General features: G+C 40.0%; 1 protein-coding gene across 1 annotated transcript; it reads left to right on the top strand.

Moving 5' to 3' along the window:
* Positions 1 to 12,202: 12,202 nt before the first annotated feature.
* LOC147639270 (trihelix transcription factor GT-3b-like) lies at positions 12,203 to 14,083 on the top strand. Its single transcript, XM_086789124.1, has 2 exons — positions 12,203 to 12,640; positions 13,229 to 14,083. Exons 1-2 carry the CDS (start codon positions 12,356 to 12,358, stop codon positions 13,790 to 13,792), a joined length of 849 nt encoding a protein of 282 aa, XP_086645250.1. The 5' UTR covers positions 12,203 to 12,355; the 3' UTR covers positions 13,793 to 14,083.
* Positions 14,084 to 72,089: the final 58,006 nt, after the last annotated feature.

The raw sequence follows: 72,089 nt of genomic DNA on the forward strand, positions 1-72,089 counted from the left end.
GATATGAAGCAATGGTGTCCAAATCTACAACTTGGAAGGGTGCCCGTAATGGTCTTATGGAATACTTATGGTGATTTTTGCTTCAAGAGTGTGTGGTAGTTAGTAAGCAAGGATGAAGTCCCAAGCAATCTACTTCATGGATATATTATGAGAGTAGTCATTGTAATAGCATTAGGCCTCTTATGAGCCTAAAGTGCCCGCCGGTCCACAGTTTAAGTGAGTGTGAACACTTATGGCCATGTATATAAGTGAATATCTCTCATAATACAAAAAACTCTCCCATTGTGCAATAGAGTCTTGCTCTTGCTAATCCTCTTGCTAATCTCTCGCTCTAATGCATGATAGTGAGTGTGTGTGAGTGAAGTGAGGTGAGAGGAGGGACGAGTACATGTAGTGCAATATGGTGGTGTGACAACGCTCATGGGAGACACGGCAGATTTTCTTCTCAAGGAGTTATAGAGCTTGGAGACCTCAAGGGTTACAAGCTCGGCCATTGGAAAGATCCTCATGACAATTACGGTTCACCAGGTAATCTCTTATTGGATGTGTTTCAAGGGGGGTTTGGGTGAGCTATAACATTTTTGGTACCACTGTCGGGGAATCATCCCTTAGCTTTTTCCATCGTTTTCCTCTAATCTACGCATTACCTATTGCCCATTGTCTTGATTAATGGTTTCCCATGAAAAAGATGTGGTTTTGATGGAGATTTGTGTGTGATTTGGTGAGAAAAAGCTCTCTTTTTTATTTTTTGAAAGAATGTTTTTTAGCTTAAATGTATTGTTTTGTTAGTTCAAATTTAGTTTTTACTGTTTGTTAAGTGTACACAGTGCGTGTTTGTTAAGTGTACACAGTGCGTGTTAGGTTTAGTTTGCATCCATTACATCAAACAATGTAATAGAATGCAATTTTTAGTGGTTTTTAGCTCTCTTTAGAGTTAAACATAGAGCTAGAATCTGTTTGATTTGTATGCATTAGAGTGTTAGGAAGAGGCATTAAGAGTAGCTTAATGCTTAAAAAAATTTCTCAAAAATAAAAAAACTCTTGAAATCGATTAATCTTACTTAATTGACTAGTTTTTGTCATTAAGAGGTGATTAATCTAGTTCAAGAGGCAAAAAGATTAGAAAATATATTTTTTGGGGTCAAGATTGATCATGTAAGAAGTCGTAATTAGTGTTTTGAGAGCATTTAGATGCATCAAAAAACCTATTTACATCAATTTCTTCATCAGTTGGAGGAGTTTCTCTCTCTTTTGCTTAATTTTGTATAAAGAGAAGAGACTAAAATTAAGAGTTTGATAATTTTTAATTATAGATTAACTTATACATGAGTTGATGCATATAGCTTAGCAATTTCATGCTGTATGCAATGATATGCTCAATGGTGTGAATTAATTATTAGTGGTTAATTAGATCTCTTGATTAGTCTAAAAGGGGGAAAGTTTAGTGGAAGGATTAATTTTTGATTAAGTCCTAAGTACTTTTTTACATAACTCATTAAGGCTAATGAGTATTGAATGAAAAGATACCAATGAGTTGTCAAATTGTCCATTTTGGGGGTCATTTATGAAGTGTTTAAGGGAGTGTCATAAAAGGGTTGACTTTTTTGATTCCCACTTGCCTTTTTGGGGAAATGCCTGTATCCTCCCAATTTGAAAATAAAAAAATATTCCTCCGAAACAAGGAAATTCGAATTTCCCTCTAGACTCCAAAAAAAATAAAAAAATCTGTGAGACGTGTCTCATGCCTTAAGGTCTCATGTTAAAAAAATAAAAAGTAAAAAATCCGCGAACCACCTAGTTCACGTCGTGAACCATACCTACTGTTTCACATAATGAAAAAGCCCCGCGCAAAAAAAAAAATCTGTGAGACACGTGTCTCACACCTTAAGCAGTCACGCCTTAAGGCCTTATGCCCAAATAATAATAATAATCAAATTTAATAAAATTCGTGAAGTCCACTTCACGTCGTGAATTGCACCCTGCTGGTTCATGTCGTGAAAGGGGGTCTGTTGGCCCAAAAAAAAAGTTATGAAAAATAGCCTTGTTTGGAGGCTCATCTCCTAAATCGTGAATTCGACGAACGGGCTCTAGTGCTCATTGGAAAGACGACTTATCGAGCTCTTGGACATTAGTCTTGAGCATCCGAGGATAATATCTATTATTTTGGCCTCCAACCAGTAGACCCGATAATCGAGGCAAAAAAACAGCCCTCAAAGCACTAAAAATTGCTCAAAACAGCCCGAAAATGATTGCGAACCATATTCAGGCTACTTTTTGAGTGTCTAAACAACGAAATCCTGAAACACTTAGAGAGACAAAGTTGTACTACTCCAAAAATACTACAACTCTCTCATATAGAGCTTTTCCAAATTCCTTTTGGAACACATTCAAAAACGGGCTGCGAAACAAGGAAAATCTTTCTGGAAAAGAATTTCATCTTGAGATAGTGATGGGAAATAGGTTTTGAGACCTCCTCTTCCCTTTGGGATGCTATTGGCATGCACTTTTTTTGGGAAAATATCTCTAAGAGGTTGTTTACATGCGTGTAATGCCTAAGCTAATTAGGGCAAATGGACACCCGTTTGACCCAACAAAGGGTACGACAGGCCTCCTGAGGCTGTGAGACGGGTTGTAAGAAAACCTAAAAAGGAAAAAAAAAGTGCTTGCTCATTAAAGGAGCAATTGAAAACATCAAGATATGGCAACGATAGAGGGATTACGTGGGCTCACACCCAGGCTGAACCCAATGGGTGGCTGATATCTTGGAGCCTTTGAGATCCATGCCCAAATGCATCTCCCAATACCATTTGCCATGCTGACAACAAGCGTGTTATCGGGTTTTATACCCCCTGTCACATCAATCCCTCCAAGATTGGCCCCTTGCCTAGCACTATCACAAGTCCTAAGTCTTTAGACATGCTAGGTACCAACCCTTTGCAACCCCTAGATACCCACACCTTGGACGTATTGACTAATCTAGAAAGGACAGTTGCTCAAGGACTAAGTGAGTCCCTACCCACATTAGCACTCCCACGTGATCTCAATGACTCATACAAAACAAGGCCCTACAGATTTCCAAAATCATGGACAAATACGATGGAACGACTGATCCTGTTCAATTCATATAAATGTTTGAACAATGATGTGAAGCCTTTGGAAATCCAAACTACCCCACCAAGGTACATGCGTTGAACCTATGCTTAGTGGGAAAGGCTAGTCGATGGTTCATCGCATTGATGCCAACAATTAAAACGAATTTCAGGACCTTGAGAACAGCCTTTATCCACGACTTTTCAAGACAAGGTGATCGGTGGAGTGCAACGAAAGAACTCTATTCAATTGAGTGAAAACAAAATGAAACCATTAGAGATTTTATCATTCGAATAAAAATCTTAGACTTACAATGTGAGCCATGGGAGTAACTAAATGATGCTCAATTGAAGAGATGTTTCATGATGGGCTTAAAGAATAACAGCTTACACAACTTGATCATTGTATCTAATCCGAAAAAAATTGATCAATGTTGTAAAGAAGCAATACATTTAGATGACAACATGATGGAGGATGATCACGATACGAGATGTTCTTCATCTAAACCAAGTGAAGCAATGGGGCTAAAGAAAAATTGATCTCAGAATTGTCATTCCTTGAATTCTATGCAACCTTACTTAAAAGGATTAGCCCTCAAGCTAGTCATAGCATCATGACAATAGACACTTGGGTGTCATTCGGACAACCTCAAATCATCCCTAAAGAAAATTGTCTTGGAAGAGGTGCCAATGGAAAAAACATTGAAGTTCAAGGTTACTTTAGCTATGCTACTCAAACAATCAGTGGAAATGTGGAATTTAGATTCCATGTTACCCTAGATCCCCTTGAGTATGATGTCATCCTTGGTGGAACTTGGATACGTGACTCGTTGTATTCAATTGATGAATCCATGAAGATAGTCACCTTGAAAACTCCTGCAGGGATTGTGCAATTGCTACTACGGGAGGAAGAGACCTTAGAGGAGCCAGAAGTTCCAACATATCTTACTGAGAATATCCCAAGAATTATAGTTGGATGAACTTTCCACTAGACTCACCACAATTTAGGCACAGCTTTATCTAACACGAGAGCAGAATCTCATGACCCTCGAGTTAAGGAATTTGTTAGGTCAACCAACACTCACGGATCATCTTGAAAGAAATCCATTCACAAAAGACTTGAATATGCCATGTTTGGGGTACTTTGAACATACAGTGTATATTGAAACTAAACCCCTTACATGTAATGGAAGCAGATTTGATCTTGGGGCATAAATGGACGATTGTTGTCCAAGCACCATTGTGCTTTGCTAGCGATAGGGTCATCATAATGGTCAATGACACAAAGTTGACAATACCAAACTGCACGAAAGAGGATCCAACCCAAATGGATTTCTATGATGCTGAATGCAAAAAGTTACAAGCCTCTACCTCGGAAGCCCCTCTACATGAAGACCTCCCAACTGTGACACTGACCAACTCGGACAATGCATCTACCCCTTCCACTCCATTCAATGCATCTACCCCTTCCACTCCATCCTCACCACTGGAGTTCAATGCCAAAATTTTGCAATCAACAACTATTCTTGAAAAAGTTTCCCAAGTGCAATTGTTTATCTCTAAACAGGGACTCAAAGGAAAAGCCCTAGATCCCATGCATCTTCAACCACTAACCTCACCAAAGGAGATGACTGCATGCTCAAAAAACTTATCATCGATATCCACTCCACAAGAGACTCAAGCCTCATCAACAACACAACCCCCTAGGAGTCTCAAACCCGCAATCCGAGCAACCAATGTGACAAAGGACCCCAAACCTTCCACACTGCAACCAAAAAGAAAACTCCACCTCGATAGACAAAATCAAGGTATCTTAATGGTATCAAAATGTGGGTGGAAAACCAGCTCCTTGTAGCTCAAGGCTACTACGAAGGTGCAAATCCAATTTGGGTGCCTCGATCATAGCAAAGCCTCTTCTTCAACGCAACACTTAGAGGATAAGGAAAAATAAAAGTACTCCACAACACCGTCCACAAAAGCCTATATGAGTTCATCAAAGAGCTCCAGCATCTCAACAAGTGTGGATACCAAAAAGATTACTGCAAGCACAAGGGTACTACTAAGGAAATACCAAAGCTTGGATTCCCAAGCGCATCAAAGAGTCCCCTAAGTCTACACAAAGAAAGAAACCTCAGCACCAAAAGCATCAACCACCAATTTATAATGTTCATCACAATGATGGGTGCACTTGTGCACGTGCTTCAAGAACAAGGGTATTATGATGGTAATACCTTCATATGGTTGCCAAAATTGAACAAATTGAAGACAGTCTCACCATCGACTTCAACCCCAACATCTTCATCTAAGATTCGACAAGAATGGAGGCCCCAAGCAACACCAAACAAACCACTCAACCCCTCTCATGCATTCAGCACCTTCACAAGAGCCTGTGTGTTCATTCAAACCCAATGGTAACCAACCAGAAGCTGTACCGCCTCGACAACACTTGAACCACAAATTCAAGAATCAATTCCCACGTCTGCAAACCAACGGAGACTTGTGAGAGCGCATCAAAGATAAACGTACAATGCTCTTTTCACCCCTCTTTGGATGAGAAGCATGAGTGTAGAAGCTACACAATAGATATAAGAACCTATTCTCTCAAAAAGGAGAGTAGACACAAGAACCTATTGCTTGCAAAAAGGTGGTAAAAAAGAAAAAAGAAAAAAAAGGGGAGTCACAGTATTGCCTACCTCAAAATTGTAAAATATCACAAGAAACTCTCTTCACTAGCCCAATACATTTTTGTATAGCTTACTATTCTTTTAGTGAAGTTAATGTAGGAGCTTCTCCATATATACATATCTATGGTCATGCACTGGAGGACATATGCACCAGAGCCTCGTCATCGAGATAACCTTCCAAGTAAAACCCATCGCCTGGAATTTTCCTTCAAATTGTAAACCTCTCCAAATGAAGCTAGAATCTTCACAACACAATGATATCTAATCCTTCGTGAAGATATCTATCTAAGCCTCGCAAGTTAACGTAATTCTTTCAAGCCTCGCCAACAAGTGACCACTTCAACACAAGAGCAACTCAATAAGAGTCTATGTGACTCAATTATTATACTTCATGTATATCTTCTTCATAGAGCACTTAAATATACATCAAAGCATAAAAAGAACTTCATGTATATCTTCTTCATAGAGCACTTAAATATACATCAAAGCATAAAAAGAACATGGGAAGAAGTGTGAAAAAACATGGCTTACTCAACAACATTTGGCAAGAATCCAGCCACAAAAAGGGACTTCATTGAAGGCCAATTTATTTAAATGATGAATGTCACTTCAATGAATCAAATGAGAAACTAAGAATCACAATCTTGTTCTGATGATTTTGTAAATGTTCCTCCAAATCCTCCTCCTCTTCTCCCCCATTATTAACATCTCTTAGTTTCCTAACTAACACAAATCCCATGTAACTCTGCTTGTGATTGCTAAAAAAACAATATGAGCAAAAAATACCCTAAAAAATCTCACAGAAATATAAAAATGCAATCACTCGCAAAATCCCCCCACCCCCCCCACCCCATTAGGAATTTTCGCTAACCTCTAACCTTTTCATTTACTAACTAGCCTTTCTTAATCCTTCTGGGTGGAGAAACAACGACCATTGAACGTCACTCAACATCAAAGGCTAACAACCAAGCTTGTCAATTCTCCCCACACAAAGGTCTTCAACGGCGATCACGAGGACGCGATCAACATCAGGAAGGGGGGAATGTTAACCCATTCCTAGGGTTAACAAGAGCTACTACCATTATCTTATATCAAGGAGTCAAGGTAAATACACCAAAAGGTCATACATTCAAGATATGAAGCAATGGTGTCCAACTCTACAACTTGGACAGGCGCTCGTAATGGTCTTATGGAATACTTATGGTAATTTCGCTTCAAGAGCCTGTGGTAGTAAGTTAGGATGAACTCCCAAGTGATGTACTTCATGGATATATTATTAGAGAAGTCATTGTAATAGAATTAGGCCTGTTTTGAGCCTAAAGTGCCCGGTCGGCCATAGTTTAAGTGAGTGTGAACACTTATGGCCATGTATATAAGTGAATATCTTTCATAATAAAAAAACTCTCCCATTGTGCAATAGAGTCTTGCTCTTGCTAATCCTCTTGCTAATCTCTCTCTCTAATGCATGATAGTGAGTGTGTGTGAGTGAAGTGAGGTGAGAGAAAGGACGAGTACACGTAGTGCAACGCGACGGTGTGACAATGCTTGCAGGAGATGCGGTGGAATTGCTTCTCAAGGAGTTGTAGAGCTTGGAGGTCTCAAGGGTTACGAGCTTGGCCATTGGAAAGATCCTCATGAAAGTTATAGTTCACCAGCAGGTAATCTCTTGTTGGATGTGTTTCAAGGGGGGTTTGGGTTAGCCATAACAATTGTGTGGTACAGAGAAGCCCCTCCAAGACATGGTTTGGTAAATTTCCACTCACTTGTAACATCTTCTCATCCTTCTTGATTTCCACTCGGTCTTAGTGCAATCCTATCTCTGATAAAAACTGTTTCACTTTCTTACATGTTGCTTGAGCATCAGAAGTAGGTTGCATTTTATAAGTAAAACACACATACTCACACGCTAATTTCTCTATCATTCTCAGCAATGCATGCAAAGTACAAAAGTGTACCCTTGTTAAAGGTATATCAAGGATAGGATCCCACTTAGGGTCCACTTATATCCAGTTCCCCCCCCATGGCATACAAATTGATCACTTTCTTTTAAAAAGAAAAAAGAATGAGAAATACTTAGTGTTATTCAAGGTTACCTAGAGTAGGTTTGGCAAGAGTAAAGGATGGTTTGGTTCTGATACCACAAAAAGGACCAAACTTATAAAAGAAGTTTTATGAGTAGACTAGACAAAAAGCTTTAGGTTTATATGAAGCTGCTACTTTGACTATAGTATTAACAGAGATAATGAAAGATGGATTCATGAATAGAATGATCAAAATCAAGAGTACAAGGATTTCAATGATCATAATCTTTTTGTATCCAAGCAGGAAAAACCATGGACCCAGGGTGAACAAACCTGCCACTCTTAGTACAAGGGATTAAGCTTTAAAAATCTTGGAGTAGTGGAGACTAAGAAACTTAGAGACACTAAAAAACCACAAATTGAATGAGAGCGTATATACCGATTTGGCTCCCCGAATCAAGTTGGATATAGGCTATAAAATTTAAAATTACAGCAATGTGATGAGCTATGGTGGATCAAATGCTAGAATCAACATCATTAACAAAGAGATTAGATGATAATTAATACGTGATTAGTGAGTAATTAAGTGATAGATTAATGTAGGCATGGATAATCAAAAACCAGCAAGTTCTCATTAGGCCAATGCCTCAATTTATAGAGTTTACATCCAAGCATCTAATCCCACTGATTTCTCCTTGATTCACTCCACCTCTTTTGCTTGATTCTCTCCACCTCTCCCAAAATATCTCCACAAAGAGATTAGATGATAATTAACACGTAATTAAGTGATAGATTAATGTAGGCATGGATAATAAAAAACCAGCAAGTTCTCATTAGGCCAATGCCTCAATTTGTAGAGTTTACATCCAAGCATCTAATCCCACTGATTTCTCCTTGATTCACTCCACCTCTTTTGCTTGATTCTCTCCACCTCAATTTATAGAGTTTACATCCAAGCATCTAATCCCACTGATTTCTCCTTGATTCTCTCCACCTCAATTTATAGAGTTTACATCCAAGCATCTAATCCCACTGATTTCTCTTTGATTCACTCCACCTCTTTTGCTTGATTCTCTCCACCTCTCCCAGAATATCTCCACACCTCCTAAATCTCCTCATGCTACCCTTTATTCTCTCCCAGTAGATTCTTCTCACCTTTTCATAGGTTCTCTTAAATTTACAGATTCTCTTTTACAGCCTCTAGCCAAGGCTTGTTCCTGCACACACCCTATTCACTTGTATATTTCAACAATAAAGAGATTCTTTATAGACACACTATTTGGTGACATTATTACTTTTTGAGATAAAGTATTCCATCGACATGCCTGATACGTAACATCTTCATTTGATATTCAAACATCTAAGTTTCTTTATTAAAAATTTTCTATTGAATTTCAGTAGGGGGCAACGTGTTGATGCACTGGGTTCTCTCCCGTGTGTGTGGCATTTTTTCAATCTCTCTAATCTGAATTTTCCTTCAAAAGATCTCTTCCGCGTGGGAACACCTCTTATTTGGGTTGATTAATTAAAATTTAATGGCTAACTAACCCACATGTTTAGTGGCTAAACTTGATTATTTCATAATCATGTTTAAGATATAATCACTTTGTTTAACAGAGAAGAGAGAAAAGAGATGGTGGAAGAGGGTGCGGAGATAGAGAAGGGAAAGAGGAAGGAAATGCTCCCCCGGTTGTCTGCAACCCCCCTCCACGTTTTCTTCAAAAAAAAAATATTAAGCTTTCTAAAGCTTTGTTAAAGCTTTATTAGCTTTTGATGAAAGCTTATGCACATTATATGTGCATATACTAGGAGGCTAACCCACCCTAGGCATGGGAGCATGGGAGCATAGGAACATGCTCTAGTGGGGCAAAGGTTAGGTCTAACCTTGGGTTAAGGTTAGGGTCAGGCAAACCAAGGGTCACACATGGAAATGGAGAGTCAAGAGTCACTTGAGGGCCATATAATAGGGGCATGGGGCACTCTCAGGGGATGTTCTCTTATGTAGAGGATTGTATCTACCCTCTTGTCATTTCATGCTAGAGCTATATGCTACTGAAATAAAGTCATATCTCTAGGTGGTATGGGACACCAAGGTAAGGTATGTGGTACTTCATTGTATTTATGTGTGCACCCTTGGGCTCGGGTGGATGAGTATATGCCTGGTCTATGCATGTTTATGCGCATAGTGATTAGCTAGAGAGATCTTTAGGGTTTTAACACTCTCTCTCTAACTCACTCTCTTTACCTTTCTCTAACTATCTATAATTCTCTCTCTCTCTCTCTCTCTCTCTCTCTCTCTCTATGACTTTTCCTCTTTACCTTTCTCTAACTCACACACACTCTTTCTTTCTCTCTCTCTCTCTCTCTCTCTTTATAATTCTCTCTCTCTCTCTCTCTCTCTCTCTCTCTCTCTCTCTCTCTCTGACTTTCCCTCTTTACCTTTCTCTAACTCACACACACTCTTTCTTTCTCTCTCTCTCTCTTACACTCACACACACACTCTCTCTAATTCTCTCTTTCTAACTCTCTTGGTGTGACTAACCACTTTATTCCTTGTGTGTGGTGTAACTAACCAATTTTACTCAACCAATGCTTGCATGCTAATTGTTCCTAAGTTTCCATGTATGGAATGGTTATTTCCTTGGATGTGGGTGTGTTTAATGTAGTGCCATAGGACCAATTTCCACATCGTAGTGGTTGGTTGTAGTTTGAAGGTGTTTAATTACACAAAGAGAATCTTTCCATAGTGGGCAAAGTGGTTGCGAAAAGAGAACATAGGATATCTGAACTGCTTAACTCACATATAAGATACTTTGTAGTGGGTATCACTCCACGCTGTGTCAAGTAGTTTTTTCACGAGAATTGGATTTCAAAATTTAATTGCATACTAGAAATCACTATGGTAACTAGGTGCATCCATAGGCAACATGGGAATAGACCCATAATGAATGGGGTATTTGTTGTGCAAATATTAATAGGTTATAAGAGTTCTAGTTGGACTTAACTTACTTTACTTGATAAGATAATGAAAAGAAAAGAAAGAGTATTCTACTAGTTCCCTACCTGCCCATCCCCATGAGAGAGAGAGAGAGAGAGAGAGAGAGAGAGAGAGAGATTGGATGGGGGTACTCCAAGCTACACCTGTGGTTCGGAGTAATTAGTGAGGGAAAGCTAGTACATCACATGGCGACCATGTGACCATTTGTAAAGTAATTTTGGTAATATATCTTCTATTACTAAGAGAGAGAGAGAGAGAGAGAGAGAGAGAGAGAGAGGAGAGAGAGAGAGAGAGAGAGAGAGAGAGAGAGAGAGAGCCATCTCATAGCCAAACAAGTAGAGTACACATGATCCATACGACGACATTGCACACACACATACATAGACTAGAACATTAAAGATTTCCTAGTAGGAAGTGAGCTAGATGGAATTGATTCGAAAATTTACATGAGCCAATTGGAAAAGATACAAAAATAATAAATTTTCAAGAAACTATATCTATTTTTGAAAGTTTCATTCTTGATAAGATTAAGATATAAAGAGGAAATGTCTATGTCTCCTAAAAATATGTTTCTTGAACTCAATGATGCCCTTTTATCTAACGATAGGGAATCGGGATGGAACAACATGTGTCAACTTGTTAATAGTATTAATCATATATCATACCTAGGTCCCTTGTCTTCCTAGTATCAAATCATATCAACTTGTTAATAGTATTAATCATATATCATACCTAGGTCCCTTAGTCTTCCTAGTATCAAATCATATCAAACGTATCATGCGGGTAGAGGGATTTTCTTTACCTTGATGGTGGTGGGGAGTCTCTTAAAGTGACAATGTGAAATCGGTTTTGAACTAACCGCCCATCATTTGACATGGGGAGGTGCCCACACGCTGCCCACTGCCATTGACCATGGGATTAATAGTATCAATCATATCATACTTAGGTAGACAAAGAAAAACCCTTAGTTTTTTTTTTATAGGACCAATAATTATGTATATATTACTGCAAAATCCACTTTACATCAAGATTCTTTTTACAGCCAAACAAACACTTCCTGACTACTGGCCCCCCAATCCCTACCCTTTACTTGCCAACATTCAACAATTTACATAACAAGTTCCATCTATCTTAATCCATTACAAAAAAAAAAGAAAACCATTAGTCTTCCTAGTATCAAAGCATATAAAACGTACCTAGGAAGACAAGGAAAAACCCTCAGTCTTTCCGAATCCTAGTATCAAAGCATATCAAACGTATCACGTGGGTAGGGGGAGTCTCTTACTGACAATGTGAAACCTGTCGTGAACTATCCGCCCAACATTTGACTTGGGGAGGCGCCCACACGCATGGCAAAGCGACATAGAGATATAGTTATAAAACAACACAAACTGGCTGTCTCTCTGCATCATCCTCACACCGTCATCACGCGCAGTTGCATCGCACAGCCACAGGCATCACACAGACAGAAGCTCTAACCCTAACCCTACCCCTAACCCCAACCCCAACCTGGCGTTTGCCCAGAGGTCGGAGCTTTTGTCAGATGTTGGCGGAGGCACCACCATGGCGCCCCTCCTGCTTCAGCAGGCGCTCGCCTCTGACCTTTCCTCTGTCTCTGCCCTCCTCCCGCTCCCCGCCTCTTCCATCGCCAAGAAGGGCGACCGCCTTCCCCAGTGGGGCTTCCAGGAAACCGCAGACTTCATTGCCATCCGCGCGCAGGACTTCACCCAGACCAAGCGCAACAAAACTCTCTGGGAGTCCATCGCCTCCAAGATGAAGGAGAAGGGTTACCGCCGCAGCGCGGAGCAGTGCAAATGCAAGTGGAAAAATCTCGTCAATCGCTATAAGGTAGGCTCTCAGAACCCCACTCCTAAATACCTGGCTTAACTGCTAGCCCCTAGGCTTATGAAACCCTTATCTCTTTCAAGAGGGTGTTTTTCCTGCTTAACCTAGAGTGAATCCTAATTACTTCCGTCAGTTATGTTTCCCGGATTTTTAACCCTAATCTGTGCGAACCCTAGCTACCGCCAATATACCTGCTTAACCCTGACTATTGAAATCCGAATTGCCGGCAACAATCGTTTTCTTGCTTGCCGTTTGATTAACCCCGTCTTCTGAAACCCTAATCACTGTCTGCCTTTATTTTTTCTTTGTCGTGGCGACTACTGGAATACTTATCTCTGCCGAAAACCCAATTATTGTTGACAGTTTGGTTCATCTGCTTGCCGCTGGCTTAGTGAAGCGCCGTAATTTCGATGATTAGTTAGTCTTTTGCTAGCTTTCTTGCTTGTTCTCATGCTAAATTCTACCTTTCCCGTGAAATAGTTTTCTGCTAGCATTGTGCTTGGCTTTAATCGTCATCCCTGCAAACTGCCTAATCTATGCTAAGAGTCAGTTTCTTGGTAACATTACCTCACTTCTGTCTATCTGAAGCAGGGACTGGAAACCTTGGAGCCTGACAATGACCGACACTGCCCCTTCTTTGAGGAGTTGCATGCCATTTTCACAGATCGAACCAAGAGTATGGATAGACTCTTGCTAGAGTCGGAATCAGGCACGGGAATGAAGGTGGCAGGCAGGACTCTGAACAGGGCATGTGAGGACTTGTCGGATGAGGATGATGACGAGGATCATGCAAGCGAAGATGAGCATGTGGTGAAATGCAAGAAGAGGAAAACAGACAGGGAAAGCCAGAGGAGGGCTTCTACGGAGAAATGCAGGGCTAACAGGATGCAGGAGGTGCTGGAGGATTTTTTTCAGCAGCATCAAAGGCTGGAGTTGCAGTGGAGGGAGAATATGGAGAGAAGAGAAGAACAGCGCAGGATAAGAGAGCAGGAGTGTCGAAATGTGATGGAGAGCCTAGAGACTGAGAGGATCATGAGGGAGCAGCACTGGCGCGAAAGAGATGATCAGAGGAGGGCGAGAGAAGAGGTTCGGGCTGAGAATAGAGATGCTCTTTTCAGTGCCGTTTTGAACCGGCTTACCAGAGAGGACCTCTGATGCCAAAGGTCATCTTATCTCATTATCTTTGTTGTGGAAAATCAAGTCATCTCCTTGGTTGCAGTCCTTCGGTGTTTTGAAGGTCATTTCATTCATTTCATGATCTCTCCGCCTATCTCCTTACTCTGCTTACCTTGAAAAGTATGGTTATGTTTTTGTCCTTTGTGCTTGGCCTCACATTTCGTACGCTTAAAGCCCATTGTATATTACAGCGTTCTTCTCTTATTAGACAGCCATAACATTATCTTCTGTAATGTTGACTTCTAACTATAACAGACATCTTACTCCAAATTTTCCTTCCCTTGAACATCCACATGCATGCACATCAAACACACATCAAACTTCCATGTACTTGGTATGTCTTGTTATGTGTCATCTCTTTGTGTGCCTTTAGTATCAGGAGCTGTGCTTTGTTCTTCTGTGTATGGTTTCTCTTATATGCTGGTTGTTCATGGTCTTTACCTGCCATGGAGTATGGTGAGATGTTTCTTTTTTCTTTTGTACCATCTGTATTCATTGCCTAAGCACACATGTTCGATTGGTTGGGCTTTCTAGCAGCTTTTTTGGGAAGACTTGCAAGCTTATGTTCTGAGAGTTGAGTTGTTTTAAGCTCACAGCTTAGCTGCGATAATGGAAGAAGTAAAATTTGAACATTTTCATGGAGTTGAAGGGGTGTAAAGACTCTCTACTATTGCCTGCACCAGAGGACAATGTGCAAATGTGCTGTTTTCTTGATTCTATTTTGCACCAACAGAGGCATTTAGAAAAAAAAGGATGTTCATAGATGTACGAGGATATAGGAGCAGAATGCGGCTTGAGAGGACCCCATCAACTATGCCCCCATGAGTGAGGTGATGAAAGTTCATGGGCCTGCCTCTCTTGTAGGGGTGCAATAGATGCTTGGAATGGACGAAGGCTATCTAGAAAGAGTATGCCATTATTCTTTGACCTTGTGGATCATTCCAAAAAAATGCAATGTTATTGGGATTGTGTATTTTAAGTAGCAAGGCTCTTTACAAAAGACTTTGCTGAAGCGGAAGGTTTTGCCTTCTAGGAGATTTTCAACCCCACATCAAGATTGACCACGATACAAAGAGCCCCGGCCTTAGCGACTACATAGAGATGGGTGGTACTTTAAATGGATGTGAAGCGTGCTTTACACACTAGAGTCCTTGAGGATGAAATGTATGTAGAATAACCTCCACGTTCCAAGGTCTTTGCTTTATAGAACAAGGTCTCCAAAGTGAAAAAGGCACTTGGGGGAGAAAGGGGACGATGCTTGGTTAATGTTTTGTATGCGGATGATCGCATTACGAAAGGCAAGAAATTGCATTTAGCACATAGATATAGGAGTTGTTGAAACAAGAGTTTAAAATCAAAACATTGGATTCATGCATTATTGTTTGATGATAGAGGTTTGACATCACATCTTCATCCCTTAGCAAAGGTACAGTCGTGAGATATTGAAGGCATCAATGCAACTATATCTTCATCCTTAACAAAGGTACACCGGCGAGATATTGAAGGCATTCGAGATGACCAATTGTAAGCAAGTCGCAATCTCCTTAAAAATTAGATATTAGGTTGTTAGTTGAGGATTGCCACATGTGGATGAGACTATGTATAGAGAGCTTGTGGATATTCTTGTTTATCTCTTATGTACTTAATAGTCCGACACTGTACACCGTATGGGGTCCCGAATTACCCACTGAAGGGCCTATCGGAATAGTATTTGCTTTATTATCTTTGAAGAGATTGATGGTGTGACTGACGATAAGCCAAATGCAAGACCTCTGAAGACCAAGAGTTAGGCTGAACTGTACACGTTTGTAGAAGCACCATTAATGTCCAATCTCGAGCCTATGCACTCTTCCCAATGAAATGAGGGAGGGATGCAAAGCTGAGGTTGAGAGAGGGGCTGTTTGGGACTGTTCTAGACTGTGTATGAATGTTGTAATGAATATGAATGTTGCGTTTTACCTTCACCAAGTGGCTGGAGAAAAACGATAAATAGATGAATGCTGAAAACTATATGGATGCAGAAAACGCAAGGTTGAATGCTGAAATTGCTGCGTTTTGCTGATGGAGGGGCTAAATGCCCATGCGTTGATGCACCTAGGGATGTAGGAGGAAAACGCTGAGGTATGAGGGTTGAAATCTACAATCGCTTTATGCTCCGTGTGTTGAAGGCTCCAAGCGTTTGATTGCTCTATGTTGAATATGATGAATGAATGAATGAATACTATGCTGGGCTGGCTATTTATATGGGTCAGAGGAGCTAGTCGGTTGGCTACAGGACTGGCCGACTGCTCATGTCTACATTAAATATATAAATGAAGTATAAAATGATGGAATTTGTGGAAAAAATACCAAAAAATTTCTAGTAAATATTCTGATAAATACTAGATGATATCTTGGGTTTCTACAATGGTCTAGATGCAATGAATGAATGATATGCAATATGCAGAATGCTTTCTAATTCAAATCCTAAGGTTTCTACTGACTTTATATACATGAATGCGTCGCTTCAAGTGGCTTAAGGGACTTAAGACTGACTGACTGACTTGCTATGGCTGAGAATGACCTACGTAGGGGTCATAGTGTACAACAAATATCATCTTGAAAGGTACTAATATTGATACAATGTTGCACTGATGATGATGAGCCAGTTTGTCACCATGCACTACAGTGCAGAGTGCATGTGACATTCCCTCCTACTTAGCTTGGCGGCAAGTTCATAGCTTCCAAGTAGCTTTGTTTCATGATACGCAGATAGACCCAATCCCCTTCCTTGAAGTGGACATCTCGTCTTGACTTATTTGCCTGTCTGCTATAGGCTTCCTATGCTTTGGTCAAGCGGTTCTTGACTGACTCAATGATCTTAGAAAATGCTTTTGTGGTTTTATTAGCCTCTAGAGATGGAGACACCAATCTCGTCAAAAGAGGAGAAACGATAACCAAAGGCTGCTTCATATGGAGTCCGTCCGACACACTGGATGAATGCATGTCATTCAAAATAGCTTGGACCAATGGAAGATAATGTTCCCATTTGGACTGCTGGTCATGACAATATGACTTGAGAACATCAAAGGCCAACTGGTTATAAATTTCTGTTTGGCCGTTTGTCTGCGGATGGAATGCACTAGATAACTGCAACTTAGTTTCGAAGTTTTCAAATGATGCCCTCCAGAAATGTGAGGTAATCTTGGAATCTCTATTTGATGTAATGGTGCTAGGCAAACCACAAATTGGGTACCAATGCTTGAGAAACAGACGAGCTACGTCCTCAGCTGTGGCCATATGCTTGCATGGGATGAGTATGCAAAATTTACTGAAGCGATCCACAATGGTGAAACACTGAGTGTTCCAGGATCCGGTGGATGCTAGTAGAGGCCCTACAAAGTGCATAGATATGTCGATGAAAGGTCCGTCAGGGATAGGCAAAGGTTGAAGTAAACTAGCCTTTTTTGTATGTGGAACCTTTACTTTTTGACAAATCTTACAACCTTGAACATGTGAATGTACATCACGCCTCATTTTTGGCCAATAAAAGGACTGTTCTAATTTCTCGAGGAGGGTATTGTTGATACCCCTATGTCCTCCAACTAAGGAGTCTTGGAAATTGCACTATGGTGTTCCCAAGTAGCTGCCTCCTCATCCCTGTCCGTCCATTTAACAAGTACCTCTTGGTACACTTTATGTCGAGTTTGTCTATCACGATACTCTATAATCTTTGCAGGTTCATGTGGTATCTTTGGTGGCTCTATAAAGTCCACCAAAATCTCTGGAGAAACTTCGTTCTCTAACCCGTGAACTGATTTTTTCAGTTTACTGACATGGAAGACAGGATGGACTTGAGAACTCTCCGGTAACTCAAGTTTATATGCTACGTCCCTAATCTTCTTAAGGATTTTAAAAGGACCACAATATCTCGGAGAAAGTTTATCACACTTTCCTGTTTTTATGGTTTCTGACTGCGCAGGAACCTCGAGGAATACAAAGTCACCTTCTATAAAGGTCACCTTTCTACGTCCTTTATCCGCATAAGTTTTAGCGCGATCCTGAGCGCTACGAATGCTCTCACGTGCGGTTCTGAGCATATCATTCATATCTTCAAGGAAATCCTTGACAGATTGAATCTTCTCCTTTTCTAGGCCTACAGCCATCGGAGATCTCGGCTGGAATCCATACATTAACATGAATGGTGTAAATCCAGTCCGCTGAGTCTTTGGAGCTGTTATAGGCAAACTCCAATAAGGGCAAGTACTCTTCCCAATTAGATTGCTTCTTACTAACATAAGAACACAACATATCCTCTAGAATTTGGTTAACTCTTTCAGTTTTACCATCAGACTCCGGATGATCTGCCATACTCATACTTAGAGTAGTATCCAACTTTTTGAAGACTTCCCTCCAAAAATGACTTGAACTTTCTATCTCTATCCACACTATATCTGTGGGCAAGCCATATAGCTTGTAGAGATGTTCAATAAAGAGTTTTGCCAACTCTGGCGTTTTAATAGTTTTCTTCGTGGTGGCGATAAACTTTGCCATTTTAGTTAACCTGTCCACTACCACGCACACCGAGTCATTCCCTCGACTCGTCTTGGTGGGTGAACCTATAATGAAATCCATGGAAATGCTTTCCCATTTCCCTTGAGGAATCTCCAGCGGATGGAGTAGTCCTCCAACCTTAAGACGTTCGTGTTTATTGACCTGGCACTTACTGCATTTCAGCACTTAAGTTTGGACGTCCTTAAACAAACTAGGCCAATAAAACTGTCTTTTTACTAATTCATAGATCTTCTGAATCTCGGGATGACCCATGACTTTCTTTAAGAATTTGGGCCCGAAAGTCACTAATAGTTGGTACACATACTCTACCCTTGTAGAGTAAGTACTCGTCGTCAATGGAGTAATTAGTATATTTCTCCCCCCGACGAAGTTTATCACCCCCCTTTGAAGCCGTGGCAGTCAAAGGTGATGAAGGGCCTACGTTAGAGCTCTCCGGCTCCAAACTATACCCAGAAGACACGGCTAGTCTCTCCGGACTAACTCTCGCTTCCCTTCCCGTTGCACCTTCGGCCAGTCTCTCCGGACTAGCAATCCGTGCTAGCGAGGGAGGTGGTCGCGTCTGTGAAGAAGTGCGTATGCGTACAGCGCGCCAGACCTCTGTAAAAGATGGATCGTGCTAACATAAACCACGTAGTGACTTCAAGAAATCATTCTTGAAGACTGTGAAACTAAGTTCATTAATCTGTGGCATGCGACTAAGTGCATCTGCCACCACGTTATACTTACCTTTTTGGTAACGTATATGAAGGTCAAACTCCTGTAGAATCTCCGCCCATCGAGCTTTTCTAGCCTTCAGTTCACTTTGACTTGAAAGCCATTTCATACTTTCATGGTCCGTCCGGACCTTAAAAGAAGCACTATATAAATGAACTATCACTAGTAACTCTCACTCGTAAGCCGAGTAGTTACGCTGCGCACGATCTAACTTTTTACTCTCAAATGAAATTGGGCGTCCCCTTTGCATGAGTACGGCCCCAATGACCTCATTACTAGCGTCTGTTTCCAAGACAAATGGCTCATTTGGATTGACAATAGTCAAAACAGGTGCAGTTGCTACGTCACCTTGAGCTTATCAAAGCTCTTCTGTTGGGCTTCCCCCCAACTAATGTTTTTAGTTTTTGACCGTAACTGGTCAGTCAACGGGACTACGATCTTTGCATAGTCCTTCACATACTGTCAGTAGAATCCCAACATGCCAAGAAAAATCTGCAGTTCCTCGAGATTCTTCGGTGCTGGCCATTTAAGAATAGCCTCTACTTTTTCTGGCTCCATCCGCATACCATCGGCGGATATAATATGGCCAAGGTAGTGAATTTCTGTTTCAAAAAATTCACATTTGCTCTTCTTTGCAAATAGTTTGTGCTCTCGCAACAACTCGAACACTAGACGCAAATGCTCTATGTGTTCTTTCTGTGTCTTACTGTACACAAGAATATCATATAGGAAAACTACTACGAATTTTCCCAGATATGGACGTAAAATGCTGTCCATCAGCGTCATAAACGTCGCTGGAGCATTGGTTAGCCCAAATGGCATAATTCAAAACTCAAAATGCCCGAAACGGGTCCTAAATGCTGTCTTCGCAACATCTTCTGCTTTAATTCTAACCTGATGATACCCTGATCTCAGGTCTACTTTTGTAAAGTATCTCGATCCATAGAGTTGATCAAACAACTCATCCATGCGTGTGGCATCGGATACTTGTTTTTAAAATCGTTATCTGATTAAGAGCCCTATAGTCTATGCACATCCGCATAGATCCATCTTCCTTCTTTACCAGAAGAATAGGCAATGCCCATGGACTTGAACTAGGCCGAATGAAGCCTTTGTTCAAATATTCTGTCAATTGTTTTTCCACCTCCTGTGCCTCGGAGTGGCTTAATCTATAAGCAGGTTTGCTTATAGGTTTTGATCCTGGCATAACTTCGATGCCATGGTCTACTTCTCTAGATGGTGGTAAGCCATCTGACAAATCATCACGAAAAACATCTTGAAATTCCTCTAATAAATTCATTAAAGTATCTAGTATGTACTTTCTTTCACCTTGGATTTTTTCTTGTTTGAATCGCATGCATGCCAAACAAGGTTTTCAAACAGTGGGTCTCGTCCAAGGCTATTTTGGTTTCCTTGTTTGTCTACGCAAACATCATTTACAGTTTCATCTACAGAAACAGAATTTAAAAGAGGGTAACAAGCATATACCTCTGCTATCTGGTCTATGCGGACCGCTGTGCACAGCTCCATGGAGGAAATAAGTGGTGTGCCGGGGACAGTACGGTCGCCTTGTAGGGTAATGACTCTACCTCCATGCTCAAAACGTAGCATATTATGTAGGTAACTCCGAGCTAGACTAGGGCCCAAACCATACAGCCACTCCTTTGCCTAGATATACGTCTGCTCTGGCTAAGTGCATGATTTGAAAGTCAAGCGGAGCCTCGTAGTCCTGCATAGATAATGGGACCCCCAATACTATGGTATTCCATACCATTTTGTCATACCCGTTGGCTAGGGCAAGAGTATACTCATGATCACTCTGGGTCTCAGTCAACCCCAACTTCTTGACTAACGAGTAGTTCAAGAAGTTGTGGCTAGCTCCATCATTGATAAAAACTGTGACTCTACGGTCACCTATCTTGCCATACATGCGCACCATGTCATGCGGACCTACAGTAGGCTGCCACATCACTGTTACCATATTATAGTAGTGATGTGTGTGAACACACTTAGGACCGCCGGGGCACTTTTTCCCTCACTAGGAGGTTTTTTCCCCCGTGCATTGTATATACGCCCATTATCTTCTAGGGCTTGTTATCTTTCATTTTTGGCACTCATAATACACTACTGTGTTGTGCTCAAGCTTCCTCATCTTCTTGAAGTTGTGTGTGCATTCCTGCAACCCTAATTCCAACAATTGGTATCAGAGCAGGCTTCCTTCTCCCGGGCAGCATCACCGGCACCTGCCGCTTCATCTCCTCCGATTGCAACGAGGTTTCACGAGCGTCTGCAGGTTAGTATATGCCGTGGGAGAGCCCGTAGGGCTTGGTCGTTTCAGAATTTTGATCTGAAGTCATTTCGCCCTCCGTTTTTGCATTCCAAGTACTGCGTAGGCAAAATCGTCCTACTGTGCAGATTTTCTGTCAAGATTAAAATCTGCAGGACAGGTGCCCATTCATCTGTTTTGGGCTGTGCTATATAGCACAGGTCGATTTTATACAGGTTTACCTCTTGCAGACAGCATTTACATCTAGTAGTACAGTCATTGGCCATGGCTGACAACAATGATGTATTCCGCATGTTGGCTGCTGAGGATAAGTTGGATGGCACCAACTATCCATTGTGGGCATATATGATGCGACATGTATTGGTAGCAAAGGGGTTATGGAACATTGTGCAGGGTATTGATGCACGTCCTATTGTGGCTGGGAATGCTGCAAACACATCAGAAACAGGTACTGTAGATGATGGTGCAGGCACAAGTGCTGTAGCAGCTGTTCGAGAACCACCACTTTCAGCAGAGCAGATTCGTTGGGATGGTAGAGATGCGCAGGCTCATGCCTTGATTGCGCTGTCTGTCAAACGTACCATTATCCCACATATTCGCTCCTGCAGGACTTCTAAGGATGCTTGGGATGTACTTGCCACATTGTATCAGGCAAGAAATGAGGCTCGTGTTGCTTATCTCCGAAAACAGTTGGAGAATGAGCATATGAACGAAGGTGATTCTATGGATAGCTTTTTGACAAAGATCAAGGATTTCAAAGAGCAGCTCATTTCTGCAGATGAAATCCTGTCAGACAGTTCACTTGTGCAGACTGTTTTGAATGGTCTACCAGATTCTTATCAGGGTTTTGCTTCCACTCTTCGCTTGATGATGAAAGGCAATCCCAATGCCTTATCATTTGAGGAGTTAGTTTCTGTTTTGCTGCAAGAAGACCAGTCAAGGCAAAACAGGAATAGTATGCGTGTCGCAGATCAAGCTTTCGTTGCTAGTCAGAGAAGCGGGAAAGGTAAAGCTGGCTTTTCTTCTAGTAAGCAGAAATCTGCAAATGCTGCGCAACCAAAGAAGGAAGACAAAGATGAGAAGAAGGGTGACAAACAGAAGACATTTTGCAAGTACTGTAAGGGAAATGATCATGTCATCAAAGCGTGTCCTAAGCTGGCTGCGAAAGAGGCTAAGAAGAAAGAGGCTGGTATGGCTGTTGCAGATGTCTCTCCTTCTAACAATGAATCTGCTAATGTTGTGCTAGATACAGAATGGGCATTCAATGCGCAGTGCAGTTATGACCCATCTTTGCATGACACATGTATGTCTGCAGTAGATTCAGATGTATGGTACTTTGACAGTGGTGCCACTAAGCATATCACCTCGCAGCGCAGTTTATTCACTTTCCTTGAGTCTGCTCCCACAGGGAATACTGTCACTTGTGCCAATAACTCCTCTTATCCCGTTAAAGGAGTTGGACAGATTGTGCTGAATGTTGCAAATGGCAACACCTTTACACTTTTTGATGCATTGTATGTGCCAGGGATCAAAAAGAATCTGCTGTCAGTCTCCGCATTTGCCAAAACAGGTTTGGTTGTAAAATTTGTGGATGACAGATGTACTGTTCATGATCTCTCTTGTGGTGACATCATTGTAGCATCTGGTTCACTATGTCGAGGGCTGTATAAGCTCAATATGGATGGCAAATGTGTAGAGGATTCAGCATGTGCTATTATGGATACGCAGGCTATTTCAAATGCAAAACTGTGGCATGCACGTTTTGGTCATCTGAATTTTGCAAGTTTGCTGCGCCTGCAGAAATCTGAAATGGTGTCTTCTTTGCCTAAGCTTGAGGCACCTGTCAAGCATGTTTGTGAGGGCTGCATATTGGGTAAAATGCAGCGTGCTTCCTTTCCCAAAGATGGATCAGTGAGAGCTGAACGCAGATTGCAGCTTGTTCACAGTGATGTTTGTGGTCCCATGCAAACTCCATCATTTGGAAACTACCTTTACTTCGTGACTTTCATTGATGATTTTACCAGGCATGCATGGGTATATCCTTTGAAGGCAAAGTCCGAAGTGTTTTTGTGCTTCAAACAGTTTTTGGTTATGGCTGAAAATGTGTCAGAAAGTAAGATGGGCACCCTCCGTTCAGATCGAGGGGGGGAGTATATGTCTTCAGAATTTAATGCATTTCTGGCTGAGCGTGGGATAAAACACCAATGTACAGTGCCGTATACACCACAGCAAAATGGTGTGGCTGAGAGAAAAAACAGGTCTCTCATGGAAATGGCAAGATGTATGGTTAAGAGTCAAAGTCTACCACATGGTTTTTGGCTTGAGGCTGTCATGTGTGCCACTTATGTACTAAACAGGTGTCCCACCAAAGCATTACAGGTTGTCACTCCATATGAGGCTTGGCATGGCCGCAAGCCATCTGTTGGCCATTTACGTGTTTTTGGTTGCCTGGCATATGCATTAGTGCCTGTGCAACATCGCAGAAAATTGGATGACAAAGCTGTCAAATGTATTTTTGTTGGATATAGTGCTGAGAGCAAAGGCTATCGTTTGTATCATCCACAGACAAAGCGCATTTTGGTTAGCCGTGATGTTGTATTTGTGGAAGATGCAGTTCAGCCCTTGGTTTCATGTACTAAGGAGACAGATATCAGCTCACGTGATGTCTATGATACATTGTTGCCTCTTTTCAGTGGTGCACAGTCAAGTGCAATACCTCATGAAGCAGTTTTTCAGCCTATGCAGGTTTTAAATGATGGCACAGATCAGCCTATATCTGATGCAGATGTGCATGATGCACTTGAGGATGAGAGACAAGAGATTGAGGGCTCTAGGAATATGCCTAGATGGCTGGTGCAGACTTTGCGTGACAGCAAGTTGGATGCCCCTTTGTCTAGTCGCACTCGTTCTGGCTCTCATGGTGCCTCTTATGCGTCAGATTGTTATGCATTGGCTGTTTCTAGTATGTGCGATGAAAGTGAGCCTGTTTCATTTGATGAGGCACAAAGTTCAGAAAATTGGATGGCTGCTATGCAAGCAGAATACGATGCTATTATGAAGAATGGTACATGGTCTTTATGTGACTTGCCCCCTGGCAAGAAGGCCATTGGCACTAAGTGGGTATACAAATTGAAGCGTAAGCCTGATGGCACAGTGGATCGCCATAAGGCTAGGCTTGTTGCAAAAGGTTATGCTCAAGAGAAGGGCATTGATTTTGATGAGACTTTTGCTCCCACATGTCGTATGACCACTGTTCGTAGCATCTGTGCATTAGCAGCTCATAATGGTTGGAATGTACATCAGCTGGACATAAAGACTGCGTTCTTAAATGGAGATTTGCATGAGGAGGTGTATGTATCGCAGCCTCGTGGTTTTGTTCAAAGAGGGCAGGAAAACAAAGTGTGCAGGTTAAAAAAGGCTTTATATGGTTTAAAGCAAGCTCCACGAGCTTGGTATGAAAAAATACATGCATATTTGACTGCACATGGGTTTCAGAATAGTCCAACAGAAAGCACTTTGTATGTTAAACGTGTGGATGGTGTACATCTAATCATTGCTCTCTATGTCGATGACATGCTGCTCACAGGACCAAATGAGAGTCATATTGCTGATTTTAAGGCTGATTTGAATGCCTCTTTTGAGATGTCAGATTTGGGGCATTTGCATCATTATTTGGGGATACAATTTAAGCAGTGTGATGGAGGTATTGCTTTGTGTCAGACAAAGTATATTGAAACATTGTTGCGGAGATTTGGCCTTGAAGACTGCAAGCCTATTGCTACTCCAATGGAGACAGGTTTGAAGTTGAGTCTTCATGATGCTGGAGATCACTTTGATGTCACACTCTATCAGACAGCTGTTGGTTGCCTCATTTATGTATGCATTACGAGGCCAGACATTCAGTTTGCAGTCTCACAGGTGAGCAGATTTATGCATAGCCCAGGCATTAAGCATTGGCAGGCAGTGAAGCGTATCTTTCGCTATTTGAGTGGTACTCGGCATCTTGGGTTGTTTTATCCCAAGGGGGGATCATTGCCGCCAGATTTACATGTTTTTTCAGATTCTGACTGGGCTGGTTGTTATGACACACGCGTGTCCACGAGTGGTTTTTGCTTCATGCTTGGAAGCTCATGCATATCATGGTTGAGCAAGAAGCAGCCTACTGTGGCCACTTCTAGTTGTGAAGCTGAGTACAGGGCAGCTTTCACAGCTACGGTTGAGTGTGTGTGGCTCAGACGCCTTATGGCTGATTTGGGTGTTGGGCAGCCATCTGCCACCACCATCTTCACTGACAGTCAGAGCGCATTGGCAGTTGCGCGGAACCCAGTGTTCCATGCTCGTACGAAGCACATTGAGGTGCACTACCATTATGTCAGGGAGAGACTCTCTGCAGGAGAGATCAGTTTGGCTTATGTGCCAACACAGGATAACCTTGCAGACCTTTTCACAAAGGCTCTGCCTCGTGAGAAGTTCGAAGCTTTTCACAAAGCTTTGGGCTTACTCCCTTTTGTGGATTCGTCCACATAGCTAGACACTTCCCTATACATGAGTGCTAGCTCTTGTTCATCGCATCACTCCAGGGGGGATTTGTTACCATATTATAGTAGTGATGTGTGTGAACACACTTAGGACCGCCGGGGCACTTTTTCCCTCACTAGGAGGTTTTTTCCCCCGTGCATTGTATATACGCCCATTATCTTCTAGGGCTTGTTATCTTTCATTTTTGGCACTCATAATACACTACTGTGTTGTGCTCAAGCTTCCTCATCTTCTTGAAGTTGTGTGTGCATTCCTGCAACCCTAATTCCAACAATCACTGGTGTCACCGAACAAGCGTGATGCTCATCACAATGACACACTGTCACCTCTCTGAACTCTGCGGAACTGAGAGGGGAGTCTCTGACTGTATGCAACTGCCTAGAGGATTTACCATCTCTTTTGGGCTCATTGCCGCTCGTGCTGGCTTTAAGCTTTGGACACTTAGCCTTCGTGTGCCCTACATCGTTGCAATTAAAGCAGCGATTTTCCTTTCGCGCTTTAATATACTCCTCTTTTTTTTGGACTTCGCTGTCTCTTTTCTTCCTGGATGGTCGCGGTTTTTTAGACCAATGACCACCCTGTCCTCCCTGGTCCATCCTATCCCCCTGCTTATCACTGCAAAACCCTTTTCTTTTAAGGCATGACCTCCTCTTCTCACTACCCTCGGCCCTGCTCGAACCACCACGTGCACTACGACGCTTGATGTCATCAAATATCTGCGCATACTTAATTACCTCTGCTAAGTCTTTAGGCTGTAAGGGCTCTACGTACTCAAGGTAATCATCTTTGAGGCCTCTTTTAAAGCCTCGCAATGTCTGGAATTCATCGATCCCCTTTACCTTAAGTACTATCTCCCTTATAGTCTGAGATATACTGAGTCAGGGATTTGTTCTCCATCGAGCACTTGTCCCATAACTCCCAGCTTCTCTCCACCTCATTAACAGGCAAAAACTCTTTTCGAAACATCGTTTCTCCGTCCAAGTGGCAGGACGAGTTGTCAAACTCATCCACCACTTGCATGCTTTGCCGGCGGTTAATGAGAGGCTAGCTGTCGCAGTGCATGCAAGTCTAACCACTTTGCTAGAAACATGTTGACCGAGTCCTTGTTTCTCTCCTTCTCCTTGCCACTTCAAGTCTTTTAATAACGACGAAGCTGTCTCTAGGGACGGCCCCGCAGTACACGCGCATCGGCCTGTACTCCTACAACCACTGGCGAGGCTACGCTCACCCGTGCCGTAGGAGCTCGGCTACCACGAGGAGTCGGAGTACTAGCCGAGGCGGCTGTCAGTGCATCTAACCGTGTGGAGATGCTCTGTAGCATCGTGACTAAGTCAGCCTGGACTTTACCCATATTGTTCAGTTTTGCATTAAGATATTTAAAAAGTCCACTAGAGAGCTCCGTCTCTGTCAGGATGTCGGCAGGGTCCAATAGGTCATAATCGTCGTCGTCATATTCCAAGAGGTCCTCCTCGGTCCCCTTGACGACGTCGGTGTTCATGTCATTTGGCTCATCGGCGCAGAAAGGGGTCATCTGCTACTGCAGCCCGCTGCGGGCTCGCTGGGTCCTAAGGCGGGGTCAACAGACGAGGAGGGCGCTGGCTGATCACGCGTGATTGATGAGCGCACTCCAGACCAGTCGGGTGTATACGACCTGACAATTCAGTCGGGGTCAAACCCGCGACCGAGGACAAGAGACCTGAAAACCCTAGAGAAGTAGAAGGCGGTGGGGACACACTACGCCTAGCAGACATATTTTAATTCTTGCAAAAATAAAAATGCGAGAACTCAGAAATTACAAGAAAAAAACGCTAATAAAATGAGCAGTAGTGGAGAGAGAATAGTCACCCCCCTTACGGTCGCCTGCGACTATGGTCTGCGACTATGGTCGACTGTCGATTTGTGTTGCGCTGCGAGCCTCTACAAGCGTCGCTACTCCGGGATGCTCCGATCCGAGAGAAAGGTGCCTACAGCTCATAAAAAAATTATTCCCCGCGAGAACTTGTGCCTGAACCACCCTGGACTATCCCTCCACTGCCGGGAGAGAGGTGTTCGTTTGATTAACAAAAAAAAATAAAAAAAAAATACTTTTGTCATTGGCGGCGTTCGTTGGATTAAATAAAAAATTAACGGCCGGCGCTAGCCTGGCTGGCCGCCGGCATCACTAGGCAGACCGCCCGCTGTGGCCAGGCCGGCGGCCCGTTTAGGGCTGGCCGCCTGCTGGGCCACGCGGACCGCCCGTCAGGGCTGGCCGCCCGCCAGCTGTGCCGGTTGTGGCTAGCCGCCTGGGGCTGGTCTTCGCACCCCTTAAGAAGGTCCTGCACAGCGGCGCCAAGCGTCCATTCCCAACCCAAATCCCTCTGGCTGGCCGTCTTCCCCCCCACACACAGTGGACAGCAAAGTCGACTTCTCTATTTACAGAGAATTGAACACAATTTGACAAGCTCCAAAGCAAAAAAAAAACACAAAAATTGCTTACCTGCAATGGAGTGCTTGAGTATGTGCAAGGGAGAGAGAGAGAGAGAGAGAGAGAGAGAGAGAGAGAGAGAGAGAGAGAGAGAGAGAGAGAGAGAGAGAGAGAACCCTTCCTTCCAGCTATGGCCAACCTCTTCTTCTCCACGATTTTTGCTATAGGACCTTTGGGATAAGGTTATCAACCAAAATTGATTGAGAGCCAATCATTAAACCGCTGGGCCGTCCCCTCCTGTGGTAGCACCACTACGGGCGCTACCACAGGAGGGGACGGCCTCTGGCTCACCACCCAGCCACAGAGGAAGAATGAGGATTGCCCCTCATCCCCCAGGCTGTATAGTGTGTGGCCTGCCGTCCACACTAGCCTGGCTGTCCATGACTCCACATGGGCCTCCTTTCCCACTGAACCCTGGATGGCCACATCCTCGGCGCTCCGACCGAGGCATTGACGCTAAAGCCCCGTCTGGCCATCCGGTGTGCCGTCGGTCACTGGCATTACAGCCTACGTGACACATTATGTCTGTGACATTGATTGAAAGCTAATACATGACTTTGCTCACATCCCGGTTCGAGTCCTTGAATGCATTTAATATATCTACTAGAGTGGCATTCTCTTCAGACATCCTCATTATCTCCTTTGACATAGTCCCAAAAATCCTTTACCTATCAAGAAATTGGTCATTTTGAACTTCCAAGACTGGAAGTTGTTCTTGTCTAGCTTCTCATTAACAATCTAATTGAGTTTGTTTAAACATGTGTGCCTGTACAACAACCAAAAACTTGCAAATAGATCATTTCTATATGCAACCTTTAACACAACAGTATCTTTTGTGACTGCTCCATAGCGCTACTTCGGCACAACCTGTATCTCGTCATATGTGACCAAAGTATATGTACATACACCCAAGATCAGCAATACACGTGCAAACATTGTTTGCACTCCCAAAATATACTGCTCCACTGTAATAACCAGATTTTGACCAAAGATAGTTTGTAACCAGAACTTCTCAAAACTATTGAAAACACCTTGCAGTGAGACCGAACAGAGATCAAAATACATCCAAAAAAGGATTTTTCGCACAAAACTATGGTGTGAGACCCCCGCCCCCCCTCCGTGATGCCCTCTCCAGGGCACCGGCAGAAGTGGAAGCAACGTCAGCCATGGATCCACACTCGGGGCCTCGCCCCCACAGATGTCCGGACGAGAGACTAGCCCGGCAATTCCTCCGAAATCGAACCCGAAAAAACTGCCCTCACCCAGAAGGCACAGGCGATTCTACCAGGAAAATCATCTAACGGGAGAATTAATCTATCGAGTCAAAGTCTTAACTAACCAAACTGATCTGACCGAACCTGAAAGCCACATGGCGAGATCAAGGAAGGGACTTATACTTGGTCCATAGAATTACCGCTTTTTCCCCCCTTTAGCGAGGCATTGCCGCTGATTCCCTCCCACTATACAAGGGTCTTCCTAGGACTTAATCTAACTAACATAACTTAATCGTAACTATTTGTATCACAGGAATCCCTCGATCCAGACCCCAACCGGCCCATGGGTTTAGCCAACCCATGGGTTATAGCCAACCGCCCAACCACTATACTGGTGGGATTCCTTTATAAAAATTTGGTTATGTTTTGCTTGGGTATCGAGGAGAAGAGTTCCCCAGGCCCCCTAGCTGGCGTTTCAAGCAAAATTCAAGGTAGTCATACCACTTACACACCCAATATGAAATTTCCATTTTAATAGATTCGGCTGTCTTTAAAACAATCTTTCAATGAAACCATATTATTACTGATCATAATCCTCCAAAATATTGAGTCCATTGTTTTACAAAAATATATCATCCGGACTCTTCGTTGAAGACCAGCTGGTCAACCAACGAGATCCAATATCCAAATTCAGTTCACAAGAGCAATTCCTTCCAGTTCATCCATATCTTCCTTGACGTACGCATGGGTGTCCTAGCAACCGTGAGCCCGTGCATCACCTGGTAAGAACCCTCTGGGATCCTACTTAGGTGTCCTAGCACTTCACTCAGGGACCCCTTCATCGGTCCTCGCCCATCGTATCGGAAGTACACCATTTTAACCATATCGAGGCTGGTCAAGACCTCGGCAGGCTTTGCTGCAAACGACGTCCCTTGACGACTCCCCACCACCAGCTATTGTAACGAGTCTCTCCTTAGTTAAATCACAAACGAAATGCTTCCTCTAGCATTCTGGCGTAAAACAGAGGTTCTATGCAAGTAGAATTCCCAGTTTAAGTTTGATTCCACAAGACCCTTTCTTTTCCCACAATCCAAATTTTCTTAATGAGAATCATTGATCTCACATTAGGGTAATCTACCCATCATTTGATTGAATTTCCAACTTGATTCTTGGTGATTTTGGTTAAAGGAAAACTACTCTAATTTAACGGTAGTCTATTCTTTGTGTCAAGATTTGGAATTGGTCACGAGGTTTTTGCTTGATTTAGATTCGAGAGATGGGCAAGTAATTTACTACGCGCCATTCTCATCGTCGTGGTCTAACCAAAATTTATTTGGTTTACTTCTAGCTTTGATTCCTAAAGATTTTCTTCAGATAAATTAACGAAACTTCTAATCGTAAGAAAAATTCTAACTTTATGAGTTTCATTCCTTCCTAACCACAATAGAATTAAGAAATAGTTCTATACGAGAATATCGGGATTTTAAGAAAAATACTCTTCTTCCACTAAACCAATTTTGGGTATATATCAATTTGTTGATTTATCCACATATAAATATCTTAAAATATTCTTTTCACTAAGTTAATCATCAACATTAGTATACCCTAATTTTCTTTGTGGAATTATGATGAAAACTCCTCTTTCATCAAAATTAATTTCGACCTTTTTCTACTTAAATACCATGAAAATTTCTCTTTTTAAATTAAATAAAAATATCTATATTTTGGAATATGCCAAAAATTCCTCTTTTTTTATTTAAATGATTGAATCTCGAATGTCATGGAAATTTCTCTTTTATCATTTAAAAATTAATATGCATAAAATAAATTTATCAAAAATTTCTCTTTTAAATAATTATGCATAAATACAAAAAAAAGTATTCTTTCATGAATATGGTCAAAATCATTCTTTTTGCTTTCAATTTCTAAACCTAGAATATGGTAGGAATTCCTCTTTTAGTATTATGCATAAAAATAAGATATGTATTTTTTTCTAAAAAAATTTACCATAGCTTCACTACTATTACTTATAATTCTAAAATTTCCTAAAAGAATAAAAGCTTATAATGAAAATATAATAGAATTTCTTCTTTTAAGCTTAAATTTAAACTATGTATTCAAATCATAATTTTAACCATAATTATAAACATAATTATGATTATTCCACTAGATTAAATTAATTTAGACATTCCTCTTTTCCTAATTTACTAGGATAATCCTTTTCTCATTTAGAATGAATTAAAGTAATTTTTATCTACTCATAAACAATCTAAACAAAAATAATCATTATTTTTTAGCACAAAATCATGAAAATATCATTTTCTTAATCTCTAGCTCATCAAGCCTAGATTTTAGTTTTGAAATAAGAGATTATCATTGAGAAACATTCTTTTGCTAAAGATTCAGCCATAAAGATGACTATTCTTTTTAAGAGAGAGATTTACTTAAGGAAAGCATTACAAATAGGCATAAAGATTAACTTAATTCTAACTAAATATTAAGAATCTTAGGGAAAGCTTGATTTGAATAAAAACAATTATTTTGAAAGGTTCTCAAGCTTGAGAGGGGTTGAGAAGAAGAAAGTCATTGAGGAAATTGAAAAAAAAAACTATAAAAATCAATCTTACCTCTAAGATTGGCTTGATTCTTTCCTTTTAGTAGTGAAACCCCCAGCTAATCAATTGGTCACAAGAGGAGAAGAGCAACTTCAAGAGTTGTTGGAGAGAGAGAGAAGCTCCAAGCTCCCCAAAAGAAGAGGAAAATTAAGGGATAATAGAAATATGATTATTTTAAGGTAATATTGGCATGGTATAGCTCAAAGATGAGAATACAAAGGAATGAGGGTCTATTTATAGGTGAGGGAGGCCACTAACCAAGTCCAACTAGGTTCTAGAGCTTTCTAGCTTTCAATTTGGACAAGATTTGGACCAGTTTGGCTCCCTTTTTGATCTAGTTTGTTCCAGGAGAGAGGAGAGAGAAAAATATTCACATTTTTTTAGATTAAAAAACTCAAGTAATCATGAAGACAAATGCACCTCCTTGATGTGGCATTCCCTCCTTACTGAGGTCTCAAAAATGTATTATTTCTTCTAAACATCTCATTTTTTTTAACTAATATCTCTTAATTTTTAACTAATAAACCTTCTACTCAGTCAACTCTTCATCTTATGTGAGAATTTACTCATTTTTCGGTATTTTCTTTTATTCTTTGGATTTATCTCATCCCAACACTTGGATTAATCCTATTGGCCCATTGGAACCTTAATTGGACCGTAATCCAAAAATTTCTGAAAATATAGACCCTTAGGCTAAGGTCCCTTATACCATTTTTAATTGATTCCTAATGCATATTAGAGAATTTATTTTGAAAATATAGACCCTTAGGCTAAGGTCCCTTATACCATTTTTAATTGATTCCTAATGCACATTAGAGAATTTATTTTGAACTTCTATTTCATGGAAACATATTTTAGATATTAGGAGAATTTTTATATCCAAAAATATCTCAATATTGAATTACCTCTCTCTAGAATATTTCTTCTCTCTAGGCCAAAACAAGGAAAGATAATATTTTCTTGCATTTTGAAATAGGGGATGATTACAGGGGATTGAGGTATAAGCTTATTCATTATTCAGGCTGAGGAGGAATCTTACATCCTCTCCCACTTGAAAAACGCGAGATGTCCTCATCTCGCAAAGTGGAGGTAATCTTTTACCAACTCTTCTTCTTTCTCCCAGGTGTCGTCTTCTAGAGACAAGAACTTCCACTTGACTAAAAATTCTCTGAGGATCTGCTCCTGAGAACCTTCTCCCGAACGTCAAGGATTTCTTTAGGTTGGAGTACCGTCTAGCCTTGAGTCGGAGAAATCAATTGTTCATCATCAAGCACGTGACTCGGGCTGGGTACATATTTCTTAAGCAAAGTGACATGGAATACATTATGTACCTTGAGATGGGGAGGCAGAAGAAGTTTATAAGCTAAATCGCCTACTTTCTTTATAACAGCATACAGTCCACAGTATCTGGGAGAGAGCTTCTTGTACTTCCCTAAAGATAAGGAACTTCTTTTTGGTCATACTTGAATGAAGTCCATATCTGATTAATCAAACACTCTCTTTGATCTCTTTTTATCTGCATACTGCTTTTGCCTATCCTGGGCAGCCTTAATATCTTTACGGATTGATTGCATTTTCTGGTCCATGTCATCAAGCATCTGTCTGGACATCTAGACTCTGATCAATGGGGTCGGACCAAGTCAATGGTGTAAGGCAATCTTGTCCATACATAGCTTTGAAAGGGCTCATTCCGATGCTTCGATGATAAGAAGCATTGTTAGAAAATTCAACCAGGTGTAAATGGCTTTACCACTTCTTGGGTTCCTTGCCATAGCATGATCGAAGGATATCTTCTATTACTTGATTCACTCTTTTAGTCTGGCCATCTGTCTCGGGGTGATAGGCTATACTGAGATCCAAGAAAGTTCCTACTGCTTTGAAGAATGCAGTCTAGAATTTCGATGTAAACTTAGGATCTCTGTCACTTACTATCCTCCTGGGTAAGCCATGCAATCTAAAGATCTCCTTGAGGAAAACTCTGGCAACATCCACTGTGCCGTGTAGTTTTCTTTCACTGGAATCAGATGGGCAACTTTGGTTAGTTTATCAACTACCACAAAAATAGAGTTATAACTTGATTGCACTGAAGGTAGTCCAGTGACAAAATCCATTCTGATACATTCCCACTTCATTTGTGGAATGTCTAGGGGCTGCAGTTTTCATGGCATCTTGACTCTCTCTGCCTTGACTTTCTAACACATTAGGCATTGCTGCACATGATCAAGTACATCCTTTTTGAGTCCTGGCCAGAAGAAGCTTTTCTTCACAAACATATAGGTTTGGTAAAATCTGGCAATTTAAGGACAAGGTTGGTTACTAAGGTTGTCTTCAGCTTATCAAAGGCACTTCGACACATAGCAGTCCACTGAAATAGGGTACTCTTCTTGAGAAGGTTAGTTAAAGGGGATGCTATCTGAGCATACCTGGGTATAAAGATTCTATACCATCCGGTTAATCCTAGGAATCCTCTGACTTCTTTTACCATCTTGGGTTCTGGCCAATCTACGACTGCTTGGATTTTTGTGGGGTCAGGAGAAATCCCACTATGAATCCCAAGTATTCCACCTGATTAGCAGAGAAAGAACACTTGCTCTTTTTTGCAAAGAGTTGGTGCTTCCTTAGGATCTCCAAGACCTTGCACAGATCAGCATTCTTCGAGTACACCAAGATGTCATCAAAGAAGACAAGAACAAAATCATCCAAGTATTCTCTGAGAATATCCTGCATAAGATGATTAAACTTCGCCGGGCCATTAGTCAATCCAAACGGCATGAATGTGAACTCATAATGCCCATAGCGAGTGTTGAATGCTGTCTTCGGGATGTCCTATTCCTTGATCTGATCTGGTAGTACCCGGATTTGAGATCTATCTTCGTGAACATTTGGGTCCCACTTAACCGATCCAGAAGTTCATCAATCTTAGGGATAGGATACTTATTCTTAATTGTTAACTGATTCAATCCTCTGTAATCGATACAGAGTCTTAACATTCCATCTTTCTTCTTCTAAAAGAGAATGGGCGCACCCCAAGGTGAAACACTGGGTCTGACGAATCCCTGCTCTAACAGTTGTCTTAACTACTCCTTAAGTTCTATGGCTTCAAGGACTAGAATTTTGTATGCATGTTGGGCTTCTGGCTGAGCTCCGGGGGTTAACTCAATCTCATGATCTACTTTGGGAGTCAGAGGCATCTCAATCAGCTCTTTAGGGAGCACATTTGCATACTCACTTAACCACTCTGGTTCTTTAGCCTTGCACTTTATGTCTACCGGATTCATCTTAACGACATAAATAGCTTGCCTCTTTCTGAGCCCTTTTAACAATTTAGAACCCTTGACTAATTGCAGCACTGGGGATCCAGAAATTCCAGTTCCTTGAACTTTATTCCCGTGAAGGTCAAGGAAAGAGATGGTTCCATTGTGACAATGAATGTCAGCCTGATTCTTATGGAGCCAATCCATTCCAAGGATTCCATCATAGATTCCCAAGGGTAGGACTTTAAACTGGCAATCTGTTACGTTCCCATCTAGACTAAACTGAATAGGGTCTGTCTCAAGGTGTGTGAAAAGAATCTTTCCACTGGCCAATTCCACTTGCATAGGTTTCCCTGATTTTTGATTTAGGACTAACTTACGCAGACATCCTGGGGAAATAAAAGAATGAGTACTACCTGAATCAATCAAAAGCTTGAATTTCTTACCTTGGTACTCTGCTAGAATTTGGAGGACTGAGAATTGATGATTCTGCTCCTGATGCTCAATCGTGGCATAGATCTGTCCTTTTTTTTTCCTCCACTTCATCAGCTATAGTGATGGCTCTAGTTGTTGCTGCAGTCTGAGGTGAAACTCTCTCTCTTTGGTTTCCCCAATTTTGGGAGGGAGTTTGGAGACTACTTTGCATGGAGGCTGCAGGTTGAGTTGGCACTCTTCTGGAGTTGCCCTGATTTTGGCACGGGGGACGCTGACTGATACGAAGGAGTTTGTCTCTGAACTCTGGGACCCTGGCCTCCTTGGCGGCCCATAGAAGGAGATGGGCAATCCTTGAGCTGGTGCCCAATCCCCTGACAACCGAAACACCTATTCTCACTTCGAATCTCTTCCCTCTGCATTCTTGAAAGAGCCGGAATTCCTAAGAAAGAGTTTCGAGGAAAAGGTCTTCCTTCATTCCTGAAACTTCCTGTCTCCAAATTCTGATTGAAACCTTGGTGTCCCTTTGGAGGCGGAAGGCTGGAAGAACTTCCCAGTGTTTGGAATCTCTTGAAGGATGAGGGAGCTGGCTTTGGCGGGACTTTAACGATAAAGTCTTTGGCGAAGTCCTTCGCCATCCTTACAGCTTCAACCATGGAAACTGGCTTGGCATTCTTGACCAGGGTGTCCAAAGGTTCGTTCAGTCCTCGAATGAACCTGGCCATGAGTTGCTCTTCATCCTAGCGGTGGTGAGTACTTGAGGAGAAGAGCGAACGTCTGGTGATATTCTTCAATAGATTTGCTCCCCTGGTCTAACTCTAAGAATTCATTCATCTTGGTTTCCAAAAATCTGAGGGGACAAAATCTCTTCCTTAGATAAGCTTTGAGATCATTCCAGGACTGGGTGTTCCTATCCGGCTGGTTGGTATCGTAATGGTTTCTCCATGCCACCCTGACTGTTTCCACTATCTTCAGCCTTGCGAGAGCCATTTTGCTCCTCTCGTTATATCCGGTGACATCAAAGTATTCTTCCATGGCCTCGACCCACTTCTCCACATCCTCGCCCAAGTTCTCCCCTTCACCATTGAAGAGACCTGGCTGAGTTCTGTGAAGGGCCTTGCGAATATCGGGGTCAAGCTCTTCCTCATGTGTGCGAGGATCTGGCTGTCGGGGCCAACAATTCTCGCGCGCCTCATGATTCTGCCAAAAATGATACATTATTAAATTTTTATTTGATTTCGTCAACGAGATCCTAAGACTTAAGAGGTTCAAAAATTAATTGCTTAAACAAGATAATCGATTTTATTGGAGATCTATGACATAAGTCGGAGGAACAGATCTTGCTTCTTCAATTCGTCATATAATAAACAATCACTTATATAACAGGGAATTTTCCACAAACATTTCTTTATTTATATGAAGGTTGCAATATGTACATAGAGCATCTTGGCTCCAAAAAGTCAAAACCTCTGCAGTAGGAAATGCATAAGACGGCAATACTAGTGGGCTACAGACATGCCCCGATACAAATGTTCCCTCACTACTAAAGGAGCTACTATCTTACGCTTTGGAACGAAGTGGCTAAGAAGTCTATAGATATGGCAGGAAAGTCTAAACTCTCGAGGCATGGGGTGATACAGAATAACACCATGAATCACTTTTAACCTCATCAGAACCATGGCCAACGAGATATTCTCCCTCAGCATCATGCGCTGGTTGCAAGAGGCATGGACATATTGCCCTGCGTGCCACTTATGCTACCGTCTCTCAGCCGGGTCTGGGAAATATAAATCCTCGAAATGGTTTGCGAGTCTGGCTCTGGTCGTTCGAGTCGTAGCGGAGAAGATGATATGCTCGAAGGCGAAAACAGTCATATCCCGAGACTGAGTGAGATCGGGAATACCAGATAAACATGGAACTTCTATCTATAAAACCAAATTCATGGATTAAAAGTCTTCATTAATGAAGCTTAAGGAATGAAAACATAATACGTAAATGCTTTCTGAGTTTTTGTTATAAATTTTTGATATAATTCGTTTTTCCTTCTTAGCTTCCAACAATGCTCTGATACCAGCTGTGAGACCCCCGTCCCGCCTCCGCGATGCCCTCTCTGGGGCGCCAGCAACGGAAGTAGCGTCAGCCTCTCATGCGGGGTAGGGATCCACACTCGGGGCCTCGCCCAAACGAGAGACTAGCTCGGCGGTTCCTCCGAAACCGAACCCGAAAAAACTTCCCTCACACGGAAGGCACGGGCGATTCCACTAGGAAAATCATCTAACGAGAGAATTAATCTATCGAGTCAAAGTCTTAGCTAACCAAACTGATCCGATCGAACCCGAAAGCCACATGGCCACATCAAGGAAGAGACTTGCACTTGGTCCATAGAATCACCGCTTTTCTCCCCCTTTAGTGAGGCAGAGCCGCTGATTCCCTCCCACAAAACAAGGGTCTTCCTAGGACTTAATCTAACTAACGTAACTTAATTATAACTATTTGTATCGTAAGAATCCCCCGATCCAGCCAACCGGCCCATGGATTAGCCAACCGCCCAACCACTGTATTGGTGGGATTCCTTTATAAAAATTTGGTTATGTTTTGTCCGAGTACCGAGGAAAAGAGTTCCCCAGGCCCCCAAGCCAGCGTTTCAAGCAAAATTCAAGGTAGTCATACCACTTACACACCCAATATGAAATTTTCATTTTAACAGATTCAGCTGTCTTTAAAATAATCTTTCAATGAAACCATAGTATAACTGATCATAATCCTCCAAAATATTGAGTCCATTGTTTTACAAAAATATATCATCCGGACACTCCGTTGAAGACCAGATGGTCAACCAACGAGATCCAATATCAAAATTTAGTTCACAAAAGCGATTCCTTCCAGTTTATCCATATCTTCCTCGACGTACGCATGTGTATCCTAGCAACCGCAAGCCCATGCATCACCTGGTCAGAACCCTCTAGGATCCTACTTAGGTGTCCTAGCACTTCACTTAGGGACCGCTTCGTTGATCCTCGCCCATTGTACCCGAAGCGCACCATTTTAACCATACCGAGGCTGGTCAAGACCTCGGCAGGCTTTGCCCGCGAGCGACATCTCTCGACGAGTCTCTCCTTAATTAAATCACAAACTAAATGCTTCCTCCAGCATTCTGGCATAAAACAGAGGTTCTATGCAAGTAGAATTCCCGGTTTAAGTTTGATTCCACAAGACCCCTTTTTTTTCCCACAATCCAGATTTTCTTAATGAGAATCATTGATCTCACATCATCGTAATCTACCCATCATTTGACTGAATTTCCAACTTGATTCTTGGTGATTTCAGTTAAAGGAAAACTACTCTAATTCAACGGTAGTCTATTCTTTGTGTCAAGATTTGGAATTGGTCACGAGGTTTTTGCTTGATTTAGATTCAAGAGATGGGCAAGTAATTTATTGGCCGCCATTCTCACCGCCGTGGTCTAACCAAAATTTATTTGGTTTACTTCTAGCTTTTATTCCTAAGGATTTTCTTCAGATAAATTAACGAAACTTCTAATCGCAAGAAATCTTATGAGTTTCATTCCTTCCTAACCACAGAATTAAGAAAAAGTTCTATACGAGAATATCGAGATTTTATAAAAATACGCTTCTTCCACTAAACCAATTTTGGGTATATATCAATTTGTTGATTTATCCACATATAAATATCTTAAAATATTCTTTCCACTAAGTTAATCGTCAACATTAGTATACCCTAATTTTCTATGTGGAATTATGATGAAAACTCCTCTTTTATCATCAAAATTAATTTAGACCTTTTTCTACTTAAATACCATGAAAATTTCTCTTTTTAAATTAAATAAAAATATCTATATTTTGGAATATGCCAAAAATTCCTCTTTCGGCATTTAAATGATTGAATCCCGAATGTCACGGGAATTCCTCTTTTATCATTTAAAAATTCTTATGCATAAAATAAATTTATAAAAAATTCTTCTTTTCTCTTAATTAAATAATTATGCATAAATACACAAAAAAGTATTCTTTCATGAATATGGTCAAAATCATTCTTTTTGCTTTCAATTTCTAAACCTAGAATATGGTAGGAATTCCTCTTAGTATTATGCATAAAAATAAGATATGTATTTTTTTCTGAAAAATTTAGCTGCGCTACTATTACTGATAATTCTCAAATTTTCTAAAAGAATAAAAGCTTGTAATGAAAATATGATAGAAGTTCTTCTTTTAAGTTTAATTTTAAACTATGTATTTAAATCATAATTTTAACCATAATTATAAACATAATTATGATTATTCCACAGATTAAGATAATTTAGACATTCCTCTTTTCCCAATTTACTAGGATAATCCTTTTCTCATTTAGAATAAATTAAAGTAATTTTTACCTACTCATAAACAAACTAAAAAGAAATAACCATTATTTTTTTTAGCACAAAATCATGAAAATATCATTTTTTTAATCTCTAGCTCATCAAGCCTAGAGTTTAGTTTTGAAATAAGAGATTATCATTGAGAAACATTCTTTTGCTAAAGATTCAGGCATAAAGATGACTATTCTTTTTAAGAGAGAGAGATTTACTTAAGGAAAGCATTACAAATAAGCATAAAGATTAACTTAATTCTAATTAAACATTAAGAATGTTAGAAAAATCTCGATTTGAATAAAAACAATCATTTTAAAAGCTTCTCAAGCTTGAGAGGGGTTGAGAAGAAGAAAGTCATTGAGGAAATTGAAAAAAAAAACTATAAAAATCAATCTTACCTCTAAGATTGGCTTGATTCTTTCCTTAGTAGTGATTCTTTCCTTAGTAGTGAAGCCCCCAACCAATCAATTGCTCACGAGAGGAGAAGAGAAACTTCAAGATTTGTTGGAGAGAGAGAGAGAGAGAGAGAGAGAGAGAGAGAGAGAGAGAGAGAGAGAGAGAGAAGCTCCAAGCTCCCCAAAAGAAGAGGAAAATTAAGGGATAATAGAAATATGATTATTTAAGGTAATACTGGCATGGTATAGCTCAAAGATGAGAATACAAAGGAATGAGGGTCTATTTATAGGTGAGGGAGGCCACTAACCCAGTCCAACTGGGTTCTAGAGCTTTCCAGCTTCAGTTTGGCTCAATTTGGACAAGGTTTGGACCAGTTTGGCTCCCTTTTTGATCTAGTTTGTTCCAGGAGAGAGAAGAGAGAAAAATGTTTACATTTTTTTGGATTAAAAAACTCAAGTAATCATGAAGAAAAAGGTGCCTCCTTGCTGTGGCATTCCCTCCTACTGAGGTGTCAAAAATGTATCATTTCTTCTAAATATCTCATTTTTTTAAAACTAATATCTCTTAATTTTAAACTAATAAACCTTGTACTCAGTCAACTCTTCATCTTATGTGAGTATTTACTCATTTTTGGGTATTTTATTTTATTCTTTAGATTTATCTCATCCCAACACTTGGATTAATCCTATTGGCCCATTGGAACCTTAATTGGACCATAATCCAAAATTTTTTGAAAATGTAGACCCTTAGGCTAAGGTCCCTTATACCATTTTTAATTGATTCCTAATGCACATTGGAGAATTTATTTTGAGCTTCTGTTTCAGGGAAATATATTTTAGATATTAGGAGAATTTTTATATCAAAAAATATCTCAATATTGAATTCTCTCTCTAGAATATTTCTTCTCTCTAAGCCAAAACAAGAAAAAATAATATTTTCTTACATTCTGAAATAGGGGATGGTTATAGGGGATTGAGGTATAAGCTTATTCATTATTCAAAATGAGGAGTAATCTTACACATAGTGCAAAGTATTATGCACCACACAGGAACCTCCAAGCTTGCGAAGACAACTCTTCAATCAGAGATGTGTAGCTCCTGGAGCTACCCAAGGGATGTCATACCTAAACAAGAAGGGGAAGAGGTGATGATGCTCTTACCCGTGTACCTATTCCTTACTTTGTTCTTGCCTCTTGCTTGCCTGCTTAGCTCTCACACAAATTGGAGCTCTGATACCATAAAGAGAATGTGGGGGAGAGGGAGAGCTTGAGGTCCTTACAACAATCAAAACACACACAAGAGAGAGCAAGACACAAGAAAGAGATGGATGGCTGAATTTTCTTCTATCTTCTTCTCTTCTCTACAACCATATAACAAAAAAAATAAGAGTACATACTATAAGGGAAAGTACTCTCCTACAATAACATACAATGGTCAGTTCATAGTGTGAACTCGACTATATGAGATGGTGCTATAACTATGCCATAAATCTAGTACTCCAAAGTGGCTATCACACAACCTGTAATCCACTGGCAGCATATCAATCATAATATCACCAACCATGCTAGTGGCATAAGTTTAGAAACTATCACCCAGGTGGGTCATCAATGTACGCATCACTAGTTGAGCTTGATATCTCAACAAACTAGCCATTTTACATACCTCCATCCCTTTGCTTCATTGTGTGTATGTGTATGTGTTTGTGTGTGTTCTTTGATCTTTTCAGATCTAAACCACAGGGGGAGGGCTAATTATTATTTTTATAATATTTAAATATATCTTTTTTATATAAATATATAAACACGCACACATATATCCACTCAATATGTATTTATAAGCATTTATATATGTTTATATATTATAATAAATGTATTATTTTATTATACATGTGATAACAATACTATAGCAAGAGAGAGAGAGAGAGAGGGGGGGGGGAACAAGAAAAAGAAGAAAGAAGCCTTTTTTTAAACATCGTAGGAACAATTTCAAGAAACCAAATATGATCTATCCAACAAGAGTGAGGTTCGAACATGGGACATGTTGAATAACAACTCCATGAGCTAACCTATCTACCACACTTGGGTGATAGAAGGGTTAGCCCATTTTGTTATTTACCCACACACCCAATGAGAGAGAGAGAGAGAGAGAGAGAGAGAGAGAGAGAGAGAGAGACTAAAACTAAATACATATTTAAAATTTCTATTTGAAAAAATATGCAATTTTCTTTTTCACACCTTGGAATGCAAGTATGGTCTACCTCCACACAAAAGAAAGATCTCTCTATGAGGCATGCCTTTGCTATCTTTGTGTGTGTGTGTGCATGCATGTGCGTGCGCATACATGCATGTGTTTGTGTGTGTGTGTGTGTAGTAGGACCTTTATGACACTTGGAGAAGAATTTTTTTCTCAAACATAAAAATTAGAGCAAACCATAGACTTGAATTAAATTAAAAGTATGAACCTTGTGTAAAATAAATTTCTAACAAGATAAATAAACATGAAAACTTGAAAATAAGAGAGAGATCACTGTTGACACAAGATTGGGTTCAATCTCTCCTAGATGAGTGTGGTCTGTTAGCACTTATCGATATTTATATGCATTAAAGTTTTCTTTTCAAAAAGACAACTCCAAAAATAAAGCTTAAGAGCTTTTTGAGTTTTTAAGCATACAAGCTCTTCAAAAAATATAGCAAGCTAAAAATATCAAGTCTTGGGCCTACCAAAAGTATAAATAATAATTGGTATGTACAAAGGTTTGAGACCTTAGCCTTCCAAAAATATAAATACCAAAAATATGTAATAGGTCTTTACATATCTTCCAAGATATTTCATTATGGTCCAACAAATGTTCCACCCGTGAGACTAACAAATAGGCCGCTACTCAGTCATTGTCTATATCAAAGTAATACTAGTTAGTGTACAAAGCCGATTAAACACATTAATCCTGACTATATCTTCCAAGATATTTCATTATGGTCCAACAAATGTTCCACCCGTGAGACTAACAAATAGGCCGCTACTCAGTCATTGTCTATATCAAAGTAATACTAGTTAGTGTACAAAGCCGATTAAACACATTAATCCTGACTATATCATATAAGCACACATAGCTGATTGAACACATTAATCCTGGGATATAAATAAAAGGCGCATCCCACATATAAAATATCCTTGATAAACATATGTCACACATGTGGAATGACATCACCCACATTCTCATGTGTAAGTAATGATTGCATAGGCGTTCCCACTTGACTAACATTCCCTCTTACTTAGATTGCGATTGTTCTCAATTGCATGGACGAGATTTTGGTAAGAACAGGAAAACTTTTATGGCATCCATTTAACATCTTCAATAGGATGATTCTTGAAAGTAGCAAGGTATTTAAGGTAAGTGTTGCCTATGCATGTAGTGGTGTGGTCTCATGGTCAATGATAGACTTAAGCACAAGATGTTCTTCTTCATCTACTAACTCAAGAGGTTCTTCTAATATAGGATGAGAAGTCATGATGCACAAACACTTGCTTGATGAAAACATGTGTAGCTTGATAAGTAGTCAATGTATTTTTACAAGTAATAAAATAAGCATATTTATTAAATCTAGCAATAGTCCAAATCATATCGTTCTTGCTAGTAGCCAAAGGAAAAGAAGTAATGAAATCCATACTTATTTGTTCCCATGGTTCATTTAGTAGCATAAGCAAACCAAATTTCTTTGCTTTATGATTCTTAATTTTTTGATAAGTAACACATTCAAACACAAATTTTGCAACATCTCGACGCATATTAGGCCAAAAGAAATATCTGAGAACAATTTACAAATTAGTGAAACTCCTTTATGATTAATAAAAGGTGATTGATGAGATTCTTTAATAATAGCTTGCATAAATGGTCTAATAATGCACAACTTCTTTTGAAAGAAAAGAGAACCATCATCATAAGAATAATCAAAATAAGATAACTAATCATTATATTTCATCTTTTTATCTTTATCAAAAAATTTAAAATCACTGTCATAGATTCCTTTCATGTTATTAAAATAAATCTCCTCAATAATAGATATATTATTAATGCTAGGTCTCCTACTCAAAGCATTAGCAACAACATTCCCACGTCCAAGTGTGTATTGAATAGCTAGCTGAAAACTTTGAATAAAAGATGTCCACTCAATATATCTATTCGATATTAAAGGTTGTGAAAGCAAATGTTTAATACTTTGTTGATCGGTTTTGATGAGATAAACTCAAAACCCATAAGAGAATGCTTCTAAATTTTCAGTGCATGAATAATGGCAATATTTATTATAAGTGCTATACTTTTTTTTTTGGGGAAAAAGATCCTTCAATTAGTTAAAGAAAAACAACCACAAAGGGCTAAGTACAACAACGGGCTAAATACAGCCTCGGCTCATATAAGGACGGGAGACAAATGATCAAAGGAAAAGAGATGCTTCTCCTCTGGCTGGCGTCGCTCTATGAGGAGAAGGCTATCTCATACAGGGGGAGGGGGGGAATGACCATGCAGGTGGTCTGTAATGCCAAATGGGGTCACCGCCTCTATTTGTGAGGAAAGGGCCAGGCCTCCAGAGTCTCAAGAGGGTTTCCCTCTGCTTCTGCATGCGGTCAGAACCTCCCTGCAACTTCCCCCATTGACCCCCGCAGAGGGTGTGAATGATATCAAGCCATATGGTCAGAACCTCCTTGCAACTTCCCCCATTGACCCCCCCACAGAGGGTGTGAATGATATCAAGCCATATGCTCCTAATGGTCTCAGCCGGCGGAGTGTGGATACCCTCGATGACCTCGCTACATCTAGCGATCCCATGGCAGACTAGAGAGGTCATAACACCCCTTGGAGGATTTCATTGGCTGCACCTTGTAGAGGGTGAGGGTGATTGGTTTTCGGGCATGGGCATGGCATATAGATCTAGCACCTGCTAGGGAGAGACTTTGGCGGCTATGGATTTGGGACTGCCAACCTCTCACGCAGCACGGTTGTAGTGGGACCCAAGAGAGTGGACTTGGCATGATCCTAGAGATCGGGTGGACATTCTTCTTTGCATATACAGTGCGCGGCTTGGTCGCAAGATCGAGATAGATGGCACACCGGAAGAATAGCACACTGGCAGTCTCAGGGCCTATCACAACGCTTCTTTTTAGATTTCTAGAAGAGGCTTTGGCATGGCTTTCAACCGAGGAAGATCACTCTCTTTCTTTGGCTGATGGCACAAAAGAGTCTGGCGGTTGGTACTTGGCTGTGCTCTGGAAGTCAGAGGTTGGTCTCAGTAGCCCGAGGTCGACCACCCCCCCAAGAGTCTCAGTGACATTGCCTTTGGGATTACCCGAAGGCTCAGCAAATTTGGCAGCAGATTCTCCGCATCTTCACTATGGACAGGGCATCGACCCAGATCATCACTTGGGATACTGTTGCTTGGGCCACTGAGGCTAGAGTTGTCAGGACTTACAAGGAGGATGGGGGAGGACTAGCCCTTCAGGTCTCCCACCATCGTATTGCAGTAGTACTATTCATAGCCCCACCGGCAGGTGTTTGGTGACTAGGCTCATACCAGCGATGGGAGATTTGTAGTAGCGTAGCAGCCTAGCACATCTGGCATGCTATTAGCAGGCAGAGTGGTGGTGGCAAACCAGATACTGCTTGCCACCCATGTGGTACATCACCTTGTGCTGGGCCTTTTCTCGGGCATGTATTGGCCTTCTTGTGGGAAAAAAGTGATGGGAGGCCAACCAAGGTGGCATGGAGAGTGATCATTCAGCCACATAGCAGAGGGAGGCTTGGCCTCATCGATCTAACTATACAGAGCCTTGCCCTGATGGGCAAGCTAATTGTCAAAGGACTCCTACCTAGTGGTGAGCCTTGGAAGGACTAATGGCCCAAATTTCAGTGTGCACTCCGAGCCTTGGAGGCCTGTGGCCGCAAAGTACTAGATGGATCTTCACAAAGATGCGAGCCTGTGGTTTTAGTCCTGCCTTTGAGGATAGATTCGCAGCGAGTCTACTTCATGCTTGGGATCATCTAAGGCCAACCCTCAAACAGATTGTTCTAGGGGCCTCAAAGGAGCAGCTTCAGCAACCTTTGACATGGAACCCCCTGATCCATTTACCTAGTGGCCACATGCTAGGGGCCGTCGATCGCATATATTTTGGGGCACCTTGAGCATGGGACCAGCCAAGTCTCTCAGAGATTGGATTGCACATAGGCAGTTACCTCAGGCAGAGCAGGAGAGAGGCTTGACAAGGATCCGGGGTAGAGATAGGCTCAGCATCGACATCGACTCAACTATTCCTCAGTAGTGGTGGCTGACTCCTATTCCTCTAGACCCGACCCGACCCCCACGGTGTGGACCCAACCCCCTCGATGTGGCTAGGCGTGTTCACCATACACGATATCCTTATGGCGGTCCATGGAGCAGATGAGGATAGTGGTCTGCTCATTTAGGGATAACCTCGCCGAGCTCTAGTATAAAAGATTCTTCCAAATACTAGCAGAGTGAGCTGTTGCTCGAGAGAGGTATCAATGCCAATTTGGCAACTAAGGTATTAGACTGGAGTGCCCCTCGGGATCCACTAGAAAGCCTCAATTGGTCGCCAAGTCGGGGTGGGTGCTGAGCCTACCAAAAAACCATATGACTTGTGCCACTTGATATGCGCTCTTGATGCACGACAAAAAATCTCTATCGCCTCCGTGAATCTCTGGAGATTCCCAACATCTCCAGCAAGGTAGGATGTTGTGTGTAGCTCCTCCTGCGTGCAGAGTGGAAGGCACAATCCCTAAAGTCCGGTCTCCTCGAGACGGAGAGAAAACTACTCATGGCCTCGACGACAAATAGAAGAGGTACGATGCCAGAGGATAGCCCTCTTAAACCAAGCAAGAAAGGGGAATCTGTCACCTCGAGCTCCCTGAATGAGAATCTGGCTATGAGATGCTGAATAAAGTCCAGAGACTCCACGAATCCACTCAATGGGGAATCCCATCTCGCTCATAGTTCCCTCCAGAAAGCTCCAATCCACCCTGTCACTCATAAGCTTTCTCAAAGTCTAGGAGTAGCACAATGAGGTCTTGCTGTCGCATCCCAGCCAAATCTGCCGCCTCTCCCAAAAGGTAAAGATGTTGTCTAGAATGCTCCGATCCTAAACAAAACAAGTCTCAGTGTCGTGGATCAAGTATGGGAGGGAAGGCTGAAGTCGCTTGTGCTGATGGCCTTGGCCAAAATCTTATAGGCCGTCCCTAGAAGGGTGATGGGTCTCCATTGCTGGATCTCCAATCTATCACCACCCTCCTTGGGAATCAAATGTACCTCTGTGAGCCTCTCTAGCATGGCACCTGTGAGGATAATCTCATTGAAGGCAACGTGAAGGCCACCTTTCTATGAGGTCCCAATGGCAAAGAAATAAAGAAATAGGAAGCCCATCCACCCTCGGGCATTTTTCCCTGGGTAATGCCTTCACCGCCTCCGCCAGCTCCTCTGAAGTGAAAGGGGTCAATAAGAAAGACCGAAGGGAGGGGGGAACCACCTCTCTCGTGTGCCTCCAGACTCTCTCACGCGCATCCATCACCTGGGGGGATAATGTGGGGCACCAGTGAGAAGAGATCAAAAGAAATCGTCAATACGGCCATAAAAATAGAGAAAAATAGCATTTTCACTCATGGAACTTCCCCGCATCATCGATACGTCCATCCAAGTCAAGAAGCATCACGTTCCAACTGCCATATTGACATTCCCAACGCATAGGCCACCAAAACAAACCAAAAAATAACATTTTTTGCTTAGTAAACGTTAAAATTTCTTTTAAAAAATGCTAAAATTTTGGTATCATGAGAGAATTAAGAGGAGAAAAAAAACATCAAACATTAACTAGAGACTACTTTGATACCAAAAACCCCATAGATCTCTCTAGCTAATCACTATGCATAAACACACATAATCTAGGCATATACTCAACCACCCGACCACATACCTAACCTTGGTGTCCCATACCACTAAGAAATATGCCTTCAATCTAGTAGCATGTAGCTCTAATATAAAATGGCAAGAGAGTAGATATTATGCTCTACACAAGAGAACATCCCTTGAGAGTGCCCCATGCCCCTATTATATAGGAGAGCTCTCAAGTGCCTCTTGAATCTCCATTTCCATGTGTGACCCTTGGTTGCCTGGCCCTAACCCCCAACCCAAAGTTAGGTCTAACCCTTGTCCCACTAGAGCATGTTCCCATGCTCCCATGCTCACATACCTAGGGTGGGTTAGCCTCCTAGTCTAACCCTTGTCCCACTAGAGCATGTTCCCATGTTCCCATGCTCCCATGCTCACATACCTAGGGTGGGTTAGCCTCCTAGTATATGCACATAATATAATGTGCACATAATAGGTCCCCCCACCATAGCTCGCTGCAGCTCTCCTCTAAGGATGCCTTGCCCTGAAAGCACTGAGGCCCCCCTAAGCCCTGAATGTTCCAATAATGCACAACTTCTTTTAAAAGAAAAGAAAACCATCATCATAAGAATAATTAAAATAAGGTAACTAATCGTTATATTTCATCTTGTTATCTTTATCGAAAAAAATAAAATCACTCTCATAGATTCCTTTCATGTTATCAAAAGAAATCTCCTCAATAACTAATTCTAGGTCTCATCCTCAAAGCATCAGCAACAATAACATTCCCACGTCCAAGTGTATATTGAATAGCTAGCTGAAACCTTTGAATAAAAGATGTCCACTTAATATGTCTATTTGATATTAAAGGTTGTGTAAGGAAATGTTTAATACTTTGTTAATCGGTTTTAATGATAAACTCAAAACCCATAAGAGAATGCTTCCAAATTTTTAGTGCATGAATAACGGCAATATTTATTATAAGTGCTATACTTAAGTTCAGATGGTTTCAATTTTCTACTTTCAAAAGCAATTGGATGATTATCTTGCATAAGCATAACACTAATACCATGTCCACTAGTATTAGTCACTACCACAAAGAATGGTCTACTTTCAAAAGTAATTGGATGATTATCTTGCATAAGCACAACACCAATACCATTTCCACTAGCATTAGTCATCACTACCATAAAGAATGGTCTAAGGAAATTAGGAAATGTTAAAACACGTGCATGGATTAGATCATTGGAAGATTTTTCTTACATGTCAGTCTAATGAAAAACTTTAGCCTTTTTCAACAATTTAGTCAAGTAATGTGCTTTGTAAGCAAAGTTTTTCACAAATCTTCTATAATAAGAACATAGACCAAGAAAAGATCTCAACTCATGAATGTCCTTTGGTCTAGGCCATGATCTAATGATCTCTATCTTTTTAGGATCTACACGAATGCAACAAACACAATATACCTAAGGTATTCAATTTCTTTTTTAAGAAATCACTCTTGTCTAGATTGGCATAGAGTTGATTCTTCTTCAAAAGATTGAAAACTATCTCTAGACGTTTTCCATGCTCGTTTTCGTCTTGCTAAAGACCAAGATGTCATCAAAGAAAACAATCACAAAATTTTAGTGCTTCAGGAATATATGGTTCATTTATAAACATCTTCTTCGACCATTATAGTCTAATGAAATCTATTTTAAGGTCAATTTTAAAAAACACCTTAGCTCCTCTTAATTTATCTAAGAGATTATCCACATGTGGGATAGGATATCTATTCTTAACAATATTCTTATTTAAAGCTCGGTAGTCTATGCACATGCGAAACGTTTCATTCTTCTTTTTGACACATGGGATAGGATATCTATTCTTGACAATATTCTTATTTAAAGCTCGATATTCTATGCACATGAGAAACGTTTCATTATTCTTTTTTATGAGAAGAACGGGTGCTCCATGTAGTGAGCCACTATCAATCTGATTCTAGATCTCTTTTTGCTCTAGAAAATTTACTCTATAAGGAGCTCTATAAGGCAGAATACTACCAAGGATAATGTCTATCCTATGGTCTTCTAGTTTAGAATTAGACAATCCACGATGTTGATCATTTATAAAACAATTTGAAATTTGTGAAATAAATGGCTCATGCAATGTGTCCTTGGAAATTGGTTTAGAAATAGTAAGCTCATTAACCATGACTAGATAAGTCTTTTCCTTTTTCTATATAGCTCGTTTAGCTTGGGTATAGCTAAGAAGTGTACAACCACTAGATTCCCGTAATCCTTTCAAACATACATTCTCACCCTTGAATGCAAAAGATAAATCATGAGAATCATAATCAATGCGAGGATTATGCTCGTGTCTCCATGGCATATCGAGAATACCATCATATAAGTGTAAAGGTGCAATAAGAAAAGTGCGAGGTTGCCTATATGGTGCAATAGATAAAACCACATCTTTCACTTCCTTAGTGCAGTTATACTTTTTTCCGTGAAAAGCAGTCTTGATCTTATACTTACAACGTAAGAACATGGACAAGCTTTTTGGAAATGAAATCATCCATACTTTTGTCATCATGCTGTATATTTACTTCCTTGTTTTTCCTTTCTTTTTTAGAAGCATATGAGGTGAAACTTTCTTTTCAATAGATTTAGGGATACTTGGATCATCGAAAATATCTTCATATTTAAAATTACCCTCTTGCTCGAGGGAGAAGTCATCATCCTTCACATCTTCCTCACCATCAATCATGTTGGCTCGTGCAACTGGTTGCTTCTTCTTCTCTGGGAAATTCGTTATAATATGTCCTTTTTGTCAACAGTTGTAACACATCACATTCCTAGGTACGGAATATTTCTTCTTCTTTGCATCATTGCCCTTTTTGTTGTTATTGTGGCTAGCACCACGATTATCATTGTTAGAAACAACACTTCTAATATCATTTATGTGCCTATTAAACTTACGAAAAGGAATAAACTTATCATTGTTAGAAACAACACTTCTAATATCATTTATGTGCCTATTAAACTTACGAAAAGGAATAAACTTTTTAAATTTGTTAACATAAGAATCTTGAGGTGGTTTGTTCTTCCTTGGAACTCAATTCTTTCTCTCACAATTATAAGCTAAAGAGATTACCGTGGATAGAGAATGAGGTTGAAACATATTGATCTTTGCTCTAAGAGTAGGCTTCAATCCGGCAAAAAAATCTACTATTGGTCCTTCAATCTCACTCTTTTAATGGCTTGTAATTGGATGAGAATTTGCCAAAACTTGTCCATAGATACCTACACCATCTCTTTGTCAAGTTGTCAAAGCATGTTCCATTGTTGGCGTGCTCTAGCTTTGTACTGATGTGGCAAGAAGTTCCTTTTGATGAGCTTTTGGAACTCCTTCCAAGTTTTTTGCCTTTCTCGTCCTTGCTTGATTGGATTCCACCATAATGATGCACTTTCGACCAAATGATTTGCAGCACACTTAATCTTATCCTTCTCAAAAAATTATTCTCCAAAAAAATAATCATTAAGCTAGTTAATCCATGACAACACAATCCTTGCATCTTTCTTATCATCAAAATTTTGGAATGTAAAAGCTTTATGGCTAATTTTCTTTCCTTTTTGTTGTTCTTGCACTCCGAATGCTCTCGAAAAGTCTCCTTGATGGTACCTCGATGTCAAGTTCAGGCTCAACACTTTGAGCTCGTTTCCTGCAAGAGATTAGTTCTTCCAACTCTATTCTCTTAACTCATTCCTCATTCAATTGAGCTTCAATAAATAGGAGTTGCTCCAAAATAGAAGGTGGTTGTGGGTTTGTCATGGATGAGGAATAGAGAAGGAAAAATAAAATTGTAAAAATTTGATAATAATTATGATAAGCAAGAAAATAATACGTGCGGAATAATACTTACCGCCTTGCTTTGAATTTGATGAAAGTCATATGTTGTACCATTTTTTGCAGAGTAAGAATCGACAACTTCAAGTGTCAAAAGCTTGTAAGTGGTTTTGTGATCTTGATAAAACTCAAGAAAATTGTCAAAGAAGCCCAAAATATGGAGAACCCTGATGTTGAATTCTTCTTGAAACCCTTGATTTAAACTTTGCTTAGCCCAACCTAAAAAAAACTTAGAAGACTTGAAGAATAGGTGGAAGTTTTGACCCTTTTGAAAACTCTCTTTTGGCACATAAAAGAGATCTTTTATAAGCTTTAGTGTTAAAGCTTATAGTTGTTATAAGCCTTAGAAGCTATGCTAGCTATTACTTATAAGCTTTAGTGTTAAAGCTTATAGTTGTTATAAGCTTTAGAAGCTATGCTAGCTATTACTTATAAGCTATGCTAGTAGCTATTAAGCTACAGCTTAACCAAGGTAAGAGGTAACGACCGGCGCCACAAAACAACTAGAGCAAAGGGGTAATCGATGGCAACTTGAAAACATTCTTTTTTTTTTAGAGAAAAGAGTTCGAGTAAAAGTTGTGCCTCGCCACCGTGATTTTGCTTAAATCCCAATTGTGAAGCTTTTGTAACTCTGGGAAGAGGAAAATAATGCTTACTTCATGCTAATTGCATCCATGGCTTTATATCTTGAAGAGGTAGAGGGAAAAGAAAGGTGGTTTTGTGCTTGAAAGTGGTTTTGGCAGGATGGTTTTGATGAAGGTGGTGAAGAAGACCTTTATCCAATTGTCCAAAACCCTTTGTCTTTGTCCAAAGGTCCCCAAAATAGTGTAATTTAACCTTTTTAATTCACATGTACCTTTGATAGTGCCTTGCAATCTTTTGCCTCTTCCCGTGTAATAATTTCATTGAAGCCTCAAGAGTTTCCAAAAAATGATTTCCATGGCCTCCTTTGCTCCAAAAGCTTCTGTAAAAATTTTGTTTTGAATTTTTCTCCAAAAAATCCTCATTGAGTGGTCCCCAAAGCTCTGATACCATTGTCAGGACCTTTATGACACTTGGAGAAGAATTCTTTTTCTCAAATACAAAAATTAGAGGGCAAACCATAGACTTGAAACAAATTAAAAGCATGAACCTTATCTAAACAAATTTCTAACAAAATAAATAAACATGAAAGCTTAAAACTAAGAGAGAGAGATCACCATTGACACAAGATTGGGTTCAATCTCCCCTTGATGAGTGTGGCCCCTTCTACCACTCATCCATATTTATATGTATTAAAGCTTGCTTTTTAAAAAGAAAACTCCTAAAATAAAGCTTAAGAGCTTTTTGAGTTTTTGAGAGTACAAGCTCTTCCAAAAATATAGCAAGCTAAAAATGTAGTCTTGGGCCTACCAAAAGTATAAATACTAATTGGTATGTACAAAGGTTTTAGACCTTAGCCTCCTAAGACTACATTATAAAAATGTAGTCTTGGGCCTACCAAAAGTATAAATACTAATTGGTATGTACAAAGGTTTGAGACCTTAGCCTCCTAAAAATATAAATGCAAAAAATATGTAACCATAATAGGTGTTCACATGTCTTCCAAGATATCTCATTGTGGTCTAACATGCGACTAACAAATAGTCACCACTCAATCATCGCCTACATCAAAATAATATTCGTTAGTGCACAAAGCCAATTAAACATATTAATCCTGACTATATTGTACCAGCATACATAGCTAATTGAGCACATTAATCCTGGAAAATGATATAAATAAAAGACGCATCCACATAAAATATTTTCGATAAACATATGTCACACATATGGAATGGCATCACCCACATTCTCATGTGTAAGTAATGATCACATATGCTACACATATGAAATTGCATCACCCACATTCCCATGTGTAAGTAATGATCACATAGGCATCCCCACTTGGCCATAGAGGTTATGGAAGTGTGTGTGTGTGTGTGTGTGTGTGAGAGAGAGAGAGAGAGAGAGAGAGAGAGAGAGAGGGTTACTTTTCAACCATTAGGACTCATAGGATCACATGGCATATCTGATCCATATAAGAGGGGGGGAGGAGTCCTAGGAAAAAAACTCTGTCGTTACTGTATTTCTAATAGCTGAATAGAAAACTTGATTGATCTTGAATTTACTGGTCGAAATTTTGGCAATCTTTTTCATATTTCGAATTTAAGGTGTTCACCTTAAAAGATACCTTTAAAAATCAACAATTCTTTTTCACACTATTGTTAATTATTTAGTGACACTTAAAAAAAAGTTTTTGCGATTTACATTTATTTTTAAAAGGAAAATTTGGCGTTCAGGCCGACAAAGTAGTGCATGGTTTGATAAAAGCCGAGAGCCTGGGGAGGAGCTTTACAATTACCTTTCTTTCTTTTTTTTCTTGTGAGGAGGATCCTGCGGATCGCCATAGCCATAGCCATAGCCATTGATCCACTCCTCAAGCTAGCCTGTCACCTCGTCTGCATTCACCTTGCCCCCAAAGTTCCCTCCAATTTGGCGGTGGAAGCTTCAAGCGAGCCAAGGTTTTCTGCAGGGTTGATTGGTATTGAACCAGGTACTGATTTTTCTGTTCAGAATCGAAAAATCTTCAATCGTAGGGACTAAAAAAATATCATGGACAGTCATAATGGCGATCATGATCCCTCAGTTCTAGACACAGAACGGATCTTTCAAAACGGTGACCGGAAGGAGATTATGGCTGATTTAGGCGCTAATCCGCCCGAATCAGATGACGATAATATGGCCCGACTAGGCACGAATCTGTTGGATCTAGGCACAGAAGACAGTCAAATCAAGGGTGATTTGCTACCGGATTTAGATGCCGTAGACGGTGTAATTAGGGATAATTCGCCTGTGTCCGGGAGTAATTTGCTAGGGGCTGAATCCAGTCAAACACAGGATAATATTCCAGTTTCCGGCTCTAATCTGCCGGATTCAAGTGCGGAAAACGGTGAAATTGAGAAGAATTTATCGGTTTCAGATGGTGTGGAAAACGGTGGAATTCGAAAGGATTCGCCAGTATTGGACTCAAATACCTGGGATTTTGGTCCCGAAGACGGTGAAAATCATTACTCTCTCGCAGAAATTCGAAGCCTCACGGCTGCAAATCAAGATTTGGTAAATGAGATTAGCTCGTTAAGAGCCATGAATGATGAATTGGGGGAGAAAAGGAAACTCTTGGAAAAAGAGCTGCAGTCAAGTAGTGGAAGAGCAGAAGCTTTGGTTGCAGAGGTAGCTTGTTTGGAAGAGGAGAAGCAGAGGAGCAAGGACGCGGCTGCTTATCTAGTCAGAGTGGTAGACGCCCTGCATGCAGAGAAGAGGGATATGGAGGCAGATAAGATAAAAGATCTTGCAGAAAGAAAGTCCATGGATGCCTCCATCACAGATTCAAGGAAGAAGCTTTCCTTATTGGGAAGTCATCTGGATGAGAAGCGAGCGGCAATGGTGGCTGCCCAAACTCAGGTTTACATGATCTGCTTTGAGATAGAGAAGTTGCAACTTGAGGATGAGGAGTACTTAAAGGAGGTTTCTCTGTTAAATGCAAGCAATGATGAGATTTCTGCACAGGTTAACCATCTGCAAGGGGAAGAAAAGGCCCTCGCAAAAGACATAGAAAATTTTCTGATTGCAAAAGCTTTGGCAGAACAGAAGGCTTCTGACATCACAACAGCCATCACTGCGCTTCGTGCTGAGATTTCTAGGGTTACAGAGAGTGATGGAAACCTGCAAAATCAACTGAATGAAGCCAGACAGAGAATACAGTATCTAGAAGAGCAGGACCATCTCATGGCTGCAAGAGAGAGAGATTTGGAAACACAAATCTTGGATTTAGAAAGCAAGCTGCATGCTTTGAGAGGTCAGCATAACACCACTTTGCAGGCCTTGGAGCAAGAAAAAGAGGCCAAAGAAGGCCTCTCTACAACACTGGAAGTCACTCATATGAAAATCAGTAGCCTCGAGAGAGATATTGACTCCTTGAAATCTTCTTTTGATAAGCAGGAAAGTGGCATAAACATGAACCGGCAGCGTGTGCAGGCCCTCAAAAGTTGGGTCACAGAGCTGCTAGAACAAAAGCAAACTTTGGCAACTGTGAACGCTGACCTGGAAACTGCATTAAGAAGGCTAAGATCTGGTTCACAGGAAGGGCAGGAAACAAAAGTGCTAGATCAACTGAAAGGAGACATCAAGAGATTGGGGGAGGCTCTGAATGTGGCCAAGGAGAAAGCCCGTGTTTCGGCAGAGAAGGAACTTCAATTGAAATCCAGAGTACAAGAGCTAATTGTTCTTGCAAACAGAAAACCAATGCTAGCTGGTTTGGCATCCCCACTTATACTCTCTGGCAGCACAATAGTTGTGCTAGGAGTGCTAGTCTTTTTTTGGCATTCCAAGTCAAGGTGAGTTTCTAGGCTGTTTATGCATCATTTCAGACCATGAGCGTTTAAGAGATAAGTAGTGGTCATTGTTGGGCATTTGTGCTGTGCCTCGGCTCATCGCCAAACACCCTTAGGTTTTAGGGTGAGTTTTTATAGGTCTTCACTTTAGAGGCTATCAAGTATTGTGTACTTAGAAATTCTTCCTCAATAATTCCCACCCTTTTCTTGAGAGGGTTAACAATTTTTGTATGCTTCATATAAAACCTCGTACAGTGTTTCTTAGGTTGAGTGTTTTCATAACTTGTATTAGAGGCTTTGAGAACTGAGAAGCGAGTTTTTGTGCCTATGTCTAGTAAATGTTGTTATACACGTCATTTTCATGTACAACCCTCTCATAATAACTATAGAGATTCACACTGTTAGTTTTCTTGCTTAGATGGATGGCTAAGCACTTGTGGTATGTTCCGTTCATGTAACAATCTTGTTTAGCTAGCTTATGCAACAGATTATATTTTAAGAACAGTTTTTTCTGACTGGCCGTAAGGCCCAAGATCCTCCTGTAAACATTTTTTACCACATGTAGGCGCTTTTTATCCACCTGTAGGCGATGCTGCCAAGGAAGCACCATGTGGGGTTTTTGAACCCCGGACCTCTTGGTCTTAGACAAACATCTCCACCACTTGAGCTATCACCTCGTTGGCATTTTAAGGATAGATTTAAGAACTTTGGGCTATCAATTTGGAGAGTTACTAGTCCTCAAACATGAGAGTTTCAAGAATATTATTTTGAACTGAAAAATTTGTGTCCTGTTAAAGTACCATCAAGCTTTACTAAAGCGACGAGGGATTATTGTGTTACAGATAATCAATGGTTAATGCAAGATGTTCACATTTTTGCTTAAAATCAAGTTGTTTTGTTGATGTTGGAATGGTTGAAATTGGTGTACATCATGATGTAGAAGTCTTTATAGTTGTTAGCTATTGCATTCTAGTTTTTGCTTACAATTGCAAGATTGGTCTAGGTTCTACGTTAATGTGATAATGAAAGAAATATAAATCTACTTGGTGGAGAAAAGATTTATGTGATTTGACATTAAACAGGGAGCTACATCATCTCTTGACATACATTAAAACCAAATTACCACTTAGGTTTGTTTTTTTCTTTTAAAAATTATTAGCCTCACTCTAATCCTATCATTGCACCCTCGCAGAATCAGCGCTAAACCCTTGTGAATTTCAAGCAAAAATCTTTCAAAGCAACATTAATACCCAAAATGCTCACATTTTGTTCTTCTTAAGTCGAAGTTGGAGTCCAAGTTTGAGCTACAAAATTCACACAAAGGAAATAAGAAGTAAATATTAAAACAAAAAATCAAGATAGTTTTGTTAGTGTGTATGCATGTGTGTGTGTGTGTGTGTGTGTGTGTGAGAGAGAGAGAGAGAGAGAGAGAGAGAGAGAGAGAGAGCTATTATGGAACCCAAAATTTGTAAAATAAAAATAGTAAATGCATGGACAGACAAATCATAATGTGTGCATGTGTGCGTGCATGCATGTGTGTGTGTGTGTGAGAGAGAGAGAGAGAGAGAGAGAGAGAGAAGAGACGAGAAGAGAAAGTGTGTTATGAGAGGAAATAAAAGGGAGAGACTAGCTCTTTATACAATTTGCTTCATTTTTAATTGGAACATGAGTGTATATCCTACTTTATTTTCTAAGCTTGGAATAAGATTATATATCCTACTTTAATCTCTTCACTTCCATGGTGGATTAGTTTTAAATTGATTCTTATTGATCCGGGAGGTAACTCCAAACCTAAATGAGAAACAATAGTTAGAAATTGACTAGTGAACCTCGGATGTATTTCAACAATCGCATCCTTACCTTCTACTGGTTCTCTTTGGGGCTTACTTGAGAACCTCCTTAATACACCAACCTCAAAGCTCATGTCAGTCATGTGCTTTGCAAAGCTGATGTTCAACCATCATGTTTTTGAACACCCGTCATTTCCTTCTAATGGTATCCTTGTAATGGTTCTCCCAAGGATGATTTGAGAATCTACTCAATACACCAACTACAAATCTGATGTCCCAATTGTGTAGTTACTACATAAGAAGATAAAACTACCACCAACTTCATGTGCTCATTCATATTCACGAGTGGAGAACTATCTTTTGCAACTTCACATAAACCTCCATAGGGGTGCCAACTAACTTGCATTCAGCCATACCAAATGCCTTTACTTCTACATAGTTCTGCTAAGAAATGAAGATGTAATTCACATACCTCAATCCCCAAAACAAAAATGCATAAGCCTAAGATCTGTCATTTCAAAATTTAAACTCAACAGTCTACCATCTTCATGGTTCTCCGTCAAAATGAGGTTATCCACATGAAGGACTATGATCATGTGAACACATCCTTTTTGGTGTAATGTAATTCCTTTGACCTTCTATTTGTGTCTAGACAGTCCACACTTCAAATAAACTTACATCTCTAAATTAATCATTATCACAAGTGTTATAAAGAGATCAACTATGATACCTTTATCTCATTTTCTTGTTATAATTTTCGGCATGCCTCCTTGTTGCGTTGAGTCAATTTTTGTGCTTAGGTCAAAAGGAAAGCTGACTTTCCAAAATATGCCTTAAGTTGCTAGTTACTAGAATTATTAGTGATAACACACCCACATTGGGAAGTTGCATTGCATCTTGAAGGTAAGACCCAACAACGCATTACATCTTGAAGGTAAGACCCAACAACACATGATTCGACAAGGCTAAGGTAACCTCTTGACTTGAACGCATGATTCGACAAGGCTAAGGTAACCTCTTGTCTCTACTTCCTCTAACCTTGCTGTTTTAGACTCATCAAGAACAAAGTGGGATGACCCTCTTCACTTCCTTGGTGTAACTTCTATTGAGTATATGACACTGAAGGCATATTACTAGAGTAGGAATGTTGAGGAGTCATCCTAAAAGCTTCCTTGGTGTAATTTCTATTGATTAAATGACACTGAAGGCTAGTAGACATGTTGAGGAGTCAACACTTCCTTGGAGTAATTCCTAGTATACACAATTGTGTTAACTACGTTAGACTTTGGCACTCCTCTACCCTATAGCATATTCGGCATCATCTCTATGACCGTGTAGATTTCTCTTTCCACCATGTCATTTTGTTGGGGAGTATGGTCAAGTGTCTCTTGATCCCATGCTAGGCATTGAATTTACTTTATGTAAACTCTCCATGATCTATCTGAAACTTCTTCATCTTCTCTTGTCTTATTCTCAACCAATTTATGCCATAATTAAACTTTCCATGCAAATAAAATACACCCATATCTTCCTACTAAATTCATGGATCAATAATAAAGAATAGGAAGAACCACCCAATGCAGTGGTGGTAGGAATCTTACCATAAAGATCAGCATCATTTACATTTCTAGAGGAGACTTTGTTCTATTAGCTACTGCTCTCTTGCAAAAGGGTTTATTAATGATGCTGCTTGCCCACCATGATACAAGCTTCACATGCATGGGAATCTTGAAAATCAAGTAGGTGTTTCCAAGAATTCCACCTATCTTTCAAGACCACATAGCCTAGGTGCCCAAATTAAATACCCATTATAATAAAGTTGTATACCAAAAATGTATTCATGTCATGTCATTGGGTTCCAATACTTAGGCATTGGCCATTGCATTGCACTTTCAATGATGTCTTTAAGATTAATGTGTTGGCATCTCAATGTAGTGGGTGTTTGCCTTGAGTGCCCGTGTATTAAATAGACAACACCCATGTACTTAGTCCTCTTTCTCATTCTCTTAATCTTGCACGTGTAATAATATAGTTACTCTTTGCATTGCACTTTCAATGATGTCTTTAAGATTAATGTGTTGGCATCTCAATGTAGTGGGTGTTTGCCTTGAGTGCCCGTGTATTAAATAGACAACACCCATGTACTTAGTCCTCTTTCTCATTCTCTTAATCTTGCACGTGTAATAATATAGTTACTCTTTGCATATTGCCACCATGGGCCCCATCAATTCCTTTGTTCAACTTTGATTGGCATTGACATAATCAAATTAGTGACTAAGTCAATAATGACTCACCTTTAGAATTTGGTCAACATATAATGCTCACTGCATCAATATCATCACATCTAGATTTGGGATTATGTTGGACAATTTACATGCTTTGGCATACATGTCAAGAAATGATTGATAAGTCCCAACCCATATTTTATGTTTAATTTTGCTATGCATTAGGAAAATTATAAGCTCATTTTGGGGTCCTGTAAGGAGTTTCATACTCTTTCTCTCTCTAAAAAATGGGGCCATGGTGAAATTTGAGCACATCATTCCTAAATTTTTCAGAGTTAGTAGATTTAGAATGTATCCTATGTTAGAACCCCATCATGTTATATACCATTGGAAAGATCTTGAAGAGTCCCAAAAAAGTGGTTTCAAAAGTGATGACGTGGCATGTAATGTTATATTTTGGCATCTTAAATTTGATTGTGGTGTATCTTGAGCATTACTACTTGAAAATTATGGGAGATTGTATATTTGAAATCCACTCATTATAAGCTTCTTAATAATATGTTACATGAAGATGTTATGACATACATAAGATTAATATGGCTCACCATGGCCTCATCTTTTAGAGAAAGAAAGAGCATGAAACTCCTTAGAGGGCCCCAAAATGAGCTCATAATTTCCCTAATGGTATTCGTGTATGAGTCTCTTTACACTACTGCAATCATCTTGAAAATAGAATAAAATACATTGTTCCATAGACATACTGGTACATCACGAAAATGTATACAAGGGCTAACTTCTAAGAATATACCTAGAAAGAATGATGTGGGTAATACACAACACATCTATTTACTACCATTTTGTAAATATATTCATGCATACATGCACATACACACCCATATATATGTGTATGTATGAATACACACAACACATATATGTGTGCATGCATGCATATACATAATATACAATACACACACATACATGTGTGCATGCACAGCACGTGTGCACGCATGCACACACACACACACACACACACACACACACACACACACACGTGTCCTGTTATCCCTAGAGTAACTTTTATTTGTTGAGCGACGACCCTTCCACTTGGCACCGTCGGATCACTAAGGCCGACTTTCGTCCCTGCACGACTGGTAGGTCTTGCAATCAAGCTCCCTTCTGCCTTTGCACTCGAAGGCTGATTTTCGTCCAGCAGCCTGAGGAAACCTTTGCACGCCTCCGTTACCCTTTAGGAGGCCTACGCCCCATAGAAACTGTCTACTTGGGACTATTCCTTGGCCTGTAATTCTTGACACAAGGTTAGAATTCTAGCTCTTCTAGAGTGGTATCTCACTGATGGCTCATGCCCCCCCAGAAAGGGATCCTCTTTGCCTTCCACCACCTAAGCTGCGCAAGAAGAGCCCGAAGCCAATCCCAGGGAACAGTGAAGCTTCATAGGGTCTTTCTCACACACACACACACACACACATCATCCATAACACATGTGCACGCATGCGCACACACACACACACACACACATATGGGATCCCTTTTCTTCTCATTATTATCAAGAGAAAATGTTGAAATAATTACTTATCTCATGCATGTAATATAGGCATAGGTATAGGAAAAAGGAGTTGGGTTTTCATTTAATGTAGTCTCTATTTATAGCTTTTGCATAAAGCTATACATAGAGACTTTTATTTGCTATTTGAAGATAAGATTAAGGGGAAAGTAGAGTAGCGTGTTCACTCACCTCCATAGGATCCCTTCTCTTCTCCTTATTACTCACATAATCTTCATTTCTTTCATGCAATCTTTTATTTGCTATTTGAAAATAAGCTTAAGGGAAAAGTAAAGTAGAGTACTAAAGATCCCTTATCTTCTCCTTATTATCAAGAGAAAATGTTAAAACACTGCCTTATCTCATACATGTAATGTAGGCATAGGTATGGGAAAAAGGAGTTGGCTTTCCATTTAATGTAGTCTCTCTGTATAGCTTTTGCATAAAGCTATATGCATAGGTATATATAAAGCCTTATGTATAGAGACTATGCATAAAGCCTTATGAGAAGGCATAGAAAATGTATAAGATATATGCATAGGATATATATAAAGCCTTATGCATAGTGACTATGCATAAAGCCTTATTAGAATGCATATATAAGAAGCCTCTATGAATCTATGAAGGGGCTTCTATGCATAGAATGCATAAGAGTCCTCTATGCCTATATAAAGCCTTAATATGCATAGATACTATGCATAAAGCCTTATGATAATGCATAGAAAATTCATAAGAAGCCTCTATGCATAAGAGACTTCTATGCATAGAATGCATAAGAGGCCTTTATGCATCAGAGGCATTTATGCATCTATGCATAAAACCATATGAGAATGCATACGAGGCCTCTATGACTATGCATTTCCTCTATGCATCTATACATAAGAGGCCTTTGTGTATATCTAATAAATCCAATAAAATCTCCTTTTTAGGGCTGGATAAAATGCCATTTTCACACATAGTGGACATGCCACATGTATCAAATAATAGTGGAACCTTGTGTGCCACTTGATTTTCCCAAGGAACCTACCCATTTCTTTAATGTTTAAAGCTTGAAGCCTCACTATATTAATCACCTTCTGAGGATCGACTGCTAGTCCTTCCTCTGAGATTATGTGACCAAGTAATGCCTCTCTACTCACTACAAAGGCACATTGTTTCTCGACACTTTTCCAAAAACAGTGTTAAGTATTGAAGATGCTCAAAGCACTTCTCAGACATAGTGAAATCATCCACAAATATCCTCATGAATGTTGTGAGATAATTATAAAAGTTTTATTGAACCATTCTTTGGAAGTCACCGGAGCATTCTCTTCAATTCGAAAGTCATAATAATTGGAGCAAAGACCCCCCATTTTGTGACGAAAGATGTATTCTCTTTATTTTCAAGAGGTATCCATACCTGGTTATACCGCTGAAGTCGTCTAGGAATGAATACATATCATGGCCACCAATTGCATCCTGGAGGGAATTTGTGAAAGGTAGTGGAAATTGATTTATAACTATGGTGCTACATTCAATTTTCACTCTCAACTTCCCATTCCTCTTGGGGTCTATGATAATTGATGAGACCCAATTAGAGATTGATTTTGTGTTGATAAAAGCTAGGGTCAATTCCCTTCATATCTGTATAGCTCCATGAAAATACATCCTTATATGTGGATAGCAATTCTTGCAATGTTTGCCTCCATTCATTTATGAGTTTAGCACTTACCTAGCCCATCTGAGGGTTCTATTCATCCCCCAAGTTCATTTCAAAAAGTTCACCCTCTTGAACTCAACCACTTTTTTGCATGTCCTTATCATGTTCTTCTTTTGCAGCAAATCAGTGCTTTAATCAACCTCTGTTGGAATCTTAGCTTCCTCTTTTTCTTGGAGAGCCTACTTAATTGTGTCCCCAAGATTATTTACTAGTGCCCAATCTAGGATTGAGACCTTAGCTTTCTCTTTTCTTGGAGAGCCTACTTAACCATGTCCCTTGGATTGGCCAGTGCTCAATCTAGGATTGGTACTTTAATAACTGACTGCAGTGACATAACATTCGGATCATATTTGAACACTATTCGGTCAACATCTGCATCAAACAAGGATTCCTTAGGTTTTTTTCTTTCTCATCGTCCTCTGCTCCTTCCAGCCAATTAAGTCCTTTTGCTTGGAGAGGATCGACAGATAGAGCTACTTTTCTTTTGGAGAGAACTGAAACTTTGACCTTTTTTCTTTCCTATGAGGATGGTAATAAGGATCACCATCCTCTGCGCGGCGAATGGTAATCCCCTATTGATGGTATTCCGATATATTTGGCAAATCTTGTCATGTCACAGGCCATGGTCAACCCAACAACATTGAGTATGATCTAAAGTTTTCCTTCATCCATATGATCATAAAAGATACTAGAAATTTACAATTAGCTACATTAATCTCTTGATATGGACAATGCCAACATGCATAACTCTTTGCTGACCTACCATCCTGATTGTAAATGGTGCCGCCTACAACTCTGTGATCCCTAAACTTTGGGCCATTTCTTCTAACATCACATTGACACTAGACCCTCCATCCACAAGGACACCAGACACTGTCTTAATCTTGAGTATTACTATAACCTCTGGGATTGCTTTGTCAAAGTCCGCCGACACTAGTTCCACTTAACTGCATTGCACTACATTAATTGGATTGCTACTGGATTGGGATTCCACCAATTTCTCCACTTCTCAAAATGTATTGGTCTTCTCCACTAGCATAATCCTTCTCAAAAGCTATTGCTATCGATAATTTGGCACTAAATAGAGGAATTGATCCAATGTGATGGTTAACTAGATCCTCCCACAGATCATTGGAAGCTGCTTCAGCTGGCTATCCCTTGTTGCTTCCAAATATCTACCCCTTTCTTGACAGAGCACTACTTTTGGATTCCACTATATTTCCTCGGGATTACCTTTTGGCCTCCCTCTTTTTTCTAGACATCAACAGTTTACTTTGTTGATTTAGACATCTCTCTACAACTTTATCAACTCTTCGGCTTGATTCAAGTGCTTTCGACACTTTTTGGCACTGCTCTGCACCTTGGGTCTTTATTTCCTCTAGAACTTTACCAGCTCTATTGCTTGATCCAGGTGCTTTCAATACTTTCTGACACTTTTATACACCTTGGATCTTTTTTTTCCCCTAGAGCTTTACCGACTCCTACAGCTTGATCCAAGCGATTTTAACACTTTCTGGCACTTCTCTACACCTTAGGTCTTTTTTGGTCGAGATTTTTTGGTCGAGATCCAAGAAGAAATCTTGGAATTCCAACAAAAGTTTACAAGTTCTGAGCTGAAATTCCAGAAGGTTCCAGATCATCATCTTCTTACCATGGGACAACATGAGGCTATAGTCAGAGTTGATCAAGCTAGACTCTGGATCCTACAAAACCGGATAGATGTGGTGTGGAGGCACCTGAAGATGTAGAGGTCTATAAGCTCACAAACGAATGATATTGATACATATGAGGCCAAAATAATACAACTAATGGAAGAATTACATGCTAGATATATTGAGCAATTCAAATCTTTGATTGAATCTAGATGCTGATTGCTCTTGAACAGCCTAATGATTTATCTAAAGCAGGTGGATCTGGAGGGACAAGAGAGTTTGATATTATATCAGCAAAACCACAGAAAAAATCCAATTCTACAAAACCCTGGCTTTGAATTAGAACAATTAGAAGAGCACATTCAAGCTAGCAAGAGGAGGGCAAACAAGTTAGCTTAGAGCAGCATGACTTTCTTACCAAAACACAAAGAGAAATTATTATTTATAAAGAGCAAGCTAAAAATTTCCATTATAATAAAGTAATGTTGAAAGATGGAGTTGTGGATTTAAAGCTATCTAATCAAGAACTAGATAAAAAGAATATTTAATTTTAAGAGCAATAGATTAAAGATATAGAAAGAATTGCTTCACTAAAAAAGAAAGCTTCATCATCTAGAGAGCTCAAGGCAATAGTTGAAAAACTTGATAACTCAAGGCATCATCTAGAGAGCTCAAGGCAACAACTGAAAAAGTTGATAACTCAATGCATCATCTAAAGAGCTCAAGGCAATGGTTGAAAAACTTGATAAGTATGGAGAAGAAATAAGAAATCTGAAGAAAAATCATATAGAGCACATTGGAATTATGGAAGCTAAAGAAAAGAATCTAGAAGAGTAGGTCAAAGAGTTGAAGTCATATGTTTATGTGCTAGGGAGAGGGATGTGGAAATGTGCCACATTCATCATTCAACATGATGTGGAAAACCTTATGAGCTGAAGAATTGCCCATTCCACCAAATTAGAATGTAGTGCAAATGATTATTACTCATTTTAGTAAGGAAGTCCAACCTCTAGCACAGCGATCTTCGGAACCCTTCCAATTCATGGCATGTGTTTGCTTTTACTGTGCTAGGGCTCCTTCTTGCACTCGTCTGCACAAAGGTGTGGTGGTGCTATTACCTAACTATATGGTCAATGTAATAATCCAAATACCAGAATGCAAGATGTGCATTATATAGAATCCGACAATCTAGAAGTACGTCAAAAAGTTTCCACATATTTATTCTCTCAAATATATCCTTATAGGCAAGTTTACCCTTTTTCTTAAATAATAGATGTAAATCTTAATCATCTGATAAATCTAGACTTGGATATGATCAAGATTCTAGTTTTCATCCAAATAATCCTTGTCTTCAAGTGGGTTCAACTTTTGTTCGGGGGGGGGGGGGGGGGGGGGGGGGGAAGACTACCCACCAAGCTTTCCAAGTGATAGCTTAGGAAATTACCCTTAGTATTATCTTAGCTTAGGGGTAGCTTAGGTGACGCTATGTTCCTCAATTCATGTGGTTATGTATTGTGCTATATTATGGTCATTATCAATACAATTATCATTAGAGATCTAGATAAGAAGACAATATACAATTATGTGTAATTCTTTACAATTTTGTGCATAATGTGATGTTTAATAAACTGTGCATTACTCAATCTTGAATGACGGTTTGTATGTAATTATGTTTAATGCTTGATTCGTAATATCTATATTGGTTAATCTGCCAACATCTTGAATGTTTGGAGGTTCAACATAAACTAGAAACATGAAATGGCTAGGTTCTTATTCCCACTGCTAGAAGTTCATCATCAAGATCAGCCTCCTCTCTTAGATGCATGCTCCTCTTCAGTCTCCTCATTGGCCATTTACCCACTTGATTGTGATACTAGATCATCTGCTCCTTCTTTTGCAAGGATGTCATGCTTACCTTCTTTTCCTTGTGCTACACTCTTGCACTATGAGCCCTAGTTCTTCGCTCCTCCACAAGAGAGCTAGAAGTTGATGATCTTCCCTATTTGATTGATTAAGGAATTGGTTCTTAATTTTGATGTGATATAGGTCTTCTTTTCCTTGATTGAGGATTTGGGTCTTAAATTTTAATGTGATATAGGTCTTCTTTGCCCTTGATAGTGGTTGAGCCAAACATGTGGTTACCTAATGTATGAATCCAATTACCTTTCAAAATCCTTTAAAAATAACTTACATTTCAGCATGCATAAGGAGCAAATATTTACCTGGGGATGTTGGACATGAAGATTTGTAGGTGTAATTGTTGGCAAATGGTTGGGGATGTTGGACAAGAGGATTTATAGATGTAGTTGTTATTCCAAATGGTTGGGGATGTTGTGGTAAAGAGGATATGTAGGTGTAGTTGTTGTGAAAATGGTTGGGGATGTTAGGGCTCAACATGTGCATAAAGCCTCTATGCCTCCAATTTTTAAAGTGAATTTTCCTCAAGTATTAGAGATTGATCAATATCTCCCCATCCAGCCTTGTAAAATTTTAGATCACTACCAAGGCGGCATGAGAAGAGGCCACTATTGTTGATAGGCCAAAAACACAGTAGGTACCACTACCTTGCCTCCCACTAAGCCTCTGAGAAAATATGTTGCATAGGCTTCAAAGGTGCCATGGATAGTAATAATATTGGTAGATTTGAGAAGTGCTAGGAAGTAAAACTCAAGCTCGAAATCTGCTGAAATCATGTAGAATGGCCATGCAAATCCCTAGGTTGGAGACAAGGTTTCAAATTGCTTGAATTTTTTTTTTGGTTCATTACGAACTCTTGCTTCTAATTATTGGAAATTTTAATCGTGCAATCCATATCCAACTCTAATAACCACAAATTTAACCTAAGGATGGAGCTCGTCATTTGAATGATTGCATTTTTTTGGTGCCAATGTTAAATCACTAAGGTTTTAGGTACTTGAGAAAACTTTGAATCTCTCCATTCTTATGCCCAAAGGTTACAAAAAGTTAATCCTGTGCTATTTAAATGTGAATAATTCACAAAGTTTCTAATTCAATTTGTAGGGTGACCCTTACCTTGCCTACTTCATTTGTAGGGTGACTGCCTACTTCATTGGCAATATAAACTCTAAGCGATGTGAGTTAAGTAATCCGTAATGCAAATCCTTGTTAGACAACTGGTATAGGACAACGATGAGGAATTAACTTACTTCTGTGTGACCTAGGTTCACTGGAGAGGGACTCAAACTTGTGGGCATGGCTTCATCAGTTCATTGTCTGTTCTTGTGTAATTAATTGGGGCTAGTGTATGATTTCATGAATGGGCTTGGTATAAATCTAGAATTTCTCTTGTGTGCTAAAGCTTACGGTTGAAACCTTTGTGGATTTTTTTTTTAATGCGGATCTAGCTTGGTCGGTTTGCTTAGTTGTTGATATCTAGGACCGTTAAATTAGTGGGTGTGATTAGTGGATATCTAGCAAATTTTTTCTAGAAGATCTAGCTTGGTGGATATGCTTGGTTGATATCCAACAACTCTTAAATATAGTCTTGGAGTTCTTTTTGGACCCCTTTTAAACTATTAAATTCATATGCATAGTTCATATGTGTGATAATTTCAAATAGCCAGTGTAAATATTTTATCACCAAGCTATCTTTCCTGTCAAAGTACCCATTGCATGATGGACTTGACCAATAATCAATGACCCTCATGAGCTTAACAAACAATCTAAAATTATTTATGGAAATAATGTGGGAACAAACCTCGAGGAAATTAAACAAGAGAAATGGTAACCATAGTGCTAATGTTTTGACATTATGGTTGGAAAAATATCAAAATAATGGGAAAATATAGAAAAAATAAAATTAGCACCCTAGCTAGAAGGTGAAATTTGTCACCACCCTTGCCCATGGTGTGAAAGCAAGTTCCCTTATGCCATCATCTACTTTCTATCTAGAGTGGAGCTACCTCTTCATTGCTAGACTAGGGAACATCTAGTAGTAGTAGGTATGACAAGAAAGAATAATAGTAATAATAATAATGGCAAAAGCATTTCTTTGTTCGAGTCTCAGAATGAGCTCGCTCGCTTCTAACTCGAAAAACAAAAAAAAAACAAGAAAGAAATTGGGAAATGGTGGCTTCTTCTCTAAATCTTAAAATTATGTTTTTATGCATAGCCTCTTGCAGGCTATGATGGGACTCTTGTATACACTCTTATGCAAGCCTTTCTTGCCCAACTAGTTGGGCAAGCCTTTCTTGCCCAACTAGTTGCCCACCCATGGACTATCAAGCCCAAGAAAAGAGGGAGGTTTATCATGAGCTTTGTGCCATTTTTTGAAGCTCCAAAAAACACCATAATTTAGTGCAAATTGCAGCCTTATTTCCCCCTTCTGTTGTGCATTACTCAAGCATTTGATTTGCCTCAAGTCTTGTCCAATGGTTTACTCTTATACTAGGTTAAAATGTCCTTTGCCTCAGGTCTTGTCCAATGGTTTACTCTTATACTAGGCTAAAATGTCCTTACATTAAAGCCCCTTAATTGTTTAATTAAAAGGTTCCTAATCAGGCCCAAAATTTTATCAAAAACTAAAGATTTTCCCCCTTCCCTAATTTTACCCAAATATTTTTTTGTGCCTCTAAATTACCAGATTGGTGGGGGTAAGGTTTTCTTCATCAAGGATTAATTTGAAGCTTTTCAAACTTGTGGGTGTGATCAATTGGGGATTGTCGATAGCCATCATCTTCTCAACTCAAGTCAAGCTTCACCTACAACTCAAGGCATGGTTCTCCCTTTACTTGTAATATGTAAATGAGAGAGGAAGGTGTGAAATGTGGTTTAGGAGTTGTGTTATGTTGAAATTAGGCTTAAAACATGTGATCAAAGGTTGCTATGTTCTAGTTAGAATTGTTTCTTTTGATCTAGTTAAGTTTGATTTGATCAGTAAATCATTGTCTTTTTTATTAAATTAATAGGGTTATGTGTTTTTTTACTATTAATGTGCTAACCTATCAATCCATGAGTAGAGGAAAGATTATCACTCTTGATTAATTTAATACTTGTACACTAGGGTTATGTCTTGTGATAACCAATAGGGTTCCCTTATGTTTTAAACAAGAAGTCAAATGATGAGTTTAGTTTAACCATGCCTCTAATATTACTTAATTAGGGGTTGCTTTATTTAAGAGTTAACTTTTATCCTAACTTGAATGATAAATTCTTAGAATCTTGAATTGCTAGTATGATGGTTAAGGCAAAAAACTAGCATGGCAATAATATTAGAAGTGTTATGGAAAATAATTTTAGAGTTAGCTAGGTTTATCTTACAATCATGTGAAACTCATCTGGAATAAGTAGTTGATGATTCTAATAATAAATGGCAATTTTAGTTCAGAAACCTACCCTAGTAAGGTACACTTGTAAACACTAGTAGGGCAATATAACCTAAGTTATGTGTGTAGGAGTACATAACTACAATTATTCCTATATTTAGAATTATTAATAAGAGTAGTTCATCTTTTTGTAACTAATTCAAAAGGAGTGAGTTGACTTTCATTTCTGAATAGTTGAGAAGTCATGCTCACATATAAGCTAGCCTGCTTAAGAAATGTGAACTAGGCTTAGAAAGGTTAATGAAGTGCTTGGCTTCTTGTATTTCTTTCTTAAATATATGTTATAAAACTATTAAGTTTATAAAGTAAATGGTCGACTTTGCCTTATGATTTTTGAATCTCTAAGAGTGCATGATTTCACCAAATCCCCAATTGAAAGTAAAACTTTGAGAGTAGACTTTAAAATAATCAAGACATAGGCATGAATAACGCTTCTCGGTCCTTGATGTGAAATATACTAAATCTATGATTCCTAGATAGAGGGACACCTTATGTATGCATATGACTTTAAATGAACCTAAGGACCTTAATGAACCCTAGTTGAACTTTTTATTGGAGTCCTAGGGATGGAGCCACATTAACACATTTAAGATGTGGCAACAACAAAAGAATAGACTATTGACAATGATTTCTATTCATTTCTTTATGTGTTGAAAGCTATTTAAATTTTCGGGTGGGGATGGCCTATTATCCGAGGGATGGAAACCAATATATGTGTGTGGGATGGTGATCTAAATGTAAGCCACTAACTCAACAATTCGGCATTGTGAGATAAAGTCATCTTTCAACACTCTCCCTCAATGCTAAATTGGAGTGTTTTACAAAACTAGCTCCCGTGACTGTGACTAAGTCTAGTTTCCCCTGTCATCCAATATTTCTCTCGGACTACATCTCATATGGAGATAGTTGGTTCTAGGAATGTAGTCCCACATGGTCTCACCTTCCTCTTGCTTGAGGTTGTAGATTTGAGTAATGAGG

This window comes from Cibotium barometz, chromosome 4 (assembly GCF_041138505.1).
Source record: "Cibotium barometz isolate CiBa-2024 chromosome 4, ASM4113850v1, whole genome shotgun sequence".
Taxonomy (NCBI): Eukaryota; Viridiplantae; Streptophyta; class Polypodiopsida; order Cyatheales; family Cibotiaceae; genus Cibotium; species Cibotium barometz.

Excerpts from the sequence above, each read along its gene's own strand:
- LOC147639270 (XM_086789124.1), top strand. The coding sequence starts at position 12,356 with ATGGCGCCCCTCCTGCTTCAGCAGGCGCTCGCCTCTGACCTTTCCTCT. Across the intron at positions 12,641-13,228 it reads ATCTCGTCAATCGCTATAAG|GGACTGGAAACCTTGGAGCC; the intron begins GTAGGCTCTCAG and ends TATCTGAAGCAG.